Below are 72,089 nucleotides of genomic sequence, written 5' to 3' on the forward strand. Positions count from 1 at the left end.
TTCTATATAATTTCTTTACCTTTATCCATATGCAGAAAATCCTGAAACTAAATCCCAACTGTTCTTGATGGAGTAGAAACCCAGTCATTATTACACTCTCCTCTGAGCACCTTAATCGTAAAACAGAATTTCATACTATTGTCTATATAATCCTACACTTACAGAATGAAATATGGATTAAATAAATGTAGACTTCAGAATAACGCTTTAAGTGCTCCCACATACAACATAGGATGTTTTGAAATTTGAAAAATTAGATTAAAAAGTAAGACATAAAGAATGGAAAAAGGGAACCAACTTAGAAGCATCTTGCTTAAGACAGAGAATTGTAAAGTGCAAAAAGAGGAGGAGAATGAAGAAGAGACATGTTGGCAGAGGATGAGAGAAACTAAATGGTGGGGGTTGGTGGGAGTGAAAAAGACTGATAGGGGGAAAGGAAGATATCCTTAGCATACACCCCTCACCTGGATATGGTGCTTGTGAGTTTAGCTAAAAAAACTGCTGATGTGACACCAGGAGCGAGAGCTAGCTTTTCAACGCAGAGAAAAGTGCTTACTGGCTCTTCTTGTAAGGGAAAAAGGCTTGAGGTACACGCCTCACATATCCTCTTTGTTTGGAGACTTTGCAGTGGCCAGCACTTTCTATCTCGGCCCTATCTGTTCTCCATTTTTTCATTTTCTTATTCATTCCGTTTGTTCTTCTCCTCCCTCAACATTTCCGAAGACACAGTTGCAATGCCTGGCAGGCTACTTTTCGGATGGATTTGTTCCAGAATAATCTCTGGCAGTATGGCTCTGGCTGAAGTTTACTGTTGCTCCTTGTATTCACTGTGTTTTGCAGTGGGAGTGTGGTTATGGATTAGAATCAGTGAGAAGTTGTTGTTTGTGCTGAGAAGAGGCCATTTCATTTGCCCCTGAAAGACACCACCATGTGCTTGATTTATTAGCGTTCATCCAAAACACGGTAACATATGTCTTCTCGTAATTTGTTTTAGAATCCAATTTTACGAAGTGGATTTAGATATATTTTGGAAATGGTTGTTTTTCTACAACTAAATGTATTAGTCTTCAACAAGAAATCTGGACTTATACTGTTTATAAAAGTGTATGTGCACATTGAGTATGGGCTGGTATACAATTTTATAGTAAAACCTTCAGTAAAAATATGATGGTATCATGTTATTTTAACATATCAATGGAATTTACACTTAATTTAGAAGAAAGAGGCAAGACATGATCTAACTGCACAATATAATTATACCTGCGTGGCAGAGCGGTAGAGTACACAGCCCATTTATAGAGAGGCTTTGGCCCTCGACCCAATTATCCTCTGACTCGAGTTCCGGCCATGGCAACCTGTGCTGCATGTCTTCCCCTTCTCTTCACCCCATTTTCTGTCTGCCTACTTTCAAAGAAAAATGACAAAATAAAGGCTACCATTTCCTGCAAAACATATCTTTAACAAATAATAATTACACTTGTGCACCAGCTAAATTTTTGATTTTTTTAACAGAATTCCATACTCTATTGCTCAGTCTGCTCTTTTAGAGAAAGATTAACAAGCTAATATTATCAGCAAGCCTGCAGTCAACTGCTTTACAGACACCCCACATTTAGCTAAACCACTGTAGCTAAACTGTTGCTAAGGTAAAACAGTCTTACCTAATTGGCAATGGCTGGTGCTCCTATAGTTTCCACCCCATGAATTTTACTGTTTTTCACAACAGGAACTACTACCAAAACCCAAATCTGTCACGTTCTGAGGTTTAGAGTGACCAAAGCGCAGACAAGAGCTTGGCAGCGGCATATTGTAAAACGTCTTTGTCAAGATTTGACATTTTTGGATTTTGTTTGTGGCTTTGTGTTTGTGTACATTTTGCTTAGATGTTTCTATTTTGGTTTTTGTATCATGTTTATTAGTTCTTTTTCTCCCTCTATCACCTCCTAGTGTTTTCCTTCTTAACTTCCTTTATGGTTGTTTTCTTACTTTGTATGGTTTATTATCATTATTATTATTATTATTATAGTTCTTTGTCTTCCTTGGATTCTCTAGTTTCATTTCTCTTTTAGTATCTTTGTGTTTATTTATGTTTTAGTATTTGTTCCTTTGCACTCTTGTTTACTAGTTTATTTTCTGTTTCCTTTGCAGTTAATTCAGTCAGTGTGGTTAGGTTTGTTTACTTTTGTATTCAGGTTTTCTTTATGGGTTCTTTGTTTGTTCTTAGGTTGCTATTGTTGTTTCTGTGTTCCCTCTAGTTTCTCTGTTTACTTTAGTTCATGATTATTCTAGTTTTCTTATTCCCCATTTGATTATTTGTCTTTGTCTATAGGTTTGCTTGGTCTGTGTTTCTGTTTATTTATTAGTTACTTTGCCCATGCTCAGTCTTTGCATTTGTTACACCTGTTCCTTCTGCCTCCCTGCCTCCTTGTCACTCCTGTTCCCTGTTTCTTTGATTACCTACCCTTTGTTATCCCACAGTATATTAGTTGGTTTCGTGTCATTGTTTGTTGCTGTTTCCTGTTTGTCACAACCCCGTTCCCTACCATGACTATGCTTTGTTTATGCTTCGCTTGAAAATCGATGCTATGTTTTTCCATGAGTTCCTGCAGTGTTTTGTAAGTTTTTCATCTTTGAGAATAAACTAAAAAAATTACTAAGATGCAGCTGCCAAGTTCTTGTCTGCACTTTGATCCGATCCAAAACCCCACCTTGGCACTTCAGTTTAATTCCAAAAGTTTAACAAAAACGAAGCAAAAGCACTGCAGGTACAAAACAATAAATCAATATCCAAAGACTTACAGACGTTGACTCTGCAGGATCATAGTTAAACTCAGAACATAATCGAGGTTACGGAACGGGGTTGTGAACAGAAGGAACCAGCGAAGAACAATGAAATCCAGAGAGCTAATAAACAGAAGGGAGTGAGGTATGAACCAATGAGACACTGGGGTAGGTAATCAGATGGGAATGGACAACAGGTGTGAACCAGGCTGTAGAGAACTGAGGGAGTAAGAATAATTGCTAAGGTGACCAAACTAGAAAAGGGAACGAGAGAGGAACTAGACTATGAAAACCAAACTAAAAGTAAGCACTGTAAAACAAAACTCAGGGAAATAGAACTAAGCGAATCTATGAACATAGATGGATAACCAAAGGAACATAAGAACCTAGAAATAATAATTAACTAAAGTAAAACAGAAACTAGAGGGAACAGAAGAACACTACAACCTAGATAACCCTAAGTACAAAAGTAAACAAAACTAAACCGACACTGATTGAAAATAAACAGGGAATGAAGCAGAGAACGTGAGGACTAAGATAGTGTAACAAAATGTAAACAATAACTAAAACTAACCGATCAGGAGGAACTGGAGGAGTAGAGGCAAACTAGGGGAACTGAACTGGAGAACAAAGGTAATAATAATAATAATGATAATCAACAATCATAAGAAAACCATAACAAGAAATAGGAAAGCAACCACAAAAAAAACTAGAAGTGAGGGGAGAGAAAACAACAAACACTAGGAGGCAGTAGAAGGAAATAAACAACCAAACATGAGTACAAAACCAAACTAAAGTCAAAACCAAAACCGCAACAAAGTCCAAAATGTTGGATCATGACAAAATATGACTTTCTTTTAAGCAGGAAAATTAGTAATTATCCTTTTTCAGCCAGCTGATAAGCAGTGTGCAGCAATAGGTTTTAGGAGGGGCAGTGTCACTTTATTCTCCATAGATCTTAAAAAAACACAAGCCACTCTGGCATGTTCTCTGACATCTCATTGAAGTAGTTTAAACTGTAGAAGTAGTAAGATGGAACATTTTTACAGTTTTGTAATTTTGGCCTATGTGTAGTACACCCTGACCTTGCTGCCAGTAAATCTAGAGCAAGCCTTCAGCTTATTCAAAAAACAAGTCCCAAAACTGAACATACCTATAAAAAAGAATCTGTTGCATATTAGTGGATGTGATAGAATTGTGCATTTTGTGGATCTGATCTAAGAAATTTGGGCTTTTCGACAATCTAAGCATCAATGTACTGTTTTAACAGATGTTTACAGTTAAATAGTGAAAGGGTTTGTATTGTTTCTGCTATCTGTCTGATGTGATCTACATTACAAGGCATTTTTGTCAACTAAATGCTACCAAATTCAGGTGTACTTGACTCTGCAGATATTCTTAACTGGCTTGATGACCTTATATACCACCGTTTTTCTTTTGTGTTTCTAAAGCTACAAGGCAAATTAGTTCTTCCTCCTTGTCTAATGATGTCATGGCAGAAAGTGTGGAAAATTTAGCAATTTGTCAAGAGAAATGTAGGAAACTGGAATGCTCGACTATGAACTCTCAACAATCCGTGGACAGCTATAGCAAATTTTTTGCCTAAATTTTTCTAAAACAAATCAGTACACTAAAAAGAAATCACTACATTTATATTGTCTCCTTATGTTCCATTCACATTTTGCAATCTAGATTACACAAGAAAATGTATGGTTTTATGTTTTAGCTTGACTTCTTGTAGGTTTCAAACCATAGGGTTAAAAACCAAATCAGACTTAAACTAAACAACTAAAAACATATATTTCGGGTGTTCTTTTTAACTCACCTCTTTTCCCTCTTACATAGCTATTCATCTCTCCCACTGCATCCATTTGATCGATATAGGCATAATGGAAAGTAGTTCAAGATGTTATTTAGCAACTTATACTTCTAGGTGAGCCACTAGCCATCTTCTTACTAAGGCAGAAGAGGGTTCATCTCTGCTTCAGGCCGACAGCAGAGTGAAAGAGAACTGAACACAGTGCAGCTGGACTGGGACATTGAAAGATGTCTGATACAGCGATTCCTGTTGTCTCCTAAAGGAAGAAGGAAGCCACTTCGCTCGAGGTGACTAGAGATTTTCTGGCTCAGATGCCTTTCAGCGGAAGCTCAGAACAAAAGCTTTCAAGACAATCTTGTCTTAAATGCCCCTTATTTTGAATAAACGCTGGGCACATCATACTTAGCCTTTGGTTGTTCTCGATTGACGGATTCGCTAAAATCAGATTGCAGTCAACTCTGAATCCAAGTTTGAAGAATTAGTCCAGCTTGCCAGCATGCAGCTTGTTTGCCTCTCTGGGAGAGTCTGTGACTCCTCCATCTTGGGCTGGACTAAATGTAGGTTAAAAATGTGTTGGGTGGTCTGTTAGAAATAAATGACCAAGGGGCGTTGCATGGTGTAGCTGTAGAGTGGGTACCCCATATACAGAGGCCCGACCATGAGACCTTCTCTGCTCACTTCCTGTCTGGTAACTGTCAATAAAGACCACTAGTGCTATAGAAAATCTTCAAAAGAAGAAATAAATGACAGAGCTACATGTGTTCCAGGTGAATTGTATTATAAATGCATTATAGCTTATTGAAACTCAGTTATGATTTATCACGAGATGTACTATAAGTGTCTTTGGGTATCTATACGTTTTACCCAAGTTGTTTTGATGTTAGATTTTTGTTGCTGATTTTGATCAGTTTATCTGTTAAGGAATAAAAAAGTAGGCTGCATATTGGCGCAGTTGGTAGCACTGTTGCCTTGTAGCAACACTTCTGGGCTGGATTTGACTTCTGCCCGGAGGTCTTTCTCCATAGAGTTGGCATGTGTGGGTTCTTTCTGGGTATTCCGGCTTCCTCCCACAGTACAAAAACATGACTGTTAGGTTATTTGATCTCTCTCACTTGCCCTTAGGTGTGAATGTCTGTGTGCATATTTGTGCTGTGTGTCTCTGTGTTGCCCAACCTGTCCAGGGTGTACCCTGCCTCTCTATCACCTCTGGAGATAAGCACCAGCTCCCCTGCAACCTTGTATGGAAGAGGTGGAGAAAGATAATAATGGATGGATGGATGGATGGATGGATGGATGGATGGATGGATGGATATGGATGGATGGATATGGATGGATGGATGGATGGAATGAAAAGTAATCAAGTTTATGTTTAAATACTTCATAAAATTACAGTGGTCATTATGCTCTCTTGAAATGTAAATTACTTAAGCCTGGTTCACACAGCAGGATTTTTGTCAGTTTTTGACCTGATTTTCCCTTTCTGACGTGCCCCAATTTTCATGATGGCTCATAAGATAATCTTATTCCTGCTGTGTGTGGTGTAATAGTGATCTAGTCTGCTCTAGTCCTGGCCCAATATTCTACCCTGTGGGCTATTCCGCAAGGACAAACGAGCATGCAGCCTGTTGAATGTGACGTATAGCCAATCAGAAGGGAGGTGACAGAAAAACGGAAGGGAATTACTCTGAACTCAAGTGGGTGTGCAAGATTTGCGGTCTGACATCTGAATGTTGGTGAGTGAAATCTGTTCGTGTGTGGTGTGTTGTGGTTGCCGTGTGGCTGGACACCACACCTGTTAAATGCAAACCTGTTATATCTATGATTTCTTTAACATTACGTGTGGGTTCTCTCATGTTTTAAAAAAATCAGCCGACAATTTTAAAATCTTGCCATATAAAACAGGCATTAGGGGCACAAAGAACAATTGTGGACATAATGTTTTGTTTTTTGTGTGTAAGTTGTAAACAGACTTTTTGAAAGATATTTGCTTAGCACAGGTTGTTCAGTCTATAATATAACATTTTTATTTTTGAACATGAACTTAGAGAACCCCAGTTCTAAAGACACATTTTAAAGTGACAAACAACATTCAAATTGTTATCTTGAAGTTTGTTACAAGTATAAAAAGTTAGGTCTTTTACCATGCAGATCTGTGAAACTATAATTTCATATATCCATGTGAACAAAATACTGTTTAGGCCCTATAAGTGAAAAATGTGTATAATTAACAGTAAAAACAGATGTTATGAAAGTAATGCCAATGACACACTACTCTGTTCAGTAACAGCTGAGATAATTGAAGTCAGACTAACAAGATGCACATACAAAAAACTAAGGGTGCCAACTGACCTTAAAACTGTCACAAATGCCACCTGTAGCACAACTTTGGACAAATTTGCACATTTTCCCATATTGGGTGTACATAATTGTCACTGTGAATGTGATTGTATGTCACATCTTTAAACACGTGAAATCTTGGGATTCCATTAGATTTGAAAACTTTGGCAGATAGATTGCTGGTTTTGGTGAGAGGCTTAACAATTGCTATCACCTCCTGAAAGGGATTGGTCAAAACTCAGGGTATGTTTTCCATTTCCAAATCCCTGTAGTATTGTAATGAGTCTTTCTAAAGCATCTTAATCTCTTAATTCACTTGTATGGCTTGCTCATTCTTTCCACCAGTGGCACTTTGTAGCGTCTAATCCTCTAAACTGCAAGAGATTTCCTGACCGGCACCAATGCCAGTACACATTAAGAGACATAAGCAAAATATACGTGTGTCCATAAGAGGAGGATAACAGCTCTCACGGGAGAAGACATTAAACCAGCGTTGGGTCTTCTGGTCAGTAAATCTCATGCAGTGATTCTAAGAGTAATCTCACTGTTACTGATATAACCCACGTTGTCTAAGTGGAAGTAATTAGATATAATTTGTAATTAAGGAGGTACTGGTATACAGTAGTTTTAGTCACTACAGAAGACAAAAGGTTTTCGATGACGGGTACATTAAAGAACCAGGATGGGAAAAAACTAGTGCTTAATGCAGAAAAAGTTATATCTATGTACAAGTCCCCTTTGTAATGATAAGATCATTTTGTGTCTATTTTTGGTTACACTTACATTCACTAGTTTTTTTTTTATCATTATAGAGCTACTGTGATTGGCAGAAAAGATTTAGTCATGAAGGGTGAAAAAAAAAAAACGTTTGTCATTAAGACTTGTCAGAGTAGCTTGTTTGGTTTCTGGCATTATCTAATCACCAACGTGTTCCCCGATTCAATTGTGTTTATTGTTTTTATTTATGTATTTATACTATAGATAGATAGATAGATAGATAGATAGATAGATAGATAGATAGATAGATAGATAGATAGATAGATAGATAGATAGATAGATAGATAGATAGATAGATAGATAGATAGATAGATAGATAGATAGATAGATAGATAGATAGATAGATAGATAGATAGATAGATAGATAGATAGATAGATAGATAGATAGATAGATAGATAGATAGATAGATAGATAGATAGATAGATAGATAGATAGATAGATAGATAGATAGATAGATAGATAGATAGATAGATAGATAGATAGATAGATAGATAGATAGATAGATAGATAGATAGATAGATAGATAGATAGATAGATAGATAGATAGATAGATAGATAGATAGATAGATAGATAGATAGATAGATAGATTCTACCACAGACAGACAGGAATGAGGTAAATGTAATTGTAAACGCAGAGCAAAGCATTTATCAATACATATACAGAAACACTAATAAATCAGGCTATTACAATCTGTAAAGTGAAAAACTTTGTGTATATGTTGTCAAACTCCATAAATAAATCAACTTTTGAAAATAGACATTACAGATGCTTTTGGATGAAATATAAATACACGGGCCTAAAATTATTTATATTCAGAATAACAGGTTTAAAGAAATTAATTTTTCTTCTGACTAATTGTACCGAATATATATACTTTAAATAAAAGTTTCCTTTTGGTACCAATAGTTTCTCAGTAACAACCTTATTTCACAATCACAGCGGTTACTTTCAAGTCTTACCTGGGTGGATCTTTCTAATTGTACAAATCAGGATTTAGTGTTAAATAAAAGACCGTTTCAAATGTAAAATCGATTTAACATTGCATGGACCTCATCAGCTAATTGCAACAAAACCTTAGTTTGGAGGAATGGTTCCAACTTTCCCACAACAAGTCCACTTGCTGCATTTGAAGATGTGTAGAGTTCGTAGAAGTCCTTAAGAGTCCCAAACAAAATGTCCAAACATCCAGGGAAATGTGTGTGGGAAACGGGACAGCAAGAGCAAAATGGTGTGGAGTTTTTTTTTTTTTTGGTGCAGCTAGCCTACCACACTGTGCCGTGCAGCAAGAGAAGTCAACCAATTTGTCTGAGAGATTGGCTTGCCATCAATAACAGATCCACCCAACACATAACAAAAAAATAAACCTGACCTATCTCGAGGCCAGTGCAGGAGTACAAAATCCTTTAAGCTCTGACTTTCTTTTTCCGTGAATTTCTGTCTCCTTATTTCCTATAACGTGTTCTGAGCTTATGTTGCAGCCGAAAGAAAGAATCTTCCTGGGAAAGGAACACAAGGAGGTAAGTAACGATCTGGAGATTTGATCAAAGACAAAGATGGCATAGCCTGATTACCACTGCAAAATGAGAGCCATCTGCAGTCTGTCCTAAGGAAAGCACTCCTACAAATACTTCTCCTGATTAGACCCAATGACCTCCAGCTGCCCCCAAACCACCTGCCAGTCACCTCCCGCAATTAGAGAAGGTGGAATATACTAATACACAAACACACCGGGTGACCAACCAGAAGTCGATGGCAAAGAGTTTTCATACTCCGAGATGAGATCAGGGTCAAGGATGATGGAACCGACCCCTAAGAACGTTCTTTGGGACCATAACAAGCCCAGTCCTCATGGTACTGTACCCACGACCACGACGACTACAATCCTGTGTACAGTGTTCCAGATGGCCAATGGGGATCGGCAGGAGAGCACAAGGAGCTGGAAACCACAGGTTTAAACTGAGAAACCCGGAGGTAACAAGGGGGTCTGAGTTGGACTGGGGATGGGCTGATGACAGCGTCAATGGTGAACAGACCTAGGAATCTGGGAAAAAGTTTGCTGGAACAGGATTTTAATGGAAAATTCTGAGCAGAAAGCAAAACATTTGAATATCTTTATTAAGTGATGGCCACCAGAAGTAGCACTGGTGCAGACCAATGGTGTGACTGATTCCGGGCTGGCAGGAGAAAATGGTGTGGGCCTAGTGAATGGTTTGGAACTGGACAGAAGAGGGAGCCAAGAGTTAATCAGGGGGACCTCCTCCAAGATGAGATTATTGTAGAAAAGCCTGTTGGATCACCCTCTCGAGGTCCCAGGGGAGTGCTCCAAAGAAACAGAAGTAGGTACCTCATCAATGGAGAACTGTCTTAAAAAGCACATCAGCCTTGATGTTTTGGAAACCAGGGAGAAAAGAGATGTTAAAATTGAATCGTGAGAAGAAAGGAGTCGTTGACTGGAGGTAAGAGTGGTTCTTATGGTCTGTCAAGATGATAACTGGTTGTGGAGTGCCCTCCAGCCAATATCTGCACTCCTCAAGGGCCATTCTGATGGCTAGGAGCTCCCAATACCCAATGTCATAGTTTCATTTTGTAGGGTTAAAACGTTTTTCCATCAGACAAGGACCTTTGGGAGAGGACCGCTCCCACTCCATAATCTGAGGTATCCACCTCCAGAATAAATTGCACCTCAGGGTCAGGATGGATGAGGATGGGAGCATGAGAAAATCGTCTTTTAAATTCAATGAAGGCTTTGTCAACTTCTATGGACCAATTAAAAAAAATAATAATAGTGGAGTTGCGTGCAGTAAGAGGAAACTACCACAATACTACAGTTTCTAATGAACCTCCTGAAGACGTTGTGAATCCTAAGTATCGTTGAAGCGGCTTCCTGGTTGTAGGTGTGGGCTATTCAAGGACCACTCACCTGTTCACCCTCAAAACTGTAACCCAGAAATATGAATGTTTTGTGAACCTCATATTTATCTGCTTTTACAAACAGGCAGTTTTCCAGGAATCATTGAAGTACTTGTCTGACATGATCATGGTGTTCTTCCAGGGACTGAAAAAAGATTTTATCTAGATAAACAAAGACAAAGATAGGATGTCTTTCACTAGGGATTGAAAAACTGTGGGATTGCTTGTGAGTCTGAAATGCATGACTAGATATTCAAAATGCCATATATAGGTTTAGAAGGTTGTCTTACATTCATCCACCTCACAAATGTGAACTAGATGGTAGGCATTGCAAAAATCAAATTTGTAGAAAATGGTGGCTTGCTAGACAGTTTTAAAAGCTGATGAGATAATAGGGCGAGATTATTTATTTTTAACAGTGATCTGATTGAACAACCCAATAATCAGTGCTGGGTCGGAGCATTTTATCTCTCTTTTCGACAATGAAAAACTTGGCTCTAACTGGGGATGGAAAAAAAAATACCACTCTAACAGCTCTTCTGTCCTCTGTAGACACTGCTCTAGATGAGGACCCGGATCATCCATTACTTCACACTTCAAATAACGACCTACTGTTTTGCATTCTAAGTTTTGGGGATTTCTGCATGTAGGCCAGGAAATTAAATAACATGACATTTTGAGTATAAAATGTGTGAACATTAAGCGTTAAAATAGTTTAGAGGTTTGATCAATTAATGTTTGGAGTTAGAAGTGGTAAAATCTATAATTGATACATATGTACAAGTTATTAGGCTCAGGGCAGGAAGAGTTCAGAGGATTCATTATCTCTTGGGACTTTCAGGACTCGATATGAATACACCAGTCAGCCATAAACTGAAACCTTTGCCAGTAAATAGGTACACTGATATGGCAACAGCAGATTGGTGGCAGTGATCATCCCCAGCTGGATAAAATGCCTTGGACACACTGGCAGACAGTAATTTGGAACACTTGCCTTGGAGACAGCATCTGGTGCCAGACTAAGAAAATGGGTCTGTTTATGTCTCTGCTGGTAGTATTATGTTGTTGGTATGTTAAAAGTCTAATTTTACATTTCTGCCTATCTGCGCATGTTTTGGTAGATTTCTTTAAATATCCGTGGTAAACTGTTTTTACATTTTAAACAAAACATTAAATTAAAAGCTTTTTGTGGTTTAGAGTAATAGAACAGGAGTTTAAATTTAGTTGGATTTTCATTTTGCAATCAAAATAAAAGCAAAGGCTAATAAAAACATTCTTCCATTCTAACACCCTCATTTTGTATTAGGAAAATATAGCTATGCTTCCCCCATGATCTGCATTCTCATTAATGCTAGGGGTAAATATAGAAAAGAACTACAGAGCACTGTAGGGCACTAATACTTAATGTAAGGCCAGAGAATATCTGGCCTTACATTAAGTATTAGTGTCCTACAGTGCATCATGGTGAGAGAATATCTGTTAAGAGACATCATGATGAGAGTAAAAACTGGTGCACATGTGGTCACACCCTGTCAATGTTGCCATACCAGCATGTTTTTAATCCATGATTTTATAGTTTTTCTTTATTTCTGCAGTTTGATCATTTATGCAGTATTCAGACTGGGAGATGTTAAGAAAAACATGATTCCTATAGAGGATATAAAGACACATTTCCATTAAAATGCAGTGACGGGAATGACTGTAGATAACTGTAATAATTGAACAGTTGAACTATTTTTCCAAACATTATTCAATGATTTGAGAGAGTGTTTAGCTGCTGGTTTAATTAAACTAAAACATTTTGTATGTCACTGCATCTGGATCTGTATAGTTGGATGATCTACAGCATAAACTAAGACAAAGACATTCCAGGTTCCAAAAAGTTAAGGTAGAAATTGCCATATATCATAATATCGATCTTATATCTCTTTTGATTTAGTCATCAACCAAAAGTTTAGTTGGATTAAACTTTTGTAATTGGGTCAAAGACATTTGCTTTATAAATATGCTATTAACTGCAAATAATTAATTACAAAGCCTCTAATCAGATACTTGTTTAAACCTATTTGATTTGTAATTAAACAAAATACATAGGACAATGCCTTTGAGGTTTAGAGAGGAAAAAAGAAAAGATAAATAAGACATTTTTTTCCAAATCTGGTTTCTGATGCTATTTTTATGTCTTATCTTTTCAATATATGAATTCAAGAATAAAACTTAACATTACGTTTTGCATTATCTTTGTTTAAATTAAAAACTTTTCTTCAAATCAGTAAACGTTCAGCCTTCTACAGTGCTTTAACACAGTAATGCTTTTCATCAGAGTCATCGTATGTACATGATGTAGCCTTGGCTAATAGAAAGTAGAAATCCATGTTTTTTTGTATCTAAAATGTTATTTGAAAATCACAATCACTAGATGAATGCTCTCCAGTCTCACCAGTCGGACAACTCCAATGCTTATTTCAGCATGTGAGTCATTGCTTTGTCTCGTCTCTTTTCCCAAATGAGCAAATGACCGCTGAGTCTCGCCCCTGGAAGACTTGCTCTCTCTCTCCCAAATAGCATCCTCCTTTTATCTAATGGAGAGGGAGGGGAAAAACAGAGAAAATGTTTCAATGCCTCTGTCTGACGGACAAAATAAATTGCACTTACAAGACCCAAATTACATTGTTTAACCTCAAAATGATTGGCCCAGGCCCCTCTCCCAAGGCCTGATCAGCTGGGTGATGTATGACTTTAGTTTACGCCAGCTCTGCAAGCCCAGCACTGCACACTGCTCTGTAAGCCTCCAGGACAGTGCCAGGAGGGGAGGGATGTGCTCGGCTCGACTCAGCCAGAGGACGTTTAATGTTTAATAAACTCCTTTTCTTGCACTCGACTTTAATTTGGAAATATGAAGCGGCACATGTTGAAAGAGAGGATTATTAGCTGGTGCTAATCTCTTTTTCTCTTTCTGTCCTTGTTTACTGCAGCTCTCCTCCCCTGCCCCTTATCCTCAATCCTAAACAGAATGAAAGAAAATGACAGTGAGGGCGAAGAAGCAGGAGGGAAAGGGAGAGAGGAAAGAAAAAAATGAAATTGGTGTTCTTGTTTGTTGTGCATCGTTGTGTTCTGAGCGTGTAATAAGGCTCAAAATGTCACTGGTCCAAACAGTCACCCGCAGGCAGTGTGGGATTGTGGGGATTTGTTTAGCGGTATGTGTGTGCATTGATTGCACACAATTTTGTAGGATTAAAGAAAAAGCTCTAATCCTCTCTGAGTTTGTTAGATGGGTGTCATGAAGTTTGTTTGCTAAAATAAGGATAAATACAACCAATACTTAAGTGTTATGATAAATATGTAGATGATTATTACTGAGGATGAACCTAAGGGAAAGTATCTAACAGAGGTCACTTTAGTGTTTTGTCTTTGGACTGAAAGAAAAAGATTTAATCTTAGTGTTTCTCCAAATTTTTGTCCTTCCCTCCAATAAAGATCCCTTTCCTGGCTGCCAGCCCAGTGGTGGTATCTTTTAACACCGTAGGAGGCGCCATCTGGAAAAGAAAAATATTAATGACAAACCCAGATCCCAGCATGTCTTGCTGTTCTAATCAGCCAGCCTTTGGTTTTGTACTGCTGTGTTTCTGGGGAGTGAGGGAAGCATTGGTGATGGGATGGTGTGTTTCTGTGTGTGTGTGTGTGTGTGTGTGTGTGTGTGTGTGTGTGTGTGTGTGTGTGTGTGTGTGTAAAACGGAAAGCGGGGGTTGGTGGGCAGCATGTGTGCTAAAGCACGATTGATGCTTTGTGTAGCGTCTGAATACAAATGAAGGATTTGTCAAACTGCAATATTTGGGTCCCAATAGATTACCACGCGGCACCAGGGTAATTATGCACACAGTTGATTGAATGGAGTCAAAACAGGGGGAATGTGTAAACTTGTGGCTGCACCCGCATTTTATTTCCATGGAAATGGAACAGGCGACAAAGGCAAAAACACATGCAAATATACAGGCAAATGCATAATCACGAGCATGTGTTAGCGAACATTTAAAAACATGAGCAAATACAGGTAAAAATACAGTAAGTATGAAAATACAATGGGAGGCAGACCCATCAGTTTTTCAGCTTGCAAAATGCATACAAACACATTGAAAAAAAAATCTTTAAATCCATAAGTGTGACTCAAATTACATTACAATTAAAAAGTAAGATTCAGTTTCAATTCAATTCAGTTTATTTATATAGCGCCAATTCACAACACATGTTGTCTCAAGGCACTTCACAAAAGTCAGGTACATACATTCCAATTAATCCTAACCATTGAACAGTGCAGTCAGATTCAGTTATTTATTCAAATTGGATAAAAAGTTGTTCTATCAAAGGAAACCCAGCAGATTGCATCGAGTCAGAGATTTGTAGCAGTCACTCCTCTTAGATGAGCATGTAGAGACAGTGGACAGTCACTGAAGTTGACTTTGCAGCAATCCCTCATACTGAGCATGCATGTAGCGACAGTGGAGAGGAATAACTCCCTTTTAACAGGAGGAAACCTCCAGCAGAACCAGGCTCAGTGTGAGTGTCCATCTGCCACGACCGACTGGGGGTTTGAGAGAACAGAAAAGAGACACACAAAGAATACAGAAGCACTGATCCAGGAGTACTTTTTATGGGAAGGAAAAGTAAATGTTAGTGGATGTAGCTCCTTTAGTCATTTCATCTAGAAAGAAAGAACAGATCAACTTTGAGCCAGTTTTCAAGGGTAGAGTCTGAAAGAGAGCACATATAATTAGTTACAGTAAAAGCTCAGTCGATTGCTATATCTAGGAGAGAGAAAGGGTTAAACACTGAAAGACAGGGCCAAGTGGATCATCTGTATAAGGTGAGCATTAAGTTGTTGCCAGCAGAAGCTTGGGCAATGCCCCTCTCCAGAAAGGTGTCAAGGTACACACAGAGTCAGGCCATGTGTAGCTTCTAGGAAGAGAAAATAGAGAGAACATCAAGTTAAAAGGTGAAATAACAGCAAATAATGAAAAATTGGAGAGCACTGTGAGAATGTAGGGAAGAGGGTGAAAGTGGTCATTATGTCCTCCAGCAGCCTAAGCCTATAGCAGCATAACTACGGAGATAGCTCAGGATAACCTAAGCCATTTTAACTATAAGCTTTATCAAAAAGGAATGTTTTAAGCCTAGCCTTAAAAGTAGACAGGGTGTCTGCCTCACGGACCAAAACCAGGAGCTGGTTCCACAGGAGAGGAGCTCGTTAACTAAAGGATCTACCTCCCATTCTACTTCTAGAGACTGTAGGAACCACCAGTGAACCAGCAGTCTGAGAATGAAGGGCTCTGGTAGGAATATATGGAACAATCAGATGGCGCTAGATCATTAAGGGCTTTATATGTGAGGAGGAGAATTTTAAATTCTATTCTGGATTTAACAGGGAGCCAATGAAGGGAAGCTAAAATAGGAGAAATATGATCTCTCTTTTTAATTTTCATCGGAACTCTTGCTGCAGCATTTTGAATCAGCTGAAGGCTTTTAAGTGCATTTTGTGGACATCCTGATAGTAAAGAATTACAATAGTCCAGCCTTGAAGTAACAAATGCATGGACTAGTTTTTCAGCGTCACTCCTGGACAGGATATTTCTAATTTTGGCAATGTTCCGGAGATGAAAGAAGGAAATTCTAGAAACCTATTTAATTTGAGATTTAAATAACATGTCCTGGTCAAAAATAACACCAAGGTTTTTTACTTTATTATCAGAGGTCAATTTAATGCCATCCAGGTTAAGTGATTGACTAAGCAGTTTCTTTTTTAAAGACTCCGGTCCAAAGACGACAACTTCTGTCTTGTCTGAATTTAGAAGCAAACAATTTAAAGTCATTCAAGTTTTAATGTCTTCAAGACATGCTTGTAGTCTATCTAACTGGTTGGGCTCACTAGGATTTATGGATAAGTAAAGCTGAGTATCATCAACGTAACAGTGAAAATTTATCCTATGGTGCCTGATAATTTGACCCATTGGAAGCATATATATAGTAAAGAGAATTAGCCCAAGTACTGAACCCTGTAGTACTCCACAATTAACCCTGGAGTTTAAAGATGATTTATTATTTACATGAACAAAATGGAATCTGTCAGACAAATAAGATTTAAACGCTGTTCCCCTGATCCCTACAGCATATTCCAGCCTTTCTAAGAGAATAGTGTGATCAACTGTATCAAATGCAGCACTGAGATCTAACAGGACAAGCACAGACACAAGTCCATTATCTGAGGCCATAAGAATATCATTAGTGACTTTCAGCAGAGCTGTTTCAGTGCTATGATGAGCTCTGAAGCCAGACTGAAACTCTTCAAACAGGCCATTGCTGTGTAAATGCTCACACACTTGATTGGCAACTATTTTCTCAAGAATTTTAGATAAGAATGGAAGACTGGATATAGGTCTGTAATTTTTCAAGTCATCTCGATCAAAGCAAAGGTTTCTTAAGTAAAGGTTTAATTACAGCTACCTTAAAAGCTTGTGGTACATATCCATTTACTAAGGATAGGTTAATCATACCTAAAATGGGGCTGGTAATCAAAGGGAACTCTTCCTTAAATAATTTGGTTGGGATTGGGTCTAACATACAAGTTGAAGGTTTAGATGAAGCTAATATTTTGGATAACTCAGGAAGCTCCACAGGATCAAAACAGTCCAAAAACACATCAGGTTCTGCAGTTATTTCCAATGTTGTCTCACTTGCTGAGGATGAAGTAATCATCTTCGGGAGTATGTCAAAGATTTTATTTTTAATAGAATCAATTTTATTTAAGAAGAATCCCATAAAGTCATGGCTGCTAAGAGCTAAGAGAATGGATGGCTCAACAAAGCTATGACTCTGCAAGTTTAGCAACTGTACTAAAGAGAAACCTAGGATTATTCTTGTTTTCTTCTATTAATGATGAGAAATAAGCTGTTCTGGCTTGGCGAAGTGTCTTTTTATACAACAGTAGGCTATTTTTCCAGATTAAGTAAGAATCCTCTAGGTGTGCAGAGCGCCATTTTCTCTCCAATTTTCTGACATTGTGCTTTAAAGTACGCAGATCTAAATTAAACCAAGGCGACTCCCTCCTGTGAATAATTACCTTCTTTTTCAAGGGGGTTGCATTTTCTAATGCACCACGCAATGATGAAGTAACACTATGAACAAGATAATCAATTTGTGAAGGGGCAGAAACAAAGTTATTTTCCTCCACTGTGCTTTTCTATGATAATGAGGAAATTAAAAGTGGAACAGAATCTTTAAAGGTTGTTACAGCATTGTCTGATAATGATCTACTATAATGAAATTTTCTTTCAGGTGTGGAGTACTCGGTTAAATTAAACTCAAAGGTTATTAAGAAATGGTCAGACAGGACAGGGTTATGAGAAAATATTGTTATGTCTTTACACTCAATGCCATTCGTCAGCACAAGGTCCTGAGAATGAAGACAAAGGTGGGTAGGTTTGTTAATGTTTTTTGCAAAGCCAATTGAGTCTAAGATAGGATTAAACGCTATATTTAGTCACTTTCAGTGTCAACATGAATGTTAAAATCCTCCACTATAATAACCTTATCTGTATTTAACACTAAATCAAATAAAAGGTCTGAAAACTGATCTAAAAATTGAGAGGGCCTGGTGGACGGTACAAAACAACAAACAGAAGTGGTTTTAGTGCTTTGCAATGTGGATGAGGAAAACTAAGGATTAAATATTCAAAAGAGTTGTAGCTATTGATTGGTCTGGGACTAATCAATAAATCGGACTGAAAGATGGTTGGTACTCCTCCTCCTTGCCCAGTATTTTGAGAAATGTGAAAATTTAAATAATTAGTAGGAGTTGACTAATTTAACATAATCCTCTTGCTGCAGTCAGGTTTCTGAGAGGCACAATAAATCAATCTGATTGTCACAAATCAGGTCACTAACTAGCAAAGTCTTTGACGAGAGAGATCTTATGTTCAGTAAGCCACATTTAAATGTTTTCTTTTTCTTTTTAGTCTGAGTTGTGTTTATTTTTATGAGATTTTCCTGATTTCCTCCTTTTAGATTATTTTTTAATCTATTCAATTTTGGCCGTGGGTGAGACACTGTCTTAATAGGGTAGTGGGTGGGTAGCAGTACAGAAGCTGCGGAGAGGAGTGTTAAACTACGACCCTGCTTCTTGGTCTGAACCCTGGGTTGTCAGAGTTTTGCAGAACTAATAAATTCGGCCAGATTCCTAGAAAGAAGAGCTGCTCCATCCAAAGTGGGATGGATGCCGTCTCTCTGGATCAGACCAGGTTTTCCCCAAAATGTTCGCCAGTTATCAATGTAACCCACATTGTTTTCTGGACACCACCTAGACAGCCAGCGGTTGTATGACAGCATGTGGCTAAACATGTCGTCACTGGTCAGAACGGGGAGGGGACCAGAGTCCAACATTGCTTTGGCAAACTTACACACCGAAGCAACACTAACTTTGGTGACCTCCGATTGACGTAACCGGGTGTCATTACCGCCAGCGTGAATAACAATCTTACTGTATTTACGCTTATCCTTTGCCAGCAGTTTCAGGTAGGATTTGATGTCGCTCGTTCTGGCCCCTGGCAGACATTTGATTATGGTCGCTGGTGTCTCTAGTGCCACGTTTCTGACTATGGAGCTGCCAATTATCAGAGTTGGCTTCTCAGCCGTTGTGCCGCTGAGCGGGGAAAATCTGTTAGAAACGCAGACCTGGTGGTGACCTAGGATCTGGGATCTAGGACTATGCTTTCTATGTACCGTCACCCAGCCGACCTGAGGCCCCGGCTGCGCGGGCTCTGCTGAAGGACTGCTACGGGGAGCTACCCTCGGTGGCTCCGCACTGGCTAAGGGGCCTTGGCTATCTGCTGGTTTTTCAACAGCGTGGAGCCGGGCCTCCAATTCCGACACCCTCGCCTCCAAAGCTACAAAAACGCTACATTTATTACACTTACCATTATCACTAAAGGAAGCAGAGGAGTTACTGAATATCTAACAAAAAGAGCAGGAGAGAGGAGGAGACTCAGAGAGAGAAACAGCAGAACGTGTAGCCATGGTGGAGCTAAAGTTAACGCTAAGCTAGCGACCCCTTACCACTACTAGAAAAACCGTGTCAGACACGGAGAGTCCCCAAACATTAAATGCAGCAACAGAAAGTACGTGTTTTAACTTGCTTATATATTAGAACAAGTAAGAGATATCACAGTAGAGAGAAATCAGATCAAACAAGAGAGCCTTCACACACCAAACAATTCACCGAATGCAACAGCGAAAACAGGAAGTGATGAATACGGCTTACCACGCCTTCCAGCCAGAAGATGTCTTCTTCAGGTCAGTTCACCCTTTACCAATTAACACCACTATTCAATTTCACACTCGTCAAACAAACAAATTTTGTACCAATTTATTTAAACCTGTGAAGATCAGTTTATTTATCTTTTTAAACATAAACTATAAGTATTTTAATGAACTGGAGAAAAATGACTGGTAGAAATGCTCAGATCTCACATTTTATTTGATTTAATTGTATATTATATATAAAATATAGAACATTACTAAAAATCTCCAGTTGTCAAAGAGGGTAGAAAATGTCCCCGAGACAGATACTAATAGATGCAGGGTAGGTGCAAGCATCCTATGGATGATGTTGTTTCGCACCGGAAAATTATTATAAGGATACAAAATGTTGAAGAGGCAAAATGGCCAGCACCATCCAGATTCTATTTATGTGGAGTTTGTATGCCTGCATTGATTTTTTCCAGGTACTCTGATACTCCTACAGTCTATAAACATGCATGTTAGGTCAATAAATTGTCTGCAGTAAGTGTGCAGGATTGTTTCTCTCTGTGATGTTGCTGTAATGGATTGGCTAACTTGACCCAACCTCTGGGCTTTTGACTAAAATGATAGGCTCCCAAGTGACCCTTAACAGTTTATAGTTGGGATTCCAACTTAAAGGCATTTTTAAAGTCTTCGTTTTAGAGTTCCTAACTGAACTCAACTTCAGACCCTTGTTTTGATTATGGCTTTGCAAACTCTTGGTGTTCTCTCACAGAGATTCATGAGGTCGTGATCAAAAATGGTTTTCCAACAGTCTTGAAGGAGTTCCCAGAGGTGGAAAGTCTTGGAGTAAGTCATCCTAAAACATAGCACATGGCTCTAATGTAGACTGTGATTTCCCTTGTTTAAAGTGAAAAATAAATGGATACATTTCCCCACATATTTTAGGAAAAACCTCACAAGCATGGGTTGTGGAAAAGGGTATAATTCCCATAAGGACAGTGCAAATACTTAATACAGGAACAAATCTACATTTATACACAAATCTCAACATTAAGCGCACAGCTGGAGAATAAAACTCTGAGGAGAAACTAGTAGGTGTACTGGAGGTCATAAGTTATTGTATATAGGACAATGATTTATTCTGCTGACCCCTGGTTAGGACTCAATTATTCTCTGTGGGAGAGCAATAACCCATTCCGTCAAGCTCTGTATTGTGTTCACACACACTCTGATTGTTTCCCTTTATCATTATTCCTGCAGGATTAAACACAGCATGAAATAAATGCTACAGGCAATTGTGTTATGTATTATTGTCACATTGCAGCACACTTGCTACCATTGCAATCATCATAAAGATGTGCAGTGTATTTTAGTTCTTTCATTATCCTCATCCGCCATGTGTCTTTTCTTCTGAGATTGAATTCATCAGTACGCACCGTTTGTAGTTTCATTTCGAATGAATGTGTATTCTGTGGAAATCGGAATGCAGGCCTTATAAAGAAAGAGGCAAAGAAATCCTATGATTTAATTTAAATCATGTAAATTTCACTGACATTTATTCTTTTTCAAATGTTTGGTCAGCCAAAATCCCGTCCTATACATCTTGGCCTTTACAGAGACCATTTCAGGCTTCCGTCGTGTTCAGTGTAAGTGCTGAACCTTTGAAGATATGCAATGTGTAGAAACGTTTGGGTTATTTCAGTTTTGCTTTTATTCAAAGTCAGAGATTATTCAGAAATTGTGCAATGCATGTGATTTTCTATTCAAAGGCAATCTCAAAGGTGATATTTTCTTTTCAGAATGGCATACCTCTCTGCCTGTTCTTATTTTTCCCTGACACAATCTCATTATGTACTTTTGACATACTCAGTTTTCAGGCATTCCAATTTAAATGTGTGACAAACTGAATATGGCCTTGGTCTTAAACATTACAATGCAACATATCCAGAGGGAGGTAAACCATCTGCTATCTGTTTACGCTGACTACATTGAGTTCTGTTTGTTGTAATAATCTTTAATTTTCTATACAGGGCAACTTTTTTGATATGAGAAAATCATGATGTAACAACTATTATAAAGTAAGACTTTTTGAACCTTAAAAAATATGTTCTGTCTGTTGCATTTAGGTGAGCCCAGGTGCACATAAAACCTCCCTCTGTTCACCTCAGCATCTGTAGAGGCTGGTGTTGTCAGACAGAGTCTCTGTCTTCCTGTGTCCTTGCTTTACAAAGGTTACCCTGCAGAATCAGATACTGTGCTGGTAGTAAAAGAATCACTTCTGTAGTACATTCTGTGTACATCACCGACATATGGTCTGTGTCACCTGTCCCCTGTGGATACTGTTGGTTTTTGTGGAGCTGCAACATGTGTATGAGTGTGACTACATCTGTGCACATGAATGCATATCTGTATGTACTGGTAACTATAATGTGTGTTCATGGCTGTGCGCAAAGGGAGCAGGTGTTGATCTGAAATGTCCACACCAATCAGCAGACACCCTCTCAAACTTAAGATTTGGGTTCCCCACCCATGCTTCGGTCACATCAGTTTCTAAGTGAATGAGACACACAGTCAGACACTGTTATCCACTGTTTAATTCTTCACTGACCAGCTCAGTCCTAATACATTTTTAGGGCTTTGGAGAAATATGATGCATTTTCACTTACGCTCAATACTTTACAAATAATTTTATTAATAAACTAAGATTATATATAAGAACTTTATATGTATTTTATTGTTATAATACCATGTGTAGATTCAAATCATTTGGATAGGAAAACATCTGTTAATCAAAACTTATTATGCCCCTTTTATACAGCAAAGAACATGAAGTGCTTGACAGAAACAAAGGAAAATAGCTACATGATAAAAAATAAATAAATGGCCAAACCCTTAAAGCTCAAGTACCATCATATTTTAAAGCCAGAAAACCTAAAATATCGGAGGTTATGGAAAAACTAAATCACACTCAACCTTAATATTTTTCAAAAAATAAATTGGGACTTTAAAACATTCTTTTTTTGTCACCAAAAGAGGTTTTTGACTCAACCCCTCAAAACTCAAGATGCCCTTCCATATATGGAAGATAATGAAGCATCTGCAAATGGCACTGTCTGAAATCCTGTCACTGTGTATGGCTGTACAAAGAGAAAGGATTTTGTTTTACAAAATAAAGAACTTTTATAAGTCCAATGGATGTGTGACCACTTAGTCAACCACTGAGGGGTTGACCACTGAGTCAACAATGAGAGTGATCAACTTGAGTATCTGTATCTTCACTTACCTTTAAGGCATCCCCTGTGTGGCATTTATGGCTTGAAGTGTGGAAAAACTAAATGTAGACACTCTCATAGCATTTGAGCAGCCAATACAGATGAAGTTCTCTAATAGATGATCTGACACCTACATTACTGCAGTGCAGTTAAGCTTTCACATGTAAAACAAACTGAATATGTGGATGGAAGTAAGGCGACTTTTACCACCATGACTCATTAATAAAAAGTAGGCTATTTTGGTGACACAGTTGTTTGGAGAAATGGGAATGCTGATGCCAGTGTGCATTAGTACAAAGTCTATGTTAACGCTGCTAGAATTTTAGAGTTTCCAATTACGTTCTTTGTCACAAGTGGTCACTCACCACTGTGGTGAAATACATGCAGACCAGGATCACTGCTGAGCAGTTTAAATATCAGGGTGTGGGTTTTTCAGGTAACCAGGCTACTGCTTTCAGGAAGCAGTTCTCCTGACGTTGTCATCCCTAATGGTTGCATCAACATAAAATTAACTTTATAAAGTCAAATTCAAACTGGAGACTTTGCTATGATTACCTTCCTTATAGGTGTCCGTTCTATTATGCACTGATGTCCAAGTTCGGCAGTTCAATCTTAACATCATCTTTCTCGTTCAACATATGGTTGTTTTCTTGTGTCTTGTATTGGCTTTTCGTTTACACATTTTGACATACATTCTTTCTCATACTTTCTTGATTTCTATCATAGAAATTAATGGAACTGTTGTGAGCTACAGCTTGAGCTCAATTAAAAATGAAAAGTGGTAAAAACGATGGTATAAGTTTGTTAAATGTTTCATTCAGCACAAGATCATGATTTAGTCAGTTTGGGAGTACTCCGGTTCAGGATTTTTGTGGTGATGTTTCTGTTATAAGGTTCTGCAGTTACCTGCAGTAGATAACGCATTCTACATCTTCATATACTATAAAGACGTCGGTGGTTATTTACATGGGAAATTGATGCAGTGTGCCACCATTGATCTTTTTGTGTTAAAACACATCCTAAGAACAGAACATATAATGTATTTTTGGTTAGAGTAAATACTAACTACAAACTAAAGGCAGTGTAAAAATCATTAAAATAAAATAAAATACATCCCCTACTCTGCTATTTTTTCCTTTTTACAACCCTTTTCTTTTAGACAGTTACTCTGTCCAGGAAAGCCCACGCCTCCTCCTACCTGCATTTCATGTGTAAATAAAAATGAGTTTCTATGTAAATAACTGTCTAATGCAAACATTACAATTTATAGGTACATTTATAGGTTAGCCTCTGGGCTGAAACTTGTACAGCCCTTTCTGATCAGTAAGTTTATGATCTAAATGAACAGTCTTATAAAAAGCAAAAACATGATTCTATTATTCTGTTAGTTGTTAGACTGACTTGATTTTATAGACAATTATTCTGACCAGAAACATGTTCTATTCTCAGTACATGTTTTATACGGGAAAATAAATGTTGATGTACAGCTTTTTACCTAATTCCTGTTTAAACTATCAACAGCCTCTGTGTAAATATGTCTGTAAAGGTTTATGAAATAGAATTCACATAAACCGCTATGACATTTTGGAGACTGGAGTTGTTTTAGGATGGTAGAAATCACGTGCTACAGATACGAGATTAACTCCTTATAAACCTTTTACATAGACTCATTTCAAAAATCCTAAACCATCTGTTAAATCAGTTAGTACTGATATGTTTTAATTCAGTTTTGTTTCTTAAACCAAACAAGACATTAAAACCTTCTTTTTAGTGCAATTTGCTAATATTGATTGAAAACAAAGAGCACACACACCATTAAAGATCTGATATTTCTTTGTTTTCAAAGATTTATTATTTAAACCAAGTATCCATTGGCATTTTTTAGGTGTGTTCTATGCATTGTTTTGGGGTTTCTTAGGAAAATAAGTATTCCATTTCAGTTTCATGTTAATCTAGATAACACTCAAATGTTGCATAGTTACAAAGTGACCTGACTCCTTTGCTTTGTGAAAATTGTTGTACAATAGTATTTTAAATTGCAAGAATTCAGCTGTCTTCTGATTCCAAAATCAGTTTAAGTTATTTTCTTGTTTTACAACTGCAGGTAAAAATGATAAATAATAAAGCTGAAAAATGGTTGGTATTTGGTCGCTATGACTAAAAGAACAGGAGCTAAAGTGGAAAAAGGTTTTATGAAATGCAGGTGTTCTATGCGTTGCTACTTAAACAACCCCTTTATGAAGTAAAACATTCAGCTTGGCTTAAATAGCCTTTAATGAAACTGTTAAGTCCAAAATTTATCATACCCCTGGCAGATTTGCATGTAGCATTATTTTCTTCCTACCAAGAATTTCTACCAAGCATGTCTCACAAGATAATAAGAGAATGTCAAAGGAGTATTCATTTTAAAAATTGTAATTTATTACAATTTAATTAAAAATGGCATGTGGAAAAATATTTCTGACCTTAACAATCAGAATCAGACTCAGAATCAGAATCAGCTTTATTGCCAAGTTCGTACATACAAACAAGGAATTTGACTCTGGTACACTTTGCTCTTTTGTTCTGTTTTTGCATTACAGAATATACAGATTTACAATGTGCAATATACACATATATAATAAAAAAGTGCATTTGCAACATCTGTATGCTGTTGTTTTGTACTCTATTGAATGTTCAACAGAGAAACAGCCTGGGGGAAGAAACTGTCTCTGTGGCGGCTGGTTTTAGTGAACAGTGCTGTAGCGGCGACCTGAAGGTAAAGCTCTGAACAGTTTATGTGCAGGGTGTGTTGGGTCTGCAGAGATTTTAGCAGCTCTTTTCCTGACCCTAGACCTGTATAAGTCCTGGATGGAGGGAAGGTCAGCTTTGATTATTCTCTCTGCATTCCTGATTATTCGTTGCAGTCTGGACCTGTCCTGTTTTGTGGATGAGCCAAACCACACTGAGATGGATGAAGACAGGACAGACTGAATGATGGTAGTGTAGAAGATAACCAGCAGCTCCTGTGGAAGGTTGAACTTCTTGTGTTGTCTCAGGAAGTACAGTCTCTGCTGGGCCTTCTTTCAAACAGTGTCTATGTGTGAAGACCATCTCAGGTCCACAGAGATGGTGGTTCCTAAGAACCTGAAGTGGTCCACGGCCGATACAGTGTTGTTGAAGATGGTGAGGGGGGTGTATGGGGGTGGTGTTCTCTGAAAGTCCACCACCATTTCCACAGTCTTGAGTGGGTTCAGTTCAAGGTAGTTCTGACTGCACCAGTGTACCAGCCGATCCACCTGCTGTCTGTATGCAGACTCATCACCGTCCTGGATCTGTCCAATGACAGTGGTGTCGTCTGCAAACTTAAGGAGTTTCACGGACGAGTCCGAGGAGGTGCAGTCATTTGTGTACAGGGAGAAGAGGAGTGGGGATAGAACACACCCCTGGGGGGCACCAGTACTTATTGATCTGGATCGGGAGAAGGTGGTCCCCAGTCTCACCTGCTGCTGTCGGTCCGTCAGGAAGCTGTTGATCCACTGACAGGTGGAGGCTGGGACGTTGAGCTGGGTGAGCTTCTGGTGGAGGATGTCTGGTATGATGGTGTTGAAGGCCGAGCTGAAGTCTACAAACAGGATCCTGGCGTACGTCCCTGGACGGTCGAGGTGTTGCAGGATGAAGTGTAGACCTAAGTTAACAGCATCATCTGCTGACCTGTTTGCTCGGTAAGCAAACTGCAGGAGGTCCAGCAGTCTTTCAGGTGCTTCAACACCAGCGCTCAAAGGATTTCATGACCACAGATGTCAGGGCTACAGGCCTGTAGTCATTTAATCCTAGGATGGTGGGTTTCTTGGGAACCGGGATGATGGTGGATCGTTTGAGGCAGGAGGGGACCTCACATTTCTCCAGTGACTTGTTGAAGATCCTTGTGAAGATCGGAGCGAGTTGATGTGCGCAGGCTTTCAGGCATGATGGGGAGACGTTATCAGGTCCTCCAGCTTTCTTTGTTTTCATGCGCTGAAAGAGCCTGTTTACCTCTTCCTCGGAGATCTTTAGTGCAGGCAGAGGATCTGATGGTGGGGGGTTGGTTGCTTTATGGGATGAATTTGTTCCTGAATGGGATGCGGAGGGGATGATTTGAGGTGTGAATGGCTTCTTGTCATGTCTGCAGTAGAAGCCATTCAGACGGTTGGCCAGGAGACAACTCTGTTCAGGATGGGTGGAGGGGCTCTTGTAGGTCGTCAGGTTTCTCAGACCGGTCCATACAGCTGAAGTGTCACCAGTAGAAAGGCTGTTTTTAAGCTTCTCACTATAGCTTCTCTTGGCTGCTTTGATCTCCTTTGTTAGTCTGTTCCTGGCCTGCCTGTACCACTGCCTGCGCCCAGTCTCCACTGCTGTGAGCTTCTTCCTTTTCCCTGTGCAGATTCCTGAGGTGTGGAGTAAACCATGGCTTGTTGTTCCCAAAGGTGCAGAAGGTCTTGGTCTGCACACACAGGTCCTCACAGAAACTGATGTATGATGTCACCACATCAGTTAGTTGGTTTACGTCAGTGGCTGAAGTTTCAAAAACAGTCCAGTCTGTGCATTCAAAGCAGGCCTGTAGCATCTGCTTTGATTCCTCAGTCCACTTCTTAACAGTGTGAACCTTGGGTTTGGAAGCTCTTAGTCTCTGTCTGTAAGTTGGGATGAGGTGGATTAGATAATGATCCGAAAAACCCAGACCAGCCCTGGTAACAGCATGATATGAGTCCTTTAAAGCTGTGTAACAATGGTCCAGTGTGTTTTTGTCTCTGGTGGGAAACTTAATATGCTGTCTTTATTTGGGGAGTTCATTGGAGAGGTTTGCTCTGTTAAAATCTTCCAGTATTATGATGAAAGACTCCGTGTATTTTTTCTCCACATCTGTAATCAGCTCAGCGAGATGTTTTTCCGCGGCAGAAGTGCAGCCATGCGGTGGAAAATATGAGCCGATTATTATAAACGAGGAAAACTCTCTCGGTGAATAAAACGGTTTACAGATTGTGGAAAATGACTCCAGATCCGGACTACATGTTTTTCCCAGCACTTTTACGTCCCTGCACCGACCTTCATTTATATATAAGCAGATTCCGCCTCCTCGCCTCTGCCCCGATAGCTCCGCGCTGCGATCCGCTCTGAGCAGCTGGAAGTCCGGCAACAGCAGTGCGCGGCCCGGGATGTTTTCACTCAGCCATGTCTCGGTGAAGCAGAGAACCGGTGATCCGCGGAGGTCTGAGTTTTTACCGGTGATGAGAAGCAGCTCGTCCACCTTGTTGTTTAGAGAACGGACATTTGCCAAGTGGAACTGGAACTGGAACTGTGGCTCGAAAAACATAAAAACACACAAAATACAAAGACAAAGAGAGAGCGAAGCTCCGAGGCTGCCATCATCGGCGCCATCTTGGTTTGCCCTTGGTTGTGAGAAAATCTTTACTGGCTATGAACCTAATCATCTGAATCAACGAGTTAACTCTAAACACCTGCAAAAGATTCCTGAGGCCTTTAAAACTCCCAGCCTGGTTCATCACTCAAAACCCCAATCATGGGTAAGACTGCCGACCTGACTGCTGTCCAGAAGGCCACTATTGACACCCTCAAGCAAGAGGGTAAGACATAGAAAGAAATTTCTGAACGAATAGGCTGTAGGAATTTTGGGTTTTCATGAGCTGTATGCCAAAATCATCCGTATTAAGACAATAAAAGACCTGAAATATTTCAGTTAGTGTGCAATGAATCTAAAATATATGAATGTTAAATTTTCATCATGACATTATGGAAAATAATGAACTTTATCACAATATGCTAATATTTTGAGAAGGACCTGTATATGGACCATGTTTTTATGAATAGAGAATTCCCAAAGCAAAGCCTGAAGGCATTTTAAAGCCTGGAAGCTTTGTTGGACTTTAAAGGGGATTTTCTAAATTTGTTGGAAGAAAAAGAATCAGGTAATAGGAACCCCAGCGGACAATCTGGTGTTAAACAAATGGGCTTAAAAAATTCATTTCTTTATTGCAGACATTTTTTCACGGCTGTAATTAAAGAGTTAACCATGCAACCCAGTAATCTAAGTAAGATGGTTAAAAAAATCTAATGGACGTAAGCTTCAGTCTGTTGGCAATATTTAAAAGTTAATTCACTTTTGTAAAAATTATATTAATGTCATACAGAGGTTGAAACAGTTAAACATCTTCCCCTTGTCCACACTGTAAAGCAAAATTAGTGTACATGTTTGTATTGTTTTTTAAACATGAATAATATTTCATTATAAATATGTCCTGATTGCTTTATAACACATATGAAAAAAGGATTTTCACTTTTTGCTTGATCAGTTGTTGAATAAATCAAGGCCTGTCACATCCTCAGTACCTTACTAAAGTTTCCATGAAATATGTCATGTCATGTTACAGCCACAGTCTTCACCCCAGACCTAATAGACCTACTCAAACTAGTGCATAACTGTGAAGTGAAAAAAATGATGCACTATTTTCAAAATATTTAACAAATAAAACTCTGAAAAATGAAGCATGCATTTGTATTTGCCCCCATTTTCTTCTACATTCTATAGGAAATGCTTTCAGAACTCAGTAGGTAATCTTATTGTAAATGGAGATGTTCTGTATTGTAATTATTAGTCTCGATTAAGCAATGCAGATATTTCTTGTTATTAATTACAAACCAATTCTCAGAAAGAACAAGAATGAAGAAGAACTAAAACACAATAACTGAAAAGAGAATTTAAGATGAGGAAAGTTTATGTGAATCTCTGAAGTTGTGACAGATGCTCTGACTTATACATGTGAAGCTGGACATTGGTTAGAGCCAAATTATAAAACATAGATTAAGGAACAAGTAGATAACAAAGAATAAAAGTCTGTGATTTTGTTCATGATGCCCTTTAGATATTTGGTGTGTTAGAAGATGAGTATTTGTCATATTACACCAGCTCCAAGGGTTGTCCCCCCCTGCAATAGTTCCTGATGTTGACAAATATGATGCAGTTGTTTGTCGTGGATTGTCCTGAATTCTGTTATCAGGATTTAGAAGTCTGTTTGCTCTACTGGCAGAATTGTCTCTGCAGCTGCACATTTTATTTTGATCTTTTGGCTTTGCTCCCGTTGGAGATGTTTATCAGATGCTTTCCAAAGAGCATCTGTCATCTCCACTGTTTGTCTTGTCAAATCACTCACTTAACCTCAGTTGAAGGAAAAACTGTACCTGTGTAACATGGAGCTCCTTCTTTCTTGGTGGAGCACATCAAAAAGTTGCTGAATAAAGAAATTTGGGCATAGATGGGGTAAAAGAAAGACAGGCTATTTGTGAGGCATTTCAATGCTGATTCCCCCCCCCCCCCCCCCCCCCACCATCATTTTGGTGGAAAACAGTCACCACTGAAGACTTTATTGATTTCATTATCGTTCATATTTACCCTTTTAAGTAAAAGCTATTCAATGATTAGCTAAAAATGCAGGAGTCTGAGCAATAAGGTCCAAAATACAAGGTTTCTTGGTAATGTACTGAAGGATTCATAGTTATACATCCTTCTTACTGTGTGTTGTTTTTATGTAGTGGTTTGTCATGTATACAGCGCCTTGCAAAAGTATTTACATCCCTTGAACTTTTTGTTTTACATTTTGTTAAAATAGCAACAAAAATCTAGATGTATTTACTGGGATTTTATTGTGAAGATCAACAACTAGTGCATAACTTTGAGATGAAAGAAAAATCACCTTTTAACACACTTACAACCACAAGGCCTTTGGGGTATGTATTTGTCTGCTTTGCACATCATTAGACTGATAAATCTACATTGATATATTGACCATTTTGTCTATTTATCCAAGTAGATTAGCTCAAACTCAGTTTGATTGGATGAGGAGAGTCTATTAATAGTGTTTTTTTAAGTATTGCCACAGATTAACTTAAATTAAGGTCTGGGCTTTGGCTGGATCAGTCTAACATGTACATATGTTTTGATCAAAATTGATTTTAGGCTTCATGTTTAGGGGCGTTCTCCTGCTGGAAAGTGAACCTCAGTCTCAAGTCTTTTGAACACTCCCACTGATTCTCTTCCGAGATTGCTGCGTATTTATGTTGAATTGTGCCAATTTGCAATCAATCTTACAGCCTTATTTTAATAATAACTTTCTTCTTGTCAGTCAGCCAGATTCATAGAGTGCACAACTAATAGTTGTCCTGTCCACAGATTCTTCCTACTAAGGAGTGGACCTTTTCAGCTTCTCCAAAGTTGCCATGGCAGCTGTCATGGTTATGCTGCATGTTTCAAGTTGGGGGGAATATTTTGCACAGCACTATATGTCAGAAATATTGCATGCATTTCTCAGGACATTACAATATTAATCAAGATGGAGTGTACCTAATTTCTCTGAAGATGAATTCTCTACCCCCAATTGAGGTAGTGAGGAAAAACTGAGGGATTAAATTTTTGAGGATGTATCATGTTTGTCTTATTAAGTACCTAAACCCTTCTCAGATTCCATAATACTGCACTGAAAACTGAGAACAAGGTGCCCATTGCACAGTATATATACAATGGAAATGTATTTTTAAATAAAATCTACCATCCCTAGTGGTACTTATATCATGTTATAAATCCCCACAAAAATGATTGCTCTATACACAAAAATCAGATTATGGGATCACTTCTAATCTCCACCTGCTTAATTTGTATTTTACAAACCCTTCAAGGGATGGGCATTGGATGCAAGGCAAATCTATAAATGATCTTCTGAGTGCCGTTGTATTTGACTTGTACAAATACAGTTTTACATTATTCACATATACAACTGGGGGCTGCACGGTGGCGCAGTTGGTAGCACTGTTGCCTTGCAGCAAGAAGGTCCTGGGTTCGATTCCCGACCGGGGGTCTTTCTGCATGGAGTTTGCATGTTCTCCCTGTGCATGCGTGGGTTCTCACCAGGTACTCTGGCTTCCTCCCACAGTCCAAAGACATGCCTGTTAGGTTAATTGGTAGCTCTAAATTGCCCTTAGGTGTATGAATGAGTGTGTGCATGGTTGTTTGTGTGTTGCCCTGTGATGGACTGGTGACCTGTCCACGGTGTACCCCACCTCTCGCCCATAGACTGCTGGAGATAGGCACCAGCTACCCCGTGACCCACTATGGAATAAGCGGTAGAAAATGACTGACTGACATATACAACTGCTTGCAGCCTTTAATTACAGCAGGTTTGAGTTAGTAAATTGGTAAAAGTTTTTGAATTAGTGGTATTCTTAAGCCCCATTCATACTGCAGGCAAACGTGGCCCAAATCGGATTATTTTACGGTCAAGCGATAAGGTCAAGCTGTTTAAAGCAAGTGGGAGCACACAGATCTGGCCCGTATCTGACTTTATCAAGTCACATTTGAGCCACATTCATATGTGGTCCTGAATCCGACTCGTATCTGATCTTTTGGAATGTGACTCCAGTGGGAACGACCGAGGTGGATTAGATGTGAATTTGACGTCAATTTAGTTCGCATTCATCACAACTCTGCGCCACCCAGCAGGAAACGGTAGCAGTTAACAAAACAGATAGGGTACTAGAATAGAACTGCACAATGGAGAGACAGCAAGACGTTAGAGCTCATTAATAAACAGAGATAAAACTTCATTCAAGCCTAACTGAAAGGCTCATAGGAGCCGTCTGGATGTGGGACGTAGTTTGTATTTTAAAATTTGTATACAACCCTTTAAACGGAATGCTATCAAGGGCATCGAGCATGTGATGATCTGCCTATGCTGCAGTCCGATACATTGGATTGCATCAAGTATTCTGCCTGTGGTGTTATTATTCTTATGCGCATGTGGGTCAGTTTGGAGCTGCAACATTTTCAAAGTAATGGGAAAGACCACACAAAAAAATCAGATTTGTGAAAAAAATAGATTTGAGGATTAAGACCTGCAGTGGGAATGTAGCCTTACACTTTGGTCTTGATTCTTTCATCTTTTAGAGCAATACAATAGAGGCACTGACACCAAAAGTAAATGTTAAATAACATGTAACTGTAATTGTATTTAGCCTCCTTTCCTCTAATACTTATGAATAAAGTCCAGTGCAACCTATTTAACCTTCAAAAACACCATGTTATTGTATCAAAGGTAGAATGTGTTGCTTCTTCCGAAATGTCCAGAAAGGTTCGCCATCAAATCTTCTAATAGGGCCTAGAAGTGACCAGCTGCAGCAAAAAACAATCACCACTGATTCTAAAGAATGTTGTGCTGCTTTGTTTTTATATCTGGCAAAGGCTTTTGAGATTAACAACTCTTTTTTTCTCTTCAAACACTGTCAAATAGTGGAAACTATTTGAGTGTCAGTGAACAAAATGTTATTGTCGGTGCGTGATTTGTCACAGAACATCCTCAATCTGCCTTTGATGTTCAGAAATTTTTTTCTAAAAACTCCCACCCAATTTGGGTAAATCCAAAATGATGTGGTAATAAAGAAGACAGAAAATAATGCTTGTCAGTGTTACACTAAATGATAATGTGATTAAATAAGTGTCAGTTTACAAAGATTTATTTTTTTTCTTAGAAGAAAATTTGTCTTTTAAAGATCCTATTGAGTGACTAACGAAAACAAGTCAAAATATTAAATTCGGTTTATCGTGTGGCATTAAGATTAGTAACTGGTGGTAGTTTTTCAGCTCATCATTGCTTGTATAAGAATATTGGTTGGCTCTCTATGCATAATTGTGGATTCAAACACTGGTACATTTTTCTTTACAAATTATGTTTGTCATTCCGTAAACACAAAATGTTTGGCAAATGTATTTTATTGTATCTGCACCTTTGGAGCAAGAAGGTCATGGGTTCAAATCCCAGCCTGGGTTATTTTACTTTGGAGTTTAGGCTAAATGGTCTTACCCCTACGCACAACTCACCCCCAACTCACCCCAGCAAGGATAAGTGGGGATATATGTCCTATTCCTGAAAACTGCTGCCGCTGATGTTGCTTTGGCATAAATTGCCGATTGTTTTAAATTGTTTGTATTTTGGTGTCTATTTAGTCTTGTCGTGTTATAAATGTAACACTATTATGGTGCAGTCTTTGCCAGGAGTTCCTTGCAAAAAAGATTCTGAAACTCATTGGGATTAATTCTGGTAATATAAATTTTAAAGTAAAAAAAAATAGTAAATAGAGTCTATTTTCATTTGCAGTAGCTATCCAAAAATCCCCAAATAAATCACAGCGTCTTTTAAATCTCATTAAAATGCATGATGAAGAAACAATTAAAGAGAGGGAAAATGATGGGAAGCAACAGAAATATGTGCACTCAGGTGTAAGCAATACACAGAGCTAATGCTGCTATTTGCTCAGAGTGTATGTGTGTGCTAGCAATGCAGCCTAATCACCTACTGCTACAGTGAGTCCAAACCATTCTCAGCGGACGCCCCTTTTGGGCTGCCTCCACCAGCGCCGAGCTTTCGTCTCACAGCACTCTTTAATTAATAATTGAGCTAATTGGATTGAGAGCCCCCATTGTGCATGCGTGTGGCATGTGTGTGTGAGTGTAGGGTGTATAACATGAGTATGTCTGGCTGCATCAGACCCCACGTTCGAGTGTGTTTTAGAGACCGTGTCTGTTTGAGATGGAGAAGAGGCTACTTCTTATTCTGTTCCTCTCCCTGTGAGAGCTAAAGATGATCATAAAACCTGATAGTGCTCACGAGGCAGCACTCATTTTATAGGAATGTCTTCCTTATAGGTTGTAAAACATGCACCTTTCTCTACCCTCTACACTCCAAAGGTACAGTAAAGTGATAAAGTAGCATGTTTATTGCATAAACATTGTAGGGAAAACTTGTGGTTCATCCTGAAAGTTTATTTGATTTTAAACGCTCAAATTATTTCTTCTGACAAGGTTTGACAAATAAATAAATAAATTCCACACATTCAGTTCATAAACACATTTGTCACCTGAGTTAAATGCGGAAAATCAAGCCTTTTTTTTCCCCTTTCGTTCCTCTTGTTGACAAATTGCCACGAGTGACATAGGCAAAGCAGTGTCAAAGCACCTTTGGGAGATTTCTTGCCTCTCTGCCTGTGCAGATTTACTTTGTGTGTGTAGTTACTTTTTAATTTTCTTTCTAAAGAAGACTACTGAGAATTCAGATCATCTCCATCTTATTTCACCTCTGCTTCCTTTCTTCCCACACCGTTTACACAAACAGAAATAATCCGCACAGAGTTTTCTTATTTTTATATATTTGCTTAGAGCCATCGCTGACATAGCCCAACATCCTAAATCAGGGGTGACCAGCTCCAGTCCTCGAGAGCCGATGTCCTGTAGGTTTTAGATGTGTCCTTGCTCCAACACAACTGAATTAAATTGCAAAATGACTTCCTTAACAGTGGCTTGCTTAATTTGATTCAAGTGTGTTGAATTTAGAGCAACATATAAAATGTGCAGAACACCGGCCCTTGAGGACTGACTTTGGACGCCACTCTCCTAAATGACTCACTAGCCTCCACGTAAACTAATTCAAAGCATAAGAGTTTTAATTGCTCCTTAGCTTATATTGTTTGACATTTTGGTCTATACAATTCACAACCACTAAAACCTATAACAGCAGTCGGCTACCAGCTTTTGGACCCCATACACATAGAAAACAATGTCGACATAAATTCCATGCTCAGTGTTGCACCTCATCTCTCCATCCTTTCTTTTGGACAGGGGTGGGAGGGAGGAGCTGTAGGCCACTTCTCTATATTAGATGTCAAGCTTCAGATAGAGACCCAGGCCTGTGGGTAAACACTTTGACAGCTTCTACAGAGGATATTTTGTATTACTCCAGGTGAAGAGAGACAGTATGGCAAAATAGCAGCCTCAGTCTTTGACAAAACCCCTATTTCTTTAAAGTAAAGAAATGAATTTGTTTTATCATGAGTTGGCATCAAAACACACGCAATGATTTTTCCAGAATTGGCTCCTACAGGGGTTTGCTTCTCCTTGATACAGACATAGGCAAAAGTAAGTACACCTTTTTTTAAGTTTTGGTGTTTGCTTAAAAATCCTCCGCTCCTTATCAGATTCTGAAATAATATCAAGTGTGCACAATACACAAGATATTCCGCACTTGAGCATTAAATTCAAACAGTAATTTTTTTTTTGCATGACTGATAGAGGACTTTGGGCCCACTTATAATTTCTAACAGGGCTTCAGCTCTTTAAGATTGATGGTATTTGTTTACACAAGCATCACTCTTAAGGTCCCACCAGAGCAGTTCAACCAGGTTGAGGTCTGGACTTTGAGTGAGCCATTGCAGCATATTTATTCCTTTCACTTTTTGTCAATGTTCTTTAGATTTCCTGAGCCTCATATTTAGCTCAACAAAATGTTTGTACAGAGAAGAGTTCATGGTTGACTTGGTGACTGCAAGGTGCCCAGGCCATTTGGCTGCAAAACAAGTCCAAATCATGATGCCTCCATCTTGATTCTTAACAAATGGTTAAGCGTTTGTTTTGATATCCTGCATTTTTCACATTTTATTTGCATATGTATTTAGATTAAAGTTTGTTTAGGTGTTATTCCTCAGGACCAATGGCAATGATAATCTTTGGATATATGTCTTTGACAGAATTGAATCACATCAAATCAGAACTATGTAGTTTTAACTGCTTTAGATTATCTGTGTTCACATGTAGTCATAAACTACCTGCAATACATTTTTCAAGAAGAAATTGTAAAACTACAATATAGGGATTTTATGTGACATCCTCCTTTTCTGAGGTATTAAAAAAACATGAGACTGTGCATGTGTATGTGCACATATGTGTGAAACACTGGGGGGAGGGCATATAGGACAATTTCTTGGATGCATGGGCTTCAGTGTGGCAAATTAAATTTGAATGCAAATGCAGCGGTATTTCTTGACAGTCGGTGATAAAAACCCTATTATGTTTAATGATATGCTTTGTGAATGTGCATGAGTGGAGAGTGGCCTGCAACTCAGGGGGGCATCTTCAAACGTATGCCTGCCCACTTTGCTGTGGCTTTGATCAGCAGTGTTGCACATACACAAGTACACACATTCATATGTGCATGTTACATTTTGATGAAGTTTGAGATCCAGCAACTTTTCTCAATTCAGTTTCCCCAGAAGGCCAGACATTTTCTCTGAAACATGTTATACAGTGCCTTGCGAAAGTATTCGGCCCCCTTGAACTGGTCGACCTCTTGCCACATTTCAGGCTTCAAACATAAAGATATAAAATTCAAATTTTTTGTGAAGAATCAACAACAAGTGGGGCACAATCGTGAAGTGGAATGAAATTTATTGGATGTGTCAAACTTTTTTAACAAATAAAAAACTGAAAAGTGGGGCTTGCAATATTATTCGGCCCCCTTGCGTTAATACTTTGTAGCACCACCCTTTGCTGCAATTACAGCTGCAAGTCGCTTGGGGTATGTCTCTATCAGTTTTGCACATCGAGAGACTGAAATTCTTGCCAATTCTTCCTTGCGAAACAGCTGGAACTCAGTGAGGTTGGATGGAGAGCGTTCATGAACAGCAGTCTTCAGCTCTTTCCACAGATTCTCGATTGGATTCAGGTCTGGACTTTGACTTGGCCATTCCAACACCTGGATACGTTTATTTGTGAACCATTCCATGGTAGATTTGGCTTTATGTTTTGGATCATTGTCTTGTTGGAAGATAAATCTCCGTCCCAGTCTCAGGTCTCTTGCAGACTCCAACAGGTTGTCTTCCAGAATGGTCCTGTATTTGGCCCCATCCATCTTCCCATCAATTTTGACCATCTTCCCTGTCCCTGCTGACGAAAAGCAGGCCCAACCCATGATGCTGCCACCACCATGTTTGACAGTGGGGATGGTGTGTTCAGGGTGATGAGCTGTGTTGCTTTTACGCCAAACATATCGTTTTGTATTGTGGCCAAACAGTTGGATTTTGGTTTCATCTGACCAGAGCACCTTCTTCCACATGTTTGGTGTGTCTCCCAGGTGGCTTGTGGCAAACTTTAAACGAGACTTTTTATGGATATCTTTGAGAAATGACTTTCTTCTTACCACTTTTCCATAAAGGCCAGATTTGTGCAGTGTACGACTGATTGTTGTCCTATGGACAGACTCTCCCACCTCAGCTGTAGATCTCTGCAGTTCATCCAGAGTGATCATGGGCCTCTTGGCTGCATCTCTGATCAGTCTTCTCCTTGTTCGAGATGAAAGTTTAGAGGGACGGCCGGGTCTTGGTAGATTTGCAGTGGTCTGATACTCCTTCCATTTCAATATGATTGCTTGCACAGTGCTCCTTGGGATGTTTAAAGCTTGGGAAATCTTTTGTATCCAAATCCGGCTTTAAACTTCTCCACAACAGTATCTCGGACCTTCCTGGTGTGTTCCTTGGTCTTCATGATGCTCTCTGCGCTTTGAACTGAACCCTGAGACTATCACAGAGCAGGTGCATTTATACGGAGACTTGATTACACACAGGTGGATTCTATTTATCATCATCGGTCATTTGGGACAACATTGGATCATTCAGAGATCCTCACTGAACTTCTGGAGTGAGTTTGTTGCACTGAAAGTAAAGAGGCCGAATAATATTGCACGTCCCACTTTTCAGTTTTTTATTTCTTAAACAAGTTTGACACATCCAATAAATTTCATTCCACTTCACGATTGTGTCCCATTTGTTGTTGATTCTTCACAAACAATTAGAATTTTATATCATGATGTTTGAAGCCTGAAATGTGGCAAGAGGTTGACCAGTTCAAGGGGGCCGAGTACTTTCGCAAGGCACTGTATTTACCTTAGCTCATAAGGATTTGGAACACAAGATGTTTAGGATAGCTCAGAACTTTCTTTGAATTTAAACATGTTTTATGTAGTTTTTGGAGCTCCTTGCTGCTTTTTGAGTACCATTTGAAACATCATACAACATTTTGGACCTTTTTATTGTTAGCTTTAAGATAAGTATTATGCCATATTGAGTTAGAGGAATAGAGTGATGAGTTTTGTAGCTTTCTTTGTAGCTTTCTTGCAGGAATGTTGAATAGGATCAGTTGATTTAGTTTTTTATGGTTCCTTGAATGAATGTAAGTATTTGTAATTGCCCATGAAAAATCAGTTTTTTTAATGTTTTCCACATTCAGTCTTCACCATCCCATCTAGCTGCAAAGAAAGATAAGTAAAGAGCTACATTGTGGCCGCTGGATAAACATTTACTATGCCATTACATTGTTGCAAGTTGTCAGCATGTTGCAGGAGAGTTCTGCTATTGATAGATTTCTTTTATCGGAATTTTATTTTAGTCAGTCAGTCATTTTCTACCGCTTATTCCATAGTGGGTCACAGGGGAGCTGGTGCCTATCTCCAGCAGTCTATGGGCGAGAGGCAGGGTACACCCTGGACAGGTCGCCAGTCCATCGCAGGGCAACACACAAACAAAACAAAACCTAAGGTCAATTTAGAGTGACCAATTAACCTAACAGGCATGTCTTTGGACTGTGGGAGGAAGCCGGAGTACCCGGTGAGAACCCACACATGCACGGGGAGAACATGCAAACTCCATGCAGAAAGACCCCAGGCCAGGAATCGAACCGAGGACCTTCTTGCTGCAAGGCAACAGTGCTACCAACTGCACCACCGTGCACCCATTTTATTTTAGTTATTATTTTTATTTTTTAGGATTACTTGTCACTCTTAACAATAACAAACCAAGGCTGGTGTCAGGTCCTGAAGTCTTATTTTTCAAACCCTTAAATGAAAGCCATACCTGCAATACCTCCCCACATGAGGCCGCTGTGGGTCACAAATGTGGTCTGAAGTGGGACCTGAATCTGCAGAACATTTATTAGTTGTCATGTGGGGGCCACAGAGGGACCGGTCTGGGTTTGGGCTGCCCACTCTGAGCCCAGATAGTTGAAAGTGAACTCAGTTGCCATCAATGTAAATTCATTACATGTTAACTTTTTGAAATGGATTCTGCCATTTTGGACCCACCCCGGCTGAATAGAGTGGGACCCAAATGTGTCCCACATGTTCTTCAGGTTCATTTACCTGAGCCCACAGAAATAAGCAATCTACTGTGACCCTGTTTGAGCCCTTCGCTAAGAGCTCCGCATGTGCCCCATATTTTACATAGGTACAGAGGCCCATAGCTAGAGGTTGCCCACCGTAGTCCCAAATACAATCCTAGCTTTAACCAGTATAAGCCCCTAGCTCACATTAGAGCTTTGTATTCTTAGTTGACTTATAAAACATTACACCTAGTCAAACAGTGGTACAGAAAAACCTAACTGTAAAAGACTTTCAAACATATTCTTCTCACCAACTATAACCTGAGTAAAAAGTATTGTAATTTCTAAATGGTAAAAATAAAATGTACACAAATGTTCAATTGTTTGAAAGCATACTTTAATCATATCTGAATTTTGGGGATCCCAAAGAAGAATGTCTTTGTGAAAAAATAAATAAAGAGGCAGTAGTGTATATATAAAGTACTATTTTATGTAAAATCAAGTAATATATGTTGAACAAATATCTACAACAAAACTCAGATATTTCATTAAAATCTGTGAAATAAAATATTACATTTTATTGGCAGTTCATAGTTGACATTACTGTTGTGATTGTTTTCAACTTTATTGGTTCACTTGATTGTATCAGTGACTTTCCAGGCACTGCACCATTAATCTTTCTTGACATGGATGGACATTTTGTCAGAACCTTGGTCTCTGCAGAACATACTTATATTTTCAGAGACACATGCTATAGTCTTAAATAAACTCACATTTCACCCTGGTTGAAAATATATCCTGTTTAAGCCAAGGTCAGCATGCTTACTCTATGTTTTGATGTAGCTTTGATAATTTGTGTTGTGTAAAATATTATATAATGTTTTATTGCAGTTTCAGTGAATAGTTTTTCCTTACAGTGATACATATTTTGTGTCAACAAGATAGCTTTAGATAGCTATAATTTCCTTTCAGTACAGAACCTGAAACACTCATAGCTTTAATTTATTTGTTTGTAAAGAAATATGATTCACATTACAACAAATTTCAATAAACCTATATCTTGCTCCCGCTGACACCTTCCTTTCCTAAAGTTGTAAGCTAATGTTAACATATTTGCTCTCTGTTTTGATGTCATTTGTTGATAACTTAGCTTGTAACATTGTCTGGTTCTAGTAAATGTGTGCCAACATATAGAAAAACGAATAGAAAAATTTGGCAATGCTCTTCCAGCGCATCGGGGATATCCAACATGATCTGAGCACAACTTGCAGAGCAGGTTTTATAATACAGACAAGGACAAAACTGAAGCATTCTCTTTTTACCATTGACATCATTGCACAGTCAAGAAAACATCTAGATTGTACGAGAAAAAGATTGAGCAGATTGAGACGTTAAAATATAGTACAAGCTTGCAAAGTGCAAGTTTGTACTATATGTTAGTACAAGCTTGCAAGCTTGTTAGCTTCAAATTCACAAGCTTACAAGCCTATGAATTTGAAACATATTGTGTGCAAAATGGGACCTCTGTCTCACTGGTGTTGTGGCTGACAAAATCATAGGCAGTAGACCAACAAGAGTTATTTATTGTACTGATCGTAAAAAAAAAAAAAATTATTGGAACCCTAAGCCACTACCTGAGAAGGAATTCAGTCACATGTACCAGATGGTACAGGAAGGATATGACATGTAGATCGTTTGATTCACCAGCAAACCTAATGAATTTTTTCCTGAAAAAACTTGGCATTCTTAAAAAGATATCACAATATAAGAATAATAAACATATTAGTAAAACTGTATTTATTTCAAAGGGAGAAAAATCAGAAAATACATTTTTAACTGGAATAAATACCTCTTATGTCAGCCTGACAGCACCCACAACCATGTGCATTATCAATACAACTAATGAATAAATATGTTTATATGTATATTTTGTATATGTTTTTGTTTTTCTAGATCCTTTTCTTTACTCAAATAACTACAGTATAGTTATACAGGGCTGCTGAAATACCTAAGAGGGGTTTGAAACTGTGTGTTTTCTGCTTACATCACTTCGGCTCTGTCCTGTGGAGATGCTCAGGGGTTGGCTCCAGCCAGGTGGAATGAGAACAAACAAGCTGTCAGAAGTAATCAAATCTCCCAGAATCTGGACATGTGAATGCACAAGCATTATCTTTCCATCAGGAATCAGAGCCAATGGACATTGTTAGTCCATTCAGCCCCCTACCTCTCCAGGGTAATATCACAAACTGACAGGAAGTTGTGCACTGATGAAGGCTGCTCTATTTATATGCCATGTAGGAAAAAAAAAAAAAATTACCTTGTCACCATTTAGGAAAAATAAGGGAATAATACTGAATATGACCAATACTTCAAGTCTGTAAGAAAAAAGTTGATGAAGTTAACCACACACTTGAGGGGTGGGGGGGGGGGGGGTCTGGGGGGTGTGCACAAAACAATACAGCACAATCTCTGGAGTATAAATTTTTCTTAATTAATGTTTTTGTTACCATCCTTTTGTATTATTCAGACAATGCTATTCATGAAACAGGTGCTTCTATGAATGAGGACTGCAGGGACAAAAAGGAACTCAAGGGAAATAAATGTTTTGTTTCAAACTCAAGGAAAAGTCCCTGTTTACCTGCAAAAACCGGTTGTGTTCTTTCTAGTTTAAATCCTTTCCTTTTGAATGACAGAATTATTTTGAGGGCAAAAAAAACCAAACATTTGAGATAAGTATTACTATCTTCAATCTCTCCAACTGCAGGTTATTGAATATCCCAGTGGAGGGGAAAAACTAATTACGAAACATGTCTGGCTAAGAGAGTTATCTGCAAGATAGCCCGCAGTGCAGCCATGTTTTGGCCCTTTTGGTTTTTTTTGTTGTGCAAACTAATTAGGTTTTTTTTCTTCCTTTTTTTCCTGATGGAGAAATACTCGGCTGCTCCCCAAACTAGTAATGACCTTCCATTGGAATTATGACACCAGCAGATGTAAAGCTTTTGATTAAGCCCATTTACACAGAGCCTGCGCTAGTTGAGACGTTCAGCTCTGATGCTCAGGATTATGATTCCCATTCTCTTTTGCCGTAGGTGGACTGCTATTCTAAATTACTTTCATTATGAATACTAAATCTCTCCCTAAACTTTGATGAAACCTTGAGATGATACATTTCCTTGAGCTTCCATTTTTCAGAGACTTTTCTTGCAAAACATTGTCAAGGAGCTATCAAAGGCGCATGCATGGGTTTGTTTCACAAATATGAGCTTGAACTGATTAAAACCTAAGCTCTTCATTTAAAATTGAAATTGACTTGGTTATAGTAGTTTGGATGCACTGTATTAGTTCAGCATTTTGGTCCTTAAGGTTGGGATAAAACAACACAATTAGCCGTTCAAGCGGATCACTGCCCAAATCCATAAATTGTGTTGGGGTATTAGACTATATTAGTGCAAGACAAAAGTCATGTTGACCATTTTAACACCAACAGATTACTATAGGAACATTATAAGTGGTAATACACTTACAAAAGTATAGTAGGTTTATTGGCTTAATAGGACAAAGAACAATAGAGAGATGTATAAATTTTTATAATTTGCCTTTTTATTTGTGTTTGGGCTTGTAGCTTAATGTACTTATATTAATTTTCATTTCTGAAGTTAATATACAAAAAAACATTAAAAAAGAAACTGTCAGTACATTATATCAGCTAGCCCTGAAGTGGTTTTGTCGAATAAGGCATAAGTGAATGGAAGCACCTGAAATTCTCACTTTTCTATACATATTCAGTCTGTGTTTTACTCAAGGGTTATAGCTGCTTTACATAACATTGTTATTTCAAGGACACTATCTCTAATGCCACATAGGTTCTACATTTAGTTTTTATGCATCACCTTGTAAAAGTCCATTCAAGCTAATGCTACACATGATGGTTATAAAGGAAGTGCTGGCATACAACCAATCGTTCATTTGGCTTAGATAATAAGATAAAACATACCACTGCTCCAGGTAAATATTATGGCTAACATGGAGGGGAACATTTGGAAAGATGGTGTTTTGATTCAATACAATCTTCTTTTTCTTTCGGCATCTCCCTTTCATGGGTCACCAGAGCGAGTCATCTGTCTCCATCTAACCCTATCTTCTGCATCTTTTTCTCTCACACCCACTACCTTCATGTCCCCATGCCTTCATATTTCCTCTTTGGTCTTCATCTAGGCCTCCTGCCTGGTAGTACCAGCCTAAGCATCCTTCTGCCAATGTACTTCCTATCCTTCTTCTTTACAGGCCCAAACATCTCAGTCTGGCCTCCCTCGCTTTATCACTAACACATCTAACATGAGCTGCCCCTCTGATGTACTCATTCCTAATCCTATCCACCCTCATCACTCCCAAAGAGAACCTCAACATCTTCATCTCTGCTACGTCCAACTCTGCCTCCTGTCTCTTTATCAGTTCCACTTCTTTAAACCATGCAACATCTGTGGTCTCACCAGAGCTCTTTTTCAAACTCGGCGTTGCTCTGGACTGTTGACCCTAGGGACTTAAAATCCTCCACCTTCTTAACTCTGATCCCTGTTACCTCACCGCTCCACTTATGTCCTTCTCATTCAAACACATGTATTTTGTCATTCTCAGGTTAACCTTCATTCCTTTCAAACATCCATCTCTCAACATTTTTCTCCACCTGTTCCCTCCTCTCCCACAGATCACAATGTAATCTGTAAACATCATAGTCTATGGAGATTCCAATCTAACCTCATCTTTCAACCTGCCCATCACCACAGCAAACAAGAAGGGGCTCAGAGCCGATCTTTGATGCAGTTCCACTTTTATCTTGAACTTCCTCTGTCACACCTACAGCACACACTCATCACACTCATCACTGTCTTACAGCTCTCATAGATGTCCTGCACCACTCTAACATACTTCTCTGCTACTTCAGACATCCTCACACAAAACCACAACTCCTCTCTCAGCACCTTGTCATATTCTTTCTCTAGAGCTACAAAAACAAAATGCAGCTCCCTCTGACCTTCTCTGTATTTCTCTATCAACATCCTTTCATTCTTGGCATGAAACCATACTGCTGCTCACAGATGCTCACTTCTGCTCAGTCTAGATTCCACTACCCTTTACCATAACTTCGTTGTATGACTCTTCAGCTTTGTTCCTCTGTAGCTGCCACAACTCTGCCCATCTCCCTTGTTCTTGTTGGGGTCATCCCTTCTTGTCGGACAGATCGACCAGGCTGCGCAGTACAACATGCACAACTCAACAGTCGTCGCAGCTCTGACGTCACCCGGGATTATAAAACCTGCAGAAACCAAACATTCGTTGCCATTTCCAGCGTATCTCATGGGAGGACGCAACGGAGGCGCATGTCTGGAGAGATAAAAGCTCCCAGGCAAACTTTTCCTCCACACGGCCATTCCTTGAAGAGCTTGAAAGCTGGAATACTGTCTGATACAACAAGATCAGAAGATTCATAACCGATCGAAAACCCCACCGACACCCGGCACAGGTGGAAACTCACAGAAGTTTGTTTCCAAGAAGATGAGTTTTCCTCCTTGTTGATTCAGTCAACTCCAATGGTTCCTCATATTTTCCCATTTTGGACGGATGAGAAGTTTAAAATTTTTGAGTTGATCACAGACGCGTTACACTATGACCCCCAGCTTTTTTCTTCAGACCTACGACCCATCCTCAAACTGGTGAAGAGAAGAAGTCAACAACACAGTAATTTTGTTCTTTTGATATTAAGTCGGATAGGTGCATTTAGAGGTCTGGGCAGGGTGAGGCATAGTTTAAGGTTATTAAGAATCACCGGTAGTTAATCCAAGGTATCAACTTGTTGCATGCAATACTGATTAAAGTGTTTATGCTGAGCTGTTTGATTTGCTTTGTGGCTGAAATGCGGAGCGTGGATGCGTTCAGCAAGGTGCATGTTCATGATTTTGTCCGGTTGATCCCAAATCAGCCAGGAGTTAGAAGTTGAACTTTTCCATTCAAAGCAGCTGCGGTCTGGGCCTCGCCTGACCACTCCTTTGTACCAGTTTTATTTCTGGAGTTTTTCCACCGAGTTCCCGCCTTAGAGTTTTATGACCCTTTGTTTGAGATTTGGGGCAATCAGCTGTTAGTGGCTAAGGGCACGGCCCCACCGTTCTACAAGCTGAGAGCTGCCATCCAGACGCATCAGCGCACCAAGAAGGCTGCCCTGCCCATAGACACTCAATGCGCATATATGTTCTTTTATTAATATTTTTAGATGGTCCTCTTACTCCCTTTAGTTAGCTGATGAATTTTGGACTAGAATAGTAATTATATCTGGGCTATCTGGTCAATAAATGTTCATCGGTGGAGCAGCTGATTAAACAGTGACATTTAACGTGGTTTTGGTTACTAATTCTCAATTAAGTAATGATAATTAACCAATTGTAATTATTAAATGCTTCTAAACCCATAACCATAACACCAGAGTGCATCTCCTATTTCTATTCGTAATCAATGATTTTTGGTTAAGAAAATTATTCTTCTCAATTATTATTTTTAATTATAAATTTTGATATATATTCATTAATCAATAATCATAATCCTAACATTGTTCAAATTGGTAGCAACACACGTCTCCTCCATTCATCAGGCATTTCTCGCTCTCTAAGATCTTAAAGAACAGCCTAGTCAAAAGCTCTACTGCTGAGACACTTCCATTCCTCAACAGGAATATCATTAAGACCAATTGCCTTTCCAGTCTTCATCCTTCTTAATGCTTTCCTCACTTCATCCTTCTTGATCTTTGCTACTTCCTGAACCAAAAGGATCTTTTCTGATGCTTTGTTATGTATTGTTTTCCTCATTCATCAACTCTTCCAAGTACTTCTTCCTATCACACTTGTTGCACCTGTCAGTACATTTCCATCTCAATCCTTAATCCCCCTAGCCTGCTGAACATCTTTTCCATCCCTGTCTTTCGGCCTCGCCAACCTGTATTCATTTTTATCTCCCTCCTTACTGCCGACCCATCAAACAAGTCACCATATGCCTTTTGTTTGGCCTTAGCCACCTCTACCTTCACATTATGTGGAGTCTCCCTGTATTCCTGGTAACTATCTTCAGTCCGCAGTGTCTCACTTCTTAACTGATCTCTTTCTCTGAACACACTCCTGTACTTCCCCATTTCACCATGAAGTCTCCTTTCAAATTTCCTTCCAGAAGACATACCATTTAATAAAATGATCTATAGGAGTCAGCTGACATATTCTACTGGCAGAGAACACAAAAAAATAAAATAAAAGGGCCTATGCTACAGTAATTTACTCCCAGCAACTAGAAACCTCAAATGCTTTTGTTTTTGCTAAATATAAAGCTAAATAAAGCAGTTAAAAAAACAACTTATAAACTCTGGCAAAGTAAATATGTCATGATGTTAGGGATAATCCCTATAAACGACAAACTAATATTCCCAAAACGTCAAGCAGTCAATCACTTTAAATTTCTTGTGGACAGTCTTTACCTTCTATTTAAAATTAACAGAAGTGGGCAAGCATACAAGCTAAGGGGTTGTTTTGTTCTCCTTTCCTTCGACATTGATGTTGCTTTGGATACATTCATACACGTGTGATAATAATATCAATACAACAAAATGTACAAACTACAAGACAACTCCCCTCACCCAAAAAAAACCCAGTGATTTCCACACTGTATTTTCAGCATTATATCCCCGATTCCTTTATTTGGAGTGATGTGCTGCCACACTGTCTCCAGACACAAAATCTCCAAGTGTGAGGTGCAAGTGTTAACATCCACTGCAGTAAAAGCCCAGACCAAATTGTCAGCACATTCTAATGGGTATTTCCGATGTTCAAGGGTGAAAATAACTTCATGGAACTGGGTGAGTGAAACCAGGACACAGACTCCTTCCATTCTAAATGCTTTCCTCTGGGTCTTTGCAACCATGCTTTCACACTGCTTTATTTTGCGTTTCTATTGATTGTCTACACAACAATGGCCCACGTTTTCTCTGAAAATGGTACAATTTGAAAACAGGTTCCAGTGAGTAAAGGTTTGAAAACATCCGGTCTTTGTTTTTTGTATACACAGGAAAAATCTTAATGTACAGGGAAATCCTGGCATATGCACAGTATGACTGAAATCAGTAGAAATTAATGAGCAAGTGCCCAGCATAACGGATGCCGACCAGCTGTAAACCCACAGAAGACAAAGATATCAACAATAACAACAGCAGATTAGAGCCCAGCGGATTTGTGCCCAACAAAGTGCCCATTTTCTCCCCGCTTCAGAAACAAGAAGTGTTTGCGCATGTTGTCGAGTTTGAAACAACATACTGCCCACTAGTGGTGTTACTGGGCAATTACACCGTTTTCACATTTGTACTAGTGCTGTAGGTACGCAGATGGTAATTAAAACGTTGTCATGTAGATGTGTTGACAGAAAAGGGGGAAAAAATCCCATTTTCAATGGACTGGGTCTAAGTCTCTTTAGAAGGAAAAACTGTGTTTACATTTTATATTTATTTCTCAAGATATTAATATAAATTTAAAATTCATACTGTCTCTAGTATTACAGTATTTCATTTTGAAACATACACTAATGTATCCTTTGTGTCTGTTTTTAGATGCAACACCACTGTTGGTAAATTAAAAAGCTGAAATATAAACAATAATGAATTTCTTTATCAGAGGAACGCCGAAAACAGTATGACTTCAGACAGCAAGAATGAAATGCATCATTAGGATCGTGCAAAGAAATATGTGAGCAATAGCAAAATAGCAAGATAGAACAGTAAAACATTTTTCCTTTGGTATGTGCATCAGGATGTCTCACTAGGGACTTATCTACTGAGTTGCCGATCTGTTAATGTCTGGCATCATAACTCTCTGTCCAGAGGTTGTATTGCTTTTGTCACAGGTTCATCACCACACTAAAAGCTTAATAATCTGCATGGAAACAAAGTAGCCTCCTATTAGATCAACGCTGTGAGGCAAAAAAAGAAAAAAATACACTTTATGTATCAGCTGGTCTGAGGAAACCCATCAACAGGATGATAGTAAATCCTATTCAAATAAAAAAAATACAGCTAAAACATAACTTTTAAATGTGTTGCTGGCTTTGATTTCTTTAGGAATAATAATCACTGAATCACTGCTGGATATAGGCACCAGCCGCCCTGCAACTCTGCAAGGATTAGCAGGTATAGACAATGGATGGATGGGTATTAACAATAAACCTCAGGGTTCCCATAATTTTGTGCTTTGACTGTCTCCCTTGAAGAATGCTCTTTAAAAAAACTGGTGCATAAATATTCTATATAAACTATTTAATTATTATTTTTAATCAGTGCCAATTATTAACTTCAGTCTACCACATACATTACAAATATTCACACATTTTAAAAAGCATTAACGTCTAAAATGCCAGTTGTATTAAAGTATCTCTCTTAGAAGAAAACACAAAAAGTATAGGATTTATGGGCATGGTAGTGTCAAAAAAAATTAGGTCACAACATTGATTTTAAACAGTTTTTCTCTTTTGGTAATCTTATAATAACTCTGGAAGTATGTTCTCCAACTAGAAAATATTAAAACATAACATTCAGAAGGGATGATGAACCATGTTGAGTTGAAAAGAAGGCACCATGGATGCAGAGCAAGAGCAAAGAGAAGAGAGAGAAGGATGAAGTTCAAACCATCTCTTCCATAGATTATGAAGGGCAATGTGAGATCATTGGGAAACAAGTTGGATGAACTCCAACCCCTACAAATGACCCAGCCAGAGTATCAGGAATGGATTATTATGTGTTTCAGTGAGACATAGCTGCAGGATCATATCCCTGACTCCAGCATCTCTCTGCCAGGTTTTCTGACCATACAAGCAGACAGAGATTTAAAGAGGAGCAGCAAACACAAAGGAGGTGGACTGGCAGATGGTGTAATCCAGGACATGTTACTGTGAAGTGTCGTCTCTCCAGTCATTGAACTGTTAGCAGTAAGCTTTCGTCCATATCATTTACCCAGAGAGTTCACCAGTATTATTTTAGCAACATTTTATGTTCCACCTTTAGCCATTCCCGACACTGCGTATGATCAGGTCATTTGTTGCTAAACTACAGACACAACACCCCAATGCATGTGTGGCAACATCTGGTGATTTTCAACCATGCTTCACTCTCTGTTACACTTCCAACATTTAAACAATTTATCAGCTGCTCAACCAGAGAAAATAAAACATTGGATTTGTTTTATGCAAATGTCAAGGACTCATACATCTCTGAAGCAAGACCTCCTCTAGGCAAATCAGATCACAATCTTCTTTTTCTCTGCTCAAAATATAAGCCCCTTGTTCAGAGGCAACCCGTAATAAAGAGAACTGTGAGAAGATGGTCACAGGAAGGTGAGCAAGCCCTGTGCGGTTGCTTTGAGGCTACAGAGTGGGACGCATTGTGCCAACCACACGAAGAGGATATCAATGCCATGACTGAATGTGTAACCAACTAAGTTCTGAAACAAGCTCGGCATCCTCTCCTGCTCACAGCCAAACAGACATCTCACCCTCCTTTGACCCACAGCTTTCTGTAACACCTCAAATATTTTATCTTCCACCTCAGCAATGGACCCTTCTGCTTTTACATGTATGCCTCCAACCAAATTAGAAGATGTTGATGCTCCCTTTGCCTCCCCCTTCCACCTGTGTGTCTCAAGAAGTCGGGTGCAAGACAACTGGAAAGACTAAACCTAAATAAGGCTGCAGGTCCGGTACCAAAGAAAACTCACCCGTCAGTCCACAATGACTGTAGACCTGTTGCCCAGACATCCCACATCATGATGGTTGTAGACTCCAGTTGGCCCACCTGAGTAAGAAAACAATAAACTCAAGACCCACTTCAGTTTGCTTAGGGCTGTGAAGTTGAAGTTGAAGATGCCATCATACACCTGCTTAAACAAACCCACTGTCATCTGGACAAAGGACCTGAGACAGACACAGAGGAGATCTGAGCTACAGACATTCAAAGGCCCCACAGAGCACGGGAAACCCAGGAGGACCACCGTCGGAACAACTGAACCCCCCAAGAGAAGCGGAGAGGAGGGCCCTAGGGAAACCACCAAGCAGCCACAGTGCAAAAGCCCCAGGGAGCTGCAGCAACGAGCCCACAGGCCCCGCCATCAGCTGTCTACACCAGACCAGATCCAGCAATGGACCCAGAGACCCGAGACCCTGGGGCACATCATCCCCCAAGCAGATGGCCGACAGAGCCAGGGGACCCTGGCCCTGGCAAGCAGCCATGGGGAGTGAATTGGCACACACCGAAGCGCCCAGCCCTGGACACCAAGAACATGAATGTTGCTGGATGTTGATGTAAGGTAAGGTAAGTTTATTTATATAGCGCTTTTCAGTAACGAGACACTCAAAGCGCTGTACATACAATTACAATACAATCACAAAGAAAATAAACACAGAAAAACTAATCAAATGCTAAGAAATCTAAAAGTCTATGAATCCTTCTGAGAAATCTAAAAATCTCTGGTCAATATTACAATGATACAGATAACATTAATAATCCTTTGTATAATGCATAAAGACTAGGCAATTTGACTGGGCTACAAATGCAGCATCAGAAGAATGTTCTTTAAAGAGCCTGAGGGGTAAAAACCAAGAAGCAGCAAACTCAGTTTTAGTTTTGGTGCATGTATTAAAGTGACTGGTGCAGATAACAATACAATAAACAAAAATGGATTGAGTGACAAAGCTCAATTCAAAGTCCATCAACATAAGTTCATGATTCTAGCTCGCCATCTATGAATCCAGGTGAAGAATCTTGTCCAAAAAAAACCCGACCTAAAAGGTCAGAACATACATTAAGGATTTCATTCCATTTAAACATTCAATGCATGAATAGATTTATACAAATTACATACATAATGCAATCATTAAAAGTCACTACATTTTCATTTCTAAAGTCCCATGTTTGTTATATGACTAAATCATGATTTAAATAGTAACTCGTGTAAATCAAAAACATGTTTCAAGTCAATCCAGCTAAAGTTCACTTTCAATAATACTAAACTGACACGAAATGACCAAAGTCACTCAATATCAAATTCAATACCACATTTAGTAGGACAATAAAATATTGTGCAACATTAAGTTTTAATTAAGTGTAACTATATTCTTTTTCATCAGCATACAAAACCTCATTGCCGTTCCAAAGTCAATAAAAAAAAAACATAACATACATGAAATGTAACTAGGACACCAAACAACAATTGTGATGCACATATTAAACCTTCATCTATAATTCGGATTCCATCACACATCAACAGAAACTTGTTTTACCTTTTCAATGGAGTAAGGGTGACTTAACTTCATGCACAGCCGAATGGCTATTTACAGCACCATACCAATGGGGTTTGGAAGATAAATCGCCGCCAGTTCATGCCATCGAGTTTGTATAAAGTGCAGATTTTACAATCTGTTCGAGACACGCCAACAGACAACAGAGCACGCCACAGCCACAATGAAGACGGACCCGGAAGTTTCCTATGACCCGTGACTTTAAGGAAGCTGAACAGAAAGGGGTTGGGCATCGGAAAAGTTAGTCATCTGACTAAACACGGGTTATATTTGGGTTTTACTGGTAAGAGCTGGTTCTAAACCAATCTTTCTAAAGAGGTAATTATATCAATAAGTCCTCTATGTAGGGGAAAGCATCTTGAATCATTGAATTCTAACTAGTGAAGCTGAGTCACTGATACAAAACAGCTATAATCCACATTTTCAGGTGCTAATAATATATTGCTTTTATTGGTGCTGAAGTTGAACTAAGTAATCTAATTAAGAAACCTGGGTCATTGGTGTAAGAGCAGCTAAGGTCCAAGTTACTAATAATGTTTGGTTTTCGCTGGTAAAGTCTATGAAAAGTAATGAAATCACACATTTAGGTAAAGTAAGATAGGAGGGGGAAAAAAATCATATTTCAGACTCTATTCTTAGCAAGAGACTAAAATACACCCTTTAATAAAAATTTTGTCAGGTGACCTTTGACCTTAAAGGGGAAGTCGTGGGGCCATGGGGGCGGGGAGGTCATGTGGTCAACAGGGGTGTGTCCGAGGGGCGTAACCGTGCATGCTGATTGGTTGTCGTCATTAGGGGCGATACCTTAAATGAACCAATTATAATACAGGGGTGTGTTTAAGGGTGTTACGGGGAAGGCCTCAAATAAACCAATTACAAGCCAGGGGTGTGTTTAAGGGTGTTATTAATAATTTGTATGTTTTTCAGGCGTTAATACATCTAAAAAAAACATGCAGCCTTTATACTTTAAAGGTATACTCAACTTAATGCTGACCTGTCACATGAAATCCTAATAAAATGAACTGTGTAACCTGACAGAATTGTAAATTCATTTTGCTTTACAGCAGGACCTATTTGCTGAATATATGAGCCAGTCTAAATCAGTTCAAAATAGAAAGACCTAAAAGTAAATAAATATTGTGCTTCCCTACATCAGTAGAACGAGCAAACCTTCCACTTCTGCGTCAACAGACTGGAAAGCAGGAGAAAGAGGTAAGACAAATATGAAATTAACAGAAAAACTTTACGAACCCTCAGTATACTGTTTCCAAGTTATAAATTGACTCTAGCGATGATGTGTTTGTTTTTAATCATGACAGACTCCATTTTAGGAAAAGGAATGATAATTTCAGTTACCTGTAGCTTTTCTAAAACATTTTTTTTCATCTTAGAGCAAAGGTTATTGAGGGACTTACTGAAACAGTTATTCTGTAACTGAACTCCCAGTCAACATCACCCTCGGCCTTCTGATTCAATTTCCTGACCAAATGTGTGACACAGGGCAATAAAGTAATTAGAACTCTCTCAAGCCCCTCCAAAAGAGTCAATACATAGGTTCATGAACAGGTGAGACCCCCAGGGCCTGATGTATGTCAAAGTTCGCTGGTTTCTCATTGCTTATACGTGCTTCTAAAAGGAAATTCTTGTTTTTTGAATTTGGTAAAGTTTATAGAGACAGCTTCCCATGTCAGAGCTCACTGAGTTATGTCCACAAGAAACAGTGCAATGAATAGCTAATATGATAATTGGACCTCTTTTTGCATTTCAGAGTGCTGGCAATAAAAACAGGTTTAGTTTCACAGTAGTCCCAGAGCAGAGACATCAGAGTTGTCTACATCGTCAAGCGTCAAGTCTGCTACTGCTAAAAAAGGTTTAAACTTGTTACACTGAAAATACTAGTAGAACTCTAGTTTAAACTTGTTACATTGAAAATACCAGTACTGACAAGAAAAATATGTCGGTACATATTTCAGGAAACAAAGAAATTGCTGTATCTGCTTCTAATGATTCTCAGAAGTACAATGCCATCTTTAGAAGTAAGTATTCATCTTTAAGAAATCATTAAATGCATGTGAATGTTCTCTAATATTGTTTATATATATATATATATATATATATATATATATATATATCTGATCACTGTGTTTTCTTTTTTTTTTGTTGGTTTGTTTGATTTTTCTTATGCTCATATAAATGGACAACCAAATCAGATTTGCCCTGGATGAAATAAAAAATTTAGTAGCTGAGCTTAACAAAATCCCTATAGCTGCACATGTTTTAGAGGATGAATCATCTCTTGTTAACAACTACAATGAAGATCAGCACGGTGACTTTTTAAACTTATTAGATCTGGCTATTGAAGAAGCACTGTTGCCTTGCAGCAAGAAGGTCCTGGGTTCGATTCCCAGCCTGGGGTCTTTCTGCATGGAGTTTGCATGTTCTCCCCGTGCATGCGTGGGTTCTCACCGGGTACTCCGGCTTCCTCCCACAGTCCAAAGACATGCCTGTTAGGTTGATTGGTCTCTCTAAATTGCCCTTAGGTGTGAGGAGTGAGTGTGTGCATGGTTGTTTGTGTGTTGCCCTGTGATGGACTGGCGATCTGTCCAGGGTGTACCCCACCTCTCGCCCATAGACTGCTGGAGATAGGCACCAGCTCCCCTGTGACCCACTATGGAATAAGCGGTAGAAAATGACTGACTGATTGACTATATATATATATATTGTTTCCTTGTCTTAGAACCCACCACTGATGACCTTGAGGATTTCATCTTGACACAATCGGAATATGGTAATTAATGTTAAGTGCAACAATATTTTATAGTTAACTAATAAATCAGCTAACATTGAACAATTTTATAGATTTGATGAGAGAGGTAAACCCGAATGATCAAGTTGGAGGGGTCAGCGGCTGGAATCGACCTTCCCCCCGACAATCAAAGTTGAGAAGGCGGATTATCTCCAGAAAAGAAAACCAGACAACATCTGAACCTTCTTCTAACAAAGAAAGAATATCTGAAACGTTAAATACGCCTCCGCAAATTATCATCATTTCCCCTGAAAACACACCGGATAAGGTACCAGCTGCTCCCGGCCAGAAAGTAAGCCCTAAAAAACTATTTGTTTTCTTTGAGAGTGAATGTGTATTATTAGAGACTTGTTTTAATCCTCAGATAAAACTGTTTACAGATTTGACGGAGAACGTATCTCTGAAAGAAGCAGCAGCAGCAGCTGATTTGATCAAGCAAACTAAAGCCAATAACAAACTTGGAATACAGCCATCAGCTGTGGAGTAGCAAGGTGAGTAAAAATGCATAAAAAGAACAATAAGCAAGCATAGTTCAATAAAATAATATCATACCCAGCTGATACCCAAAGATGCGACAATGAAGCCGCCCACCAGAAGGTCACTTTTCAAAGATCAAGACAGCGTTCAACACAAGCGCATAAGTCCAGTGCAACAAGAAGCAAAATCTGGAGGTTTTATCGCACAGACCCGCCCCCGGAGTAAGTTATAGTATTTCAAAATTCGTTTATCAACCTACAAGTAATAAAGTTATAGGGGTTCACTTCCCCCTTAAAAAACATGTTTATTTTAAAACTATTATTATCGTTTATTTATGAGCGCTGTGCTGCGCAGCGTAAGGTAACTTTATTTTATTAAATTTTTTTACAGAATATTTAACCTCAGCCAGAAGGCAGCGACTCTCTGCTCTGCATACCAGAGCAACGCTTGTGAGAGCCTTAATGAGCGGTACGTTTAATTCATACCTACTGAATTAATTTGAATTCCCCCTTTTTTTTTCAGCTTTAATTTGTTTATTTCAATATATATTTTTTTGTTGTTCATTCTCTTTACAGAGGTAACGTTAATGGTAGGACAGATCCGATCCAGACCTGGACAGCAACGTCGCAGAAAGAAGGCCTCACAAGCTGCACGGGACCGTCGAAATAAAGCCTCATCCCTAACGCTTTTGGCTGCATGTCAGATTCTGTTACAGAAGCAGTTTGGTGACATCAAGGTGATTTTAAACTGAACTGATCACTGTGGGGTTTTTTTTTGTTGTTGTTGGTTTGTTTGATTTTTCTTATGCTCATATAAATGGACAACCAAATCAGATTTGCCCTGGATGAAATAAAAAATTTAGTAGTTGAGCTTAACGAAATCCCTATAGCTGCACATGTTTTAGAGGATGAATCATCTCTTGTTAACAACTACAATGAAGATCAGCCCGGTGACTTTTTAAACTTATTAGATGTGGCTATTGAAGAATTAAACAGATCGTCTCCACCTGACCAAAATTTTTACTTATTAGACCAGATTCTTGAAAATTTAAATACACCGTCTCCACCTGACAGTCATCAAAATCCTTCAACATTACACAGTGCGGCGCAGCACGGGGGTAATTCCAATCAGGAGATAGCAGTCAGCTCTGGTCAGATTGAGCAAAATCCTCCTACTGTTGTTGTTGAACGTGAACGTTTTAATAACCATGAAATAAGGAGACCTTTTACCATCCCGCAACCCTGTCCGGGTAACGTTCCAGATCTTGCAGCATTCTATACAAACCTCATGCGTATTCTCATTGAATTAGCCGACGCCGCAAGATCTTTAACCAGACGTAACGACGTTGTGCAGCTGGAATTAGTGGGTGAAAATCTCAATCGTCATGTCACATTTACTGTTACAGATGATGGACATATGATCCTGCCTGCTTTCGAGGACTTTTTGGACGACTTAGTACAGTTGAATGCTGATGTGCCTGTAGACAATAACCTGGAATTTGTTCTTCAGGTAGTTAATGATCCAGCAGGAGGGTCTAAACGTAAGGCTACAGGAACGTTAGACTGTGAACTGATTAATAAGAAAATGCTTCACCTGTATGTTGTAGATAATACCGGTAATCAGTCATGTTTTGCAATCTGCCTCGCACACGTCTCTGACCCTGAGCTTACTGATAATCAGGCTTTAGAGCTGGGGAGGGAGTGGCAGCACCAGGCAGGCCTCGATGAGCAGACAGCAGTTACTTTTAATGATATTGGTAAATTTGAAAACATTCTGAAGAGAAAAATTGTAGTATTTCACAGAACCACGGGCTCTACAGCTCTGTGTAAATTTGAGACCAGTTTCCCTGATCATTCAAACCCTCTGTTTTTGCTGTTATTTCAAGGTCATTACTATGGTATAAAAAATCTCAAAGGTTTTATAGGGTGCAGATATATCTGTGGGTACTGTTACAGCGGCTATGAAAATGCAAACACACACCATTGTGAAGGTTATTGTCCAGTGTGTCAAACATATAAATGTATGCAAGAAATTAGCAATCCTGTAACCTGTACAGGCAAATAATCTGTCGTAATTCTTTATGTTTCAGTAGACACAGGGAACTGCTCAACAGAAATAGTGCTGAAAGGTCTATGAGTGACTGTGAGTTGGTAAAACCGTACAAGGTGTGCAAAAGGATATACGTCATTCCTATCAGTAAACCGGATAAACCACACGTGTGTAATGTAAAATGCTGTATTTGCGGTGAAAATGTACCTCCCGGGCTAGACATTACATGCGATGATCATAAGTGTTACATTCAGCCTTGCAGTGCAATTAATCAGCTTGATGAAAAACAAATTTTTTATGATTTTGAATGCTTCATCAATGAGAGCGGTGTGCACACCCCCTTTCTGGTCTGTGCTAAAACGTTGAAAGGTGATGAATGGCATGCTTATGGGTTAGACTGCACCCAAAAATGTCTTCTCCGTTTCAGGAGGCCGGTGTACAGAGGCTTCACCTTAATAGCTCATAACGCGCGTGGGTATGACAGCTACCTGATTCTCACAGCTATGCTGCTGTTAGGTATTAAACCTCATCTCATCATGCTAGGAAGTAAAGTTCTCTGTTTAACCGACCCTGATTACAGGTTAAAATACATTGATAGCCTGTCCTTCATGTGTATGAAGTTGAGTGCCATGCCGAAAGCATTAGGTTTTACCGATCAAAGCAAGGGTTTTTTCCCCCACCTATTGTCCTCCGAAGTGCACCTCCAGTACGTGGGGTCATATCCTACTTCATCCTGTTACGCTGTAGAACGCATGAGTCTTCAAGAACAACAGGTGTTTAACAGCTGGTACAGAGAAGCGAGCAAAGGGGTCTTTGACTTTAAGAAAGAAGCTATTCGTTATTGTAAAAATGACGTTGAAATTCTTTCTCAAGGCTGCTTAAAATTCAGAGACGAGTTCTTTAAGGAGACAAGTGTGGATGCGTTTAAATGCATCACTATATCATCAGCGTGCATGAAGGTTTTTGTAACCAATTTCCTTCCTCCTAAAACCTTGGCTATCCCCTCACCTCTGGATTACAGACGTAGCAGCAAAACGTTTTCCATTCAATGGCTCGGCTGGATTGCAGACAGCAGAGCCATATTTATCGAGCATGCTTTAAATAGGGGTGAAAAGAAAATTGGTCCATATTCAGTGGATGGGTATGCAGAGATTAACGGTGTCAAAGTTGCGTTTGAATTTTACGGCTGTTTTTTCCACGGCTGTAAAAAGTGTTACATGCCTCATGACAAGTGTCCCTTGAGAGGGGTCGCATTTGAACAGTTTTACACAGCCACTGTTGAGAGAGGCAAGGTGCTCCAAACTGTGTACGGTCTTCGTCTCGAGGTCATCTGGGAGCATGAGTGGACTGAAATGAAAAAAACCCACCCGGGGGTGATCAGCTTTCTTGAGAAAGTTAATGCACCCGAACCGTTATCACCCTGGGATGCCCTGTATGGTGGACGCACCTGCGCTATGAACTGAGGTACACAGCGGGGCCGGGTGAAACTGTACACTATGTGGATTACACATCCCTGTACCCCTATGTAAACGCCAACTGCGTTTTTCCCCTTGGTCACCCCACCATCATATGCTAAGATTTTAATGATCCGGACCGCTACTTCGGTATAATCAGAGCCGTGGTCTACCCCCCACAAGGCTTCTTTTTCCCCGTTTTGCCTTACAGAACTTCCCGAGGTAAACTTGTGTTTACTCTCTGCCGCACATGTGCTGAAATAAATAACCAGTCAGGTCCCTGCATACATAGTGATGAGGACAGAGCTCTGATGGGTGTGTGGGTGAGTGTAGAGTTTTGTAAAGCGTTGCAGTGTGGTTATCGCCTTGCTAAAATCACAGAGGTGTGGCATTTTGAAAAGAGCAGTGACACAATCTTCAAAGGGTATATCAACACCTTCCTGAAGGGTAAGCAGGAGGCTTCAGGCTACCTGTCTGAAGCAGTGGATCAGGAGAGCAAGTCAAAGTATGTAAGAGACTACAAACTCCATCGGGGTATCCAATTAGACCCTGAGAAAATCGAGGTGAATCCTGCCAAAAGGCAGGTGGCAAAACTGTGTTTAAACAGTTTTTGGGGGAAATTTGCACAAAGAAGTGATCTGTCTCAGACCACAGTGATCACTAACCCTGATGAATTTTTCAGCTTCATGTTCTCGAGTAAATACAGGGTTAACTACTTCCATTTCTTCAACCCTGAAATGTGTGTAGTGCAGTGGAACTTCAGCAAACATGTAATCTCTCCTCCAATCAAGGCAAACAATGTGTTTATTGCTACATTCACCACCGCTTATGCACGTTTAAAACTTCTCAGCAGCATGGAGAAGTTACAGGACAGATTGATTTATATTGACACGGCAGTTTGATTTATGTGACAAAAAGTGGCGAAACTCCTTTGGAGCTTGGAAATTATCTGGGTGATCTTACTGACAAGTTAGACAGGGACACTATTTCGGAGTTTGCATCGGCAGGACCCAAGAATTATGCATACCAAACCAAAAACCGTAAAAAAGTAGTGATATGTGTTAAAGGCATCACTCAGACGCATGAATGCAGCGAGAGGGTCAATTTGGACAGCATCAAAGGGCTGGTTGAGGGCTACTTACAGGGGTCAAGTGAGGGTGTCATTGAAATTCCTCAGCACACGATCAGGAGGGATAAAAAGAGATTCTTCTTGACAAACGCAACATTTCTTAAAAGGTTTCGGTTGGTCTATGATAAGAGACGTCTTTTTTCTGACGGGACAACTCTGCCTTTTGGTTATTAGAGCTTAAGAAGAAGAAGAAAAAATATATAATAAAAAAAAAAAAGTTCCATGGATTTACAGGAGATTGATTCTGATCCTAGATTTAGAGCACCTTTCTCATGTTTGATTGTTGGACCCAGCAGCTGCGGAAAAACTGTCTTTTTAAAAAGTATTTTACAAAACTGTAACCATGTCATGGATGTTGCTCCTGAAAATATTGTATGGATTTACACTTCTTTTCAACCCATGTATGCTGAATTGCAGAAGATGAATAAAAATATTGCCTCTGTGGAAGGATTGCTTCATTCTTTTGAAGATGAAAACCTGTTTCCTCGTGACCAAAATCATCTGATCATATTAGATGACGTTATTGCCCAAGCCTCAGATTATGAAAACGTGATGAAAGTATTTCATCAGGGAAAGTACAGTCGCACCATCAGCCTGAATGCTAATTATATGGTGTTGTTTAAAAACCCGAGAGATAAACTCCAGCTGAATATACTGGCCCGCCAAATGTTTTCGAGACGGAAACATTTGGCGGGCCAATGTCTTGAAGATGCAACGAGAGAAGCTCATGGATATTTAATCATCAATTTTACGCCTACCTGCCCAGAACATTTCAGACTGAGAACGGGCATACTTCCTCACCACTGGCCTGTTGTGTACGTACCCAGAACAAAGTAAGTCATCATGTCTGCACGTATAAAAAGGAATGTCCCATTATTCAGAGCTCTGTACCAAGCTACTCCTCAGAAACGTAAAGATATTCTCGCACACTGCTCTCCCGACTTTCTTCAGGCTCTGTGTGAGATTGCTCTGAATATTTTAAAAGGTAACATTAAACTATTGCCCTCTCAACACCGACAATTGAAGAAACAAAGAAAAATCATCAGATTGTTGGCTGATAAAAGAACCGGTATCAAACGTAAACAGCTGGCTCTCAAAAGTCAAGGAAGTGGTTTTATTCTCCCCATTTTAACGGATCTTGCTCCCTTGATCGGTGATCTAGTGGGTGGTATAATCAGGAGATAATGTCTCTCAGAACATCGCAGAAGATGCTTCTCATTTCCCCTCATCAATTCAAGCATCGGACCCAGTCAGACATATCCATCAGACAGACCGCGGAGGAGAATTTGGATGCTGACATGAGAGCAATATTAAACGAGCCCGGTTTGACTTCTTATGAAAAAATCAAAAAATACAATGCGCTTTTGCAGAGGTATCTGACTCTACTCAAGCAAGGTGTGAAAGAAGAACAGCGGGTGAGTTTGACGCTGCAGCGTGACACAGAGGTTCCTGAGCATGAGCGGTCCCAAGAAAAACAAGGCCCGGGGCAGGACGAGGCCCCTAAGGATCAGGTTGTTACGGATGTACTGAAAAGCCTACCGAAGCATAACCGTAAAAATGCTGAGTACAATTTTAAGAAATTATCCGAAAGAAGTGAGAGTTGGACTTCGCGAGGTGAATTTGTATATAAAGGAAATGTTGTCAAGGGGTCCCACATAATTGACTTGTTGAAAAATCTCATCCTTCCGTTTAAAAAATATGGAGGACCCCTACTCCGAGGATGGTCAGACTTTCTACATACCTTGTCAGAGGTAAACATCCCCATATCTTCAATCATTAACCCTTATGCTCATGATGAATATAGTCGGTTCAAAACAGGGGAAAGGGTACATCTATTGAAAATGCTGAGGCACCCCCCAGCGTTAAGCAGAGAAGAACAAGAAGAAGAAGGCAGATAACTCTTTCTCCCTGTTGGACCACTTGTTTGCTGAGTATTGGATTATCTGCACGTTGTTGGACGTCACTGTGCCCCTCCAATGGCATCGGCCATTTTGTACCCAGGACAGCCCGCTCCTACATATCCCATTAAGTATTGCGACTGATATAACTGGGCGTCCCCAGTCTGACGTCACAGGGTGCTATATAGGAAGGCGCTCATGTTTGAAAACTTGCCTTCTGCTAGAAATCATCTGGTGATTGAAGCGCATCACTTTAAGAGAAGAATTTCGGAGAGACGAACCGCTACCGTGTTTCATTTTCAAGTTGACTTTGATGGTCAGATCATATTTTTCCTTTTTGTCAAGAAGACCAAAGGACAAAGACTGACCGTTCCCCTGAAGTTAATTGTGGACGCACGTTAACTTAATCCCACTTTTCCTCGCTCGAATTCCCTCACTCGGAAGAAGACGACACAAGTAAAACCCTTTTTTTTTATTTCTTTATTAGAAGGCCTGGGCAGGGTCAGAGGTTGTAGAAGCGATCAGAATCGCTGGTTAGGATCTCATGTGTTCTGAATAATATGTGCATGTAACCTTGTTTGTTGAAACTTTGATGTGTTATGTAATATCGGGATCCGCCGTGTCCCCCAGAGCTGTTTGTGTTTACTATCTGAACGCGGGTGCGTTGCAAGACTGGACTGTTAAAACGACCTCATGGTAAAATTCTCCATTTTACCTTTGTCTTCAATCTCACTGTGCTAGCTTGCCGCCAAAAGTTATCAATCCTTTGTGGTCAGGAGTTAGGGGGACGTTTTATGATCAGAAGACCATAAGGACAGTCGGAGCTGCGCTCCAACCCCCACCACTCGCCACCACTCATATCCCCCTCTCCCTTCGTCTGTAGTGCCATAAACTGCTGGTTGACTTGATACATACCCACTACCGTTTGTTAATTCTGCTTATTTAGATGTGTTACCCCTGTGTTTGTAGAATTTTGCATGTTGAGTAGGTGAAAATTAATAAATATTCACATAGATAAAGAGAGAGCGTTTGGTGTTTCATTGTGTGCAAAAAGTGATGTGTCAGTCAAAATAAGGTTCAAGTTCCACACGTTTCGGCATAAACGGTCGATTAAACAGTGACATCTCCGGCAATAGTTATTAATTATTACGGAGTATTTAACGGTTGTAATTGTCAGAGGCGTTGAGCCACAATTACAACACCAGAAACATCTCTGGTCTCGATTCATAAATGAGGATTTATGTTTAAGAAATTGATTTTGTCAGATTATGATTTGTAATTATAATTATTGATCAAGATTATTCAATCAATAATCATAAACCCAACATATGGCGTCCCTTTGACGGGCCTTAAAAAGACAGACATCAAATCACTGTTGCACAGAATGAACAGTTGTGATCTCCGTTAACAAGACGTTTATTGGGAGACTTGAGTTTCGCACAGAACGTTTGTGAATTAGGGGATTTTGATTAGGTTGTGCTCAGTTCTACTGCAAAGGATAACATTAGCTTTCAGAGGTGTTTGTTGTGGATGCAAGGTGAAAGTTGGTTTAACTTGTGGAAAAGTTAAAGTTAATTTCCAGTCGCCAGCCTGCTGCTGCAGCTGTAAAAACCTGCGCTGATAAGCAGCAGACCTGCCCCCAGTGTCCACTGAGCGTAATTACAGTTGTGACCAACATTCTCCCAGTCAGTTAGAGAACAACACCTACATCTGGTGGCCATTTAATAGATGACAGATTGCAGCTGGATTTCCCAAACCGCAGACCTGCACTCAGTACCGTCTGGTGGTCACTAGTGCGAATTGCATTTCCTACTTTGATATTTTTTTTAAATCACTCAATCCATTACCACAGTCAGATAATTCCGTCACCTATGATCAAAAGGGCATAACTTAAAGTTGAAAGTTGAAGTTACAGATCATTCATCACCACTTTTGGATAAAATTTAAGCATTTTTGCTGGGTTTTAGTGTGTGAAGCATGTTTTGATCTGACTCATAAAACTAACTTAGTTGTCTAACAGGAAGGTAGGTGATTCATATTAGAGAACACTAACATTTATTTGAAGCTAAGAACAGCATTGAATGTTTAGTTTCGTTTTCCCATTTTTAAAATTTTATTTTGAACTTGGTTTCTGGGTTATTTAAAAAAAAAATGTATTTCCCTTCTTCCCCTTTTTTGCATGTTTGCTTGATTAACCCCATTAAAGCATAGACTTGGGTAAGCCACAGTTTGAACGGTCAAACCTGTGTGCCCATTTTAAGCAAACCCATACACCTGGAAGATACAGGTATGAATCAGACAGCTAGCTGAATAGCTTAGCCTGTTTGTGTGCAGCTAATTAAGTTTAGCAATCCTTAATCACTGAACAGCTTAGCCTGTTGTGTGCAGCTAATTAAGTTTAGCAATCCTTAATCACTGAACAGCTTAGCCTGTTGTGTGCAGCTAATTAAGTTTAGCAATCCTTAATCACTGAACAGCTTAGCCTGTTGTGTGCAGCTAATTAAGTTTAGCAATCCTTAATCACTGAACAGCTTAGCCTGTTGAATTGCTGCTAATTTCTTTAGTGGTGGTTCATAAATAAACAGTTTGTGTGCGTGCATTGTGCATTTTGGGCCAAAGATGGAGGGAACATCCCAGACTGCAGCTGGAGATGTGTATATGGTGGAGGACCCCATAGGAATGCAGGCACAAGAAGTGATTGGGTCATTGATTCTGTTGTCCCCCGAGGAGCGTAAAGGCCTCAATGATTATGGCATTGAGCAATGTGAAGCCAGGATTCAGGAGTTGCTCCAAGTCATTAAAAACCCACCGAAGGCCAGACGGGTCTCAGATGTGTTAGGACAGCTCACTCTGTTGTATCAGCGAAGGTTAATGTTGGAAGTTGACCAGCGCGTTAAACTGCAGTTCGAGCTGAATGATACTTTGCAGACGGTGGATGTCCTTCGAGGGGAAATAACAGAAGTGGGAAATAGATTGGAAACAATAGAGGGTAGCCATGCCACCCCGCCCCCCCTGGAAGAATGGGGGGACGAACCGAAACCCACCCCACAGGTTGAAACCTTTGGAGGTGAGCCACACCTGCGAAACCCTGAGAGAACCTGCAGGTCAGATCTGGAGGATGTAGAAGCTGCTCTCCAGAGATTACCTTTCCAGGCTCATAGGGTTCCCCGGACATCCACCGAGGTAAGAACAGGGGTAAGTAGTCACAATAGGTTCAGTGGTGCGGTGCCCCACCCCACTGCAATCAGCAGCCATGAACGGTACCTGGCTGGGGACCCAGCAGGTGTAAATAGTTCACGGTTCAGAGGCGAGCAGCCGTCAAACGTGACTCGCAGTACGGTCCTCTACGATCCCTCACCTCCGCCACGGCGGCAGGAGTGCCGCCCCTGGGATTCAGGTAGCTCCTACTGCCCTCAACCGCTGCCCAGGACCTGAGTCCGGGAAGCACAGGGCCCACAGTTATACCGGGAGCAGCCTCCACTGCCTCCTCCGAGGATGAGGCGTGATGCACCGATACCCTCTGAGTGCAACCGGAGTGAACTCTCCGATGATGACTCAGATGGGCCAGGACCAATCCCTGAAAGTGGATTGCGCACCCGCCAGCTTGAGTCCCTTGCTAAAGACATAGAGCGTTTCGACCCTAATAAGGCAGAATCAAACATTGATGATTACCTTAGGGAAGTGGAACGCTGTCTTCTAGATTTGTACTGCCCATCAGCACGGGAGAAACTGAAGCTCATCTGGAAGACAACGTCCAGGAGCGTCCATGTTTTCATGGAGAGCCTGACACCCGCAGTCCGAGACCGTTATTCAACCCTTTGCGAAGCTTTAAGGGAGGAATATTCTGTGTACACGGACCGGGCCTCAGCCACACTTGGTGCTTTCACGATCCAGCAAAAGAAAAGCGAAGCACCCAGGGAGTATTACCGGCGCTTGAGAGCCGTTTACTTCCAAGGATGCAATGCGCCAGGCATTGAAGAGGAACATGCTTTTAAATCCCTGTTCCTCCACAACCTTCATGAAAGTGTGCGATACGATGTGACTATGTATTGCAGAACCAAGGCCATGAGCATGCAAGAGATCCGCAAATATGCTCAGATGGCGTGGGAAACACGTGCTCGCCCGACCAAGGGATCGGAAAGCGAGGCTAGGGTTTTACAGGTCCAGACTGAAAAAACCAGCCATGCATTAGAAGGTCAGGAAAGGCCTTCAACCAGAACCTATGCGAAGAACAGGTTCAGGGAACAACATAGGTTTGGTCAGCTGGACTGGGGGGGTGGTACTGAATACCAACCACAGTCAAAGTTGCCGGACCACTTCCGGTCGAACAGACGACCTGACCATCACGTGAAGCCTAAAGGTAAACCTGATGGAAGAGGGTGGAACCGACACGCAGAAGGGATTATGGGGAAAGAGATGGAGGAGGCCTTGCGTAAGATGGTGACGGAAGCGGTGCGTCAGGCCACCATGCCCCCACAACCCTTGAAACAGGAAGCTGACCTAGTTAAACCAGACCCAAACTTCCCGTCAGCATGACTAGGCATGGACCCAGTCTCCACAGCCATCAGAGTCTACCTGATCGGATGGGGAGACAAACCTGGGAAACTCCAAGAACCCCTTGGGACTTCTCCAGGAGAAACACCACAAATCATTGCTCCAAGGTTCTTAGGTAAACTGAACCATAATGAACATATAGGTTACCTATACTATCTCACCAGTATAGGAGGACAGGTCAAACTGAGGTTCCATTTTAAAACAGGATCAGAGATCAGCCTGTGGTTCTCGGTCTCGTTTGAGGAGGCGAGTAGAGCCATGCTCTCCCTCAGTAAACCACTTCAGGCTGAATTTCGTGATGTAAGTATCACCAGCTGCACCCAAAACCGATCATGCATCACTAATTGGGTGGAGCTGGACATTACACCCGAAGACACGGCTCTGGTGCACCCCATCTATGGGTGCACATTAAACAAAGACCTTTGTCTTGGTGGCCAGGACCTGCTGGACAGGCTGGCCCCACTCATTGACTGCCACCAGGACCAACTCTGGGTCCAGGCGGAGGTGCAAAACCCACGGGGTGCGAACGATTTGTTGTGACCAATCAGGTCACCAGCTTAGAGGAGCCCGAAGGACCTCTCAGGCCCTCATCAGAGCCAGTCATGTGCACCTCCGAGACACAGCTGCACCCAGCTATCCAGGAAACTCCTGCCAGAGGCGGTCATGCATTGCTTGGCTCCTTAAAGAACCCAGGTGTGGACACTTACAACCCCAAAGTGGTGGAAGGTGTACACCTGGAAACCATCTTCATACCAGAAGTGCTACTAGCATTCTCGCTGGGACATCCATCAACCATTAGAGAGCTGTATGACCGTTTGTGCCAAAAAGACCCCTTTGTAACTGAGGCACAACACAGCCACACACTCCTTTTAGTAGACGGGCTCCGCCCTCTCCTCAAAACAGCCAGTGTGCAGATTGGCATCAAACAGCTCTCCCATGCTGTGGACATTGTTCCAACAGACCAAAGGGGGGTCACGTTATCCGACGCCATTATTCTCCTGTAGGGTGCCATAGGAGCTACAAAGCCACACTCCACACCCTCCAGCAGATGGCGCACTGGCCTCCAATGTCTCATGACACCCAGGTCTACATCAAATGATGTTTAACCTGCCGCCAGTTTCAGCCATCCCAGCCAACCAGTCAACCTCCGCTTTAGCGAAGGGGGGTTCCATTACCTTGGTTCCACCTTCAGACCAACTGGGTCGAACCAGCTCCAAAATTAACAGGAGGTAACAAATTCCTCCTAACTGCGACATGCAGCTTCATCAAGTGGGTTGGATGCTTGTCAGAAAAGGTTGACACCATCATCCCAGCTGCTGCTCTTTGGCTGAACCAGATGAAGTCCTACATCGAACTCTCCTCCCCAAGAACAGAGCTTGTCTCAATGTCCGGGAAAGGAGAGACCAGTGCGTAGGACTAGTTAAATAGGTGCATGTTTCATTAACTCACACTAACATGCACTAATCACTAACAACTTTCTTCAACAGAAACAGTTAAACATATAACTACCTTCTAGGACACAGTCTTAGACTGTAAGTTGACACGATAATTTTCCATAACACTGCATGCACAGCAGACCTCACAAAAGTGTTTAAGAATGATGTAATGGACACACCCATGCTGCCCGAGATTTCATGCAAAATCGTGTTAAAGGAGGTTGGTTCATCTGTAGACAGTCCCACCGAGGCACAGATACCCATTGACCTAGTTCTGCTGAACTTAGAAGAGAAATCCTAAGTCCACCACGGCAGACACCTTGCAACCTCCACAAACACACCTGGCTTATAGCCTAAATAATGCAATTCGTTTATTCTTTTCTCCCTCTTTCCACATCTAGATAGTTTAGAGTCAGGAGTCCTATTAAAACCCATCATCATCCGGAAGAGCTAATGGTTTAAGCCTAAACATGTTTTAACCATTCGTTTTTTTAGATTACACACCGCATACAGGCAGTTAAGCGTTTACAGGTCAGGATTGATTCCCTCACATTCATTCCCCCACGGTTCATAGCACCGCCTTTGCCAATGACACAGCCAGGGTCCAGTGCCTAATAGAAGTTGGATGAATAAGCTATGCACCATGATTTTGTTTTGTTCATTTTATTCTTATATATACATATATATGTACGATATCTGTTATTGTTTCATTTTGTCTCAGGATTACCAAAGCTGATGACCAAAGAATGTAATGATGATATGAATGTATTGTCCTGTATTTTTCTCATTGAACAATGTAGAAAGGTATGAGTTTAGTCAGAGTTTAGTCCTACCCAGGCTAACCTCTATCCTGCCCAGTCGTAGGTTTTGAGTAACACAGAGACAATTTTGTTTTGTTTTGCTTCGCCACGGATCACTGATTGCTCAGCAAAGGACAGAATGGTCCCAGTAGCTTCAAAGACTGCGATTCATCTCACCCTTTGAACCTAGGGGGGAATGTTGGACCACTTGTTTGCTGAGTATTGGATTATCTGCACGTTGTTGGACGTCACTGTGCCCCTCCAATGGCATCGGCCATTTTGTACCCAGGACAGCCCGCTCCTACATATCCCATTGAGCATTGCGACTGATATGACTGGGCATCCCCAGTCTGACGTCACAGGGTGCTATATAGGAAGGCGCTCATGTTTGAAAACTTGCCTTCTGCTAGAAATCATCTGGTGATTGAAGCGCGTCACTTTAAGAGAAGAATTCTGTGCAGAGTTTCATTCATTCTCTCTCGTTGGACAACGAACCATTCATAACTGAAGTCTCTGGACTAAGAAGGCCAGAGATTTCACTTTGCCGATCGAAGACGTAAGTTAACACGTAACTGGAGACACGGAGTTTCGGAGAGACGAACCGCTACCGTGTTTCATTTTCAAGTCGACTTTGATGGTCAGATCATATTTTTCCTTTTTGTCAAGAAGACCAAAGGACAAAGACTGACCGTTCCCCTGAAGTTAATTGTGGACGCACATTAACTTAATCCCACTTTTCCTCGCTCGAATTCCCTCACTCGGAAGAAGACGACACAAGTAAAACCCTTTTTTTTTATTTCTTTATTAGAAGGCCTGGGCAGGGTCAGAGGTTGTAGAAGCGATCAGAATCGCTGGTTAGGATCTCATGTGTTCTGAATAATATGTACATGTAACCTTGCTTGTTGAAACTTTGATGTGTTATGTAATATCGGGATCCGCCGTGTCCCCCAGAGCTGTTTGTGTTTACTATCTGAACGCGGGTGCGTTGCAAGACTGGACTGTTAAAACGACCTCATGGTAAAATTCTCCATTTTACCTTTGTCTTCAATCTCACTGTGCTAGCTTGCCGCCAAAAGTTATCAATCCTTTGTGGTCAGGAGTTAGGGGGACGTTTTATGATCAGAAGACCATAAGGACAGTCGGAGCTGCGCTCCAACCCCCACCACTCGCCACCACTCATATCCCCCTCTCCCTTCGTCTGTAGTGCCATAAACTGCTGGTTGACTCAATACATACCCACTACCGTTTGTTGATTCTGCTTATTTAGATGTGTTACCCCTGTGTTTGTAGAATTTTGCATGTTGAGTAGGTGAAAATTAATAAATATTCACATAGATAAAGAGAGAGCATTTGGTGTTTCATTGTGTGCAAAAAGTGATGTGTCAGTCAAAATAAGTTTCAAGTTCCACACGTTTTGGCAGAAACGGTCGATTAAACAGTGACATCTCCGGCAATAGTTATTAATTATTACGGAGTATTTAACGGTTGTAATTGTCAGAGGCGTTGAGCCACAATTACAACACCAGAAACATCTCTGGTCTCGATTCATAAATGAGGATTTATGTTTAAGAAATTGATTTTGTCAGATTATGATTTGTAATTATAATTATTGATCAAGATTATTCAATCAATAATCATAAACCCAACATCCCCATTGGTCGAGATCCGAGCTGGAAGATCCAAAAAATGCTGAGGGGAAGTCAAAAAAGTCTCTTTGTAAGACAACACTACCACCCCGATGGATTACATTTTCACCATAAACCGTTATAAGAAAATGAAACATGTAGCCTATTTCTTTTATCCAATAACATATTTATTGATTATATTTTCAAGTCTAGCTTTGTTCTCTACTTCACACACTAACATATGATGTCATTACACAAATATTAAATCATAAGAAAAAACAAACAATGAAAAAACAAAGACAATTTAAATTCCATAACAATCCAGAAACATCTCCAAAGAGCATGTTCCGTGAGTATAAAATGTACAACTTTAATTAATGACACATTTCTGATATTTTTTCACAAAGTTAGATACCATTAAATCATTCTTAATCACATCTCCGGTGTATTTTGACAACACTTGCTGCAGTGATAATCTGCATGCTCTATGACAGAGGTAATAAATACTATGGTGACCGCACACGGTGGACAAAGTGTTTTGAAGCTGATTATTATGATACAACATTTTTGAGGATCTGTCTTCTAAAAATGTTACGATCCATAAGAGTCAATAAAGCTGGCTTGACCATTCTCATCCAAAGTCAGAGCTAACCAGTGTTCCCCAGGCATGTGTGAAGGATGTGTGTTCACAATAAAGTAGGCCGGCCCTGGGAATTTGTCAACTAGCAGCGGCCGCTGGTCGCACGGCCATACACCGCAAAACAAATCTCCCAGCAGATGATGCAGCAGGTTCTCAATTTCATGATTATTCATGTCTGATTAGATTAATAATAATCCACCAGCACACGCCTCTTTGAATCAATCTCTAAAATAGAGTCATAACAAGCGTAGATGATCAGCGTGGTGGTATGAGGCAACAGGTTTCTGAAGCTCATTTCCAATCTTAAATTCCCACTGGAAACTGGAGATAGAGCATCTGTGTCCTCACCCGGGTTAAGATCAAATGCGAATAGAGAGTATCCTTGATTAAATTCCTGACGTGTTATACTCAGCGGAAGATGTCGTCCTGTAGCCGTAAACTAGTTGTAATACTCTCTCACTGAATTACCTTGGTTAAAATTGGGCTGGAAGGCCTTAGCTGGAATTTGTCTGCCATCCTTACACAAGGCTAAATATTCCATATCAAAATGATTAAAGTCAAACGGATTGAGATCGCGTGTTCCTGTAAAAGCGTCATGATCCAGTAATGCAATCACCACATACTTGGGGAAGATGCCTAAGAAAAGATTCTCTTGGTTGCACACCC

Source organism: Girardinichthys multiradiatus, chromosome 20 (genome assembly GCF_021462225.1).
Source record: "Girardinichthys multiradiatus isolate DD_20200921_A chromosome 20, DD_fGirMul_XY1, whole genome shotgun sequence".
Lineage (NCBI taxonomy): Eukaryota > Metazoa > Chordata > Actinopteri > Cyprinodontiformes > Goodeidae > Girardinichthys > Girardinichthys multiradiatus.